Below are 72,089 nucleotides of genomic sequence, written 5' to 3' on the forward strand. Positions count from 1 at the left end.
TATTTGTGACCTCCGTAGTTGCCCAAGCAGGGCTGGGGGCAGTGGCAATGGAGCTCCAGCAAACCGGAGTATGATCGCAGGGGTGGAGAGGTGGAACTCTGAGGTGAGGGACAGGGGGGAGATGTGCTCACAGATGGTGGTGTGCCAGTGGTGCATATCTGGCGGCACCACTGACACACCTACTTATCAGTGGCATGCCGGGAAATTTCCCAGGAAAACCTGCTTCTGCAGCAAATGATCAGCCCGAGACATTTCCGAACATACCACCAAAGTGGTTAAAATCAGGATCAATAATGAGTGACTAGTGGCTCTCAGAAGGGAGGGGTTGGGATTGGGGCACCCTTGGTATTTTGCCTCCTGGCACCTGGAATGAATTTACGCCCCTGTATCTATGTGCTCCATTCTTGTACTTTCATTGCCATTTAGCCAGATCCTATTCATTGGATGGAACATGAACATTTCAAAAGTGTGTACAGTACATGGTGTTATATCACTGACCTGAAAATATTGTGTCCTCATACAACTAGCTTCAGTATGCCATGCAGTGAGCAGTGTCTGCCACAAGTGGGCTGTCAGGTCCTGAACAACTCTGCTAGCAGCAGGCTCAAGTCTGTATATGGAGCACAAAGGAACCTGACATGGATAAATGCGGTGACCACTCGATTGTAACACTTCGTACACAGATTCAGGTTGACACCAAAAGGTCACCAACAGGCACAAGGTCGACAGTGACAATGGTCAACACAAGCAAAAGGTTGACACAGACACTGTCAACACATTAAGAGGTAAATATTGGTTTCAAACAAGCTGCCCCCTATTAGCCTCACTCTGCTACTGCTGCACTCGGCTCACTTTACTGTTCCCAGTCAGAATCCACGTGGAAGGTAAAGTATGAAAATATAAAAAATAGGACCCTACCTAAAATAAAACAAATGTTCACATTTTCATGTGTCTACCGTTACCATGTCGACCATCTGACCTGCTGACAATTGACCTAGACATTGTTGCCTTATCATCCAGATCCTGTATAAGTATGACATACTGTATCAAATCTTTCATCTCCTGGTGCATCTTAAGCCCCATACACACTATAGGATATAGTACACACAATATTATTAACGATGCGTGCTCCCGTGTAATGCGTATGGGCTTTAAGCTGGGTATACACTAGGCAACATCCAGACGATACTATGTCTCATGATTTCCCTGGAACTCCCTGAATTTCACTGATACCTCTTTCACATAGCAAATGCTGGGTGTCACCTGGGATTTGGACACAGGTCTGTCCCGGGAGCGACCTGGCATTTGCAATATTTAGAAGCCCCCAGTGACCCAGCAATAAGCCTTCTCCATAGTGTAAACTGGACCTGGGTCACACTGCAACAGCAAACCGGGCCTGAACCGGGATTAACCCTTCTTTAAGGGATCAGCATCAATCCAAACCTTTGACATGGGACTAAGATGATACAACCACCATAGCTAGAGATTCTTAACCCAAATCTGAATAGCACTACACCTCTCCTGGCACCATTGGCCAGTGGGTATCAGGAATATAAGTTCAGATAAACTGTTGGCTTTTTTGTCTATACTGATAAAAGGAAAGAGAAGAAGTAGCTACTGTATAATACAAACACCAGCAGCCTCCAGTAGAATCTCGAGAGGTAGAGAAGAATAGGCTTTGGTGATTGTTACAGAAGACGATGCTGCAAAAGAGATTGTTTGGGCCATTACCACCATCACCCGGGTAAAGACCTTATGAATGTCAAAAAGCTCTCTACTTGCCATTTATCTTAAGAAGTTGCATAAGTGTACAGGGACATAAGACTTTCTTGTTTTGCTCAGTACTTTATCTACTCTGTAATTGGGCGCTATGGACTCCTTGTGGCTCTACATAAATAAATCATTATAAAAATATACTGTGTGACAAGGATCACAAACACAGGGACTCAGATGAAGACTTTGGTGTTTATTGTGTACAGCAGGCCACAACATAGCAGGTTCAATCTATAGAACACCGAAGGCTGATTAAGCAGAGAGATTACACAAACCACTGAAGGGTTCAGACATGCTGTAGCTTGGGTGATATAGGGTTAAGGATTTAATGAAGTGAGGAATAGCCAATTAGGGAGCAGGGGAGGAGTTGTGAAGCTTAGGAGTAGGCAGGAAGCTAAGTGAACTTCTTCTTTGGAATTTTTCCCCACCCCACCCTTCATCCCTATTTTTCTATTTCTCGGCGGCGGTAAAGAACGGTCCTTGTTTATATGCAACTGAGTGTAGATAGTGGGTGTGCTCTCCTGATATTGATATGTCATTAGCCCATGCTCCTCGACAGGGGATGGGCTGCACCATCTGTCCGGATGGGTGTGTGATGGGAGCAGTGGCGTAACTAGCTTTTGGGCGCCCCCCGCCGTTAAAGGGAGGGCGCCCACCCACGCACCCCACCCTATCAACCCCCGCCCGCCGCACCAATCCCCGCCCGCACCGCCGCACCAACCCTCGCCCGCCCCGCCGCACCAACCCCCGCCCGCACCGCCGCACCAACCCTCGCCCGCCCTGCCGCACCAACCCCCGCCTCGCCGCCCATGCAATCCCCCCCAAAACCCGCAGTCTTACCTACGCTCAGTACGCGCTGGTCCCGGCTCCCTTCTTCTGCTATGAGGACCACCACAAAATGTCCGCCCCCATGCAGCAGACAGTTTCAGAGAACTGTCTGCTACATTGGGGCAGACATTTTGTTGTGGTCCTCACAGCAGAAGAAGGGAGCCGGGACCAGCGCGTACTGAAGAAGACACTGACAGGTAAAGACTGCGGGGGATGGCGGCGGGGCAGCGGGGTGTAACTATAGCACTGCAGCCCCTGGCGCCCCCAAACATGCACAGCGCCCCCCGCGGTCGCGGGGGCTGCGGTGCTATAGTTACGCCCCTGGATGGGAGAGTTGATCACCAACGGTGTGTGAATGGCGTGTGGTGATCTTACCCCTCATTCTCTATGACGGTTCTTTAGTGCCGCCACCATTTATAGTTTATAGCTGTCAATCAATAAATTTGACATTTAGTTTGAAACGCCAGCACTTGTGTCTGTCTCGTTATTTTTAGTGTTAAGTTTAATAGTGTTAAGTATTATTAGATAAGTGTGTTTAAAGGTATAGCACCAGGATACCTGATGGTCAGTTTGATGCAGTCGTTATTACAGGCAGTAGCATACAGGCAGTCTCACCATAGCAGACTCTTGAAAGGCTCCAATGGTCCCTATGATAAAACACCCCATGCCTATTACTTGGGTAGCTATTCTACCATCAAAACCAAGGTGACTCTGCCCTGGAAACCATTATATCAGGAAATCCCAGGTGCTGCTGATTACACACTTGGGATTCTGCTACTGCTTCCAAAGCCATTACTTTCATGTGGGGGAATGCTGACTCTGCCACAACTGTTATACAGCAAAGGAATCTTAGGGTCCGGCATGTCCCAGGGGCCCACTGACAGAGCTTTGTTTAGGCTGGGATTTCCAACTGAATAGAGCCACAATCTTACCACATTTATTGTTAAACCCCATGTCCTCTACCCCTTCTATGCTATGCCATATCTTGCTTCCCTGACCCACTTTGTGTAGTGGCTGGACCTCTTTTTGGGCCCCCAAGGGACCCCGCTCTTCCCAATATACAACTCTCAGTCTGGGGCTTCCTGCTATCTCAATTGCCCTCCTCACATCATGTCAGTGCCCCTGTGAAATCAGCTATTTATTTACAGGTTTTTATGTTGGGTAGAACATTATGAATCTCCTGATATACTCTGTACTACTGTGGGACCTTGCTACTGGTACTATATAACTCTCAGTGTGTGGGTTAATGTTACCTCCATTTCCCTCCTCACATCATGTCACTGTCCCTGTCACACAAAGCCCTGTCATAACTGACATATCATGCATGTCCTGATATTGTCAGTGCTGCTGCCCCACCCTAGGGGTGCTAGTTCCACTATGATTGTTCCCAGATTTTAAGTCATATACAGTATGTAGCAAGTTTGGTGTAAATTGCTGCAGCCATTCTGGAGTTATGCTGTCTCCTGATATACACTGTGCTGCTGCCCCACCTGTAGGGGTGTAATTCTGCGTTTGAATTTTTTTCGTTTTCGGTCATGTTTTAATACACTTGTATGTAAAATTTCATGATCTTCACTAAACTGTGGGTTTGTATAAAAAGAGAGGACAGAAGGACCAATTTTTGCTTTTATATATAACATATGGTTTTATTATTTCAATTTTAATTTGTCTTTTTTTAATTATTATTGTTTAAAAAAAGATTAAGATAAGGGAACATCTAGCTTTCAGAAATTAAATTTTGGATGCCTTAAACATTTCAATATGAACTACTGTATTTGTGCAGCACTCCTGCCCCCTGCTGGATATTTCACAAACACAATGATTTATTCCTGTATCTCTAGACAAGGAATATCTACTGGTTCCTTACATTTTATGAAGTACAGGGATAAGTCCACCTCTGACAAGTATGGTCAGATATCTGCATATATCATGAGATTCCAGAGAAGGCTTTCACAGAGTGCAATATAAATCTTGTATAGCCTTTGCTAAGGTAGTCAAAGCATTCTAAATCATAATCGCTCAAGCTGCATTAGTTAAAGTGAAGCCTTCTCAAAGCTTTGATATAAGACTCTATAATTGATTATATAGGGTCAAGATCAGCACAACACAGGAAAACAAATCTGAATTGATGCAGTGTATCTATATTATCTTATCAATGCTAAATTGCAATTTAAAAATAGTGCCTTATTTCTTAAATATTTAAAAATGAATTTCAGATCATAGATTTTTGAGTGAAAACCTGGCCACCCAGGGAAGTGGTTGACACAATTCCCGTCTCGCTCTATGGATGACATACTGAGAGGATTACTGACATCACACATGTTACTGTTAGGCCTCGTACACACCAGAACGATCACGATCGTGCGTCGATCGTGAACCGATTTGCTGTGAACTTCTCGGGAGCTCTCCCCCGGGCCCAGACTCACGATTTGCATAAGATGGTGTATTTTTTTACTTACGATCGTCAAACGATCGCGAGTCGTTTGCGATGGTTGTCCGACTGTCGTTTTGGTGCATCGTGTGTGCACAGTGACTGTCGTTTTTGAAATTTAAATAATGGGCAGGACTAGTTGTGGGGTACAAATAACAGCAGCCATTTTAGATCTGTGCATTTGTGCTTTGTGACTAGTGAGGCTTGGTGTATACCTGCTGAACGCTGTACATAGCTGTTTGCTCTGCTTTGTTTTTGCCTGGCATTACAAAGTGTGCTTTTCCTGTGTCCATTATGCAGTCTGCAGTGATGGATTCTTACCAGCAAGATTTTCTGCTTTCCTATGCTGTGCTCAGGGTGAGGCAGCTGAGGGCCCAGCGTAGAAGAGCTAGGTCATGCTGGACCAAGCAGTGGCTGCTGAGCCGTCAGGCTCGTTCTCACATGCCACTGCTCCTGGAAATTCGTGAGAATAATCCCAATGATTATAGGAATTTCTTACGTTTGGATGATGCCACCTTCCATGAGTTGCTGCGTCTCGTCACCCCCCACATCCAGAAGCAAGATACCAAGTATCGCATGGCTATACCTGCTGAGGAGCGGCTGGTGGTGACCCTGAGGTTTCTGGCTACAGGACGGTCTCTGGCTGACCTGAAGTTTGGATCCCTCATCTCCCCGCAAGCTTTGGGCCTCATCATCCCCGAGACCTGCAAAGCAATCGTGAAGGTACTGCAGCACGAGTATTGCAAGGTAAGGAAAAATACACCACACACTTGTAGTGAAAACATATAATGTTTTATTAAAATAAATCAAACTTTGACATCCACACATTTTTAGTTTTCCTTTTTTTTGGATTAAATACAAATGGTACAAAAATAGAACCCATTGATATGCATAACTGCAAACTGTTCCAAAGTGCAATAAGTTATAACATGTCCAAAAATATATAAAACATTTCACTTTTCTGCCTTGAGGTACGGAGCAGTAGAACACACAGTGCTTGTGGCGCAGATAATCAAAGTACCTTCATGCACACGCGGTGCATAGTGCAGAAGCAGTGGTCCCGGCCCCATTGCTCCGCACCATGCGCCACGTGAGCATGGGCTTTATCTGCGCCACAAGCATCATGTGTCATACTGCTCCATGCATGTGCAAATGGCAAAAGTGTCATTTTAGAAACATTAGGTACGCATAATATAAAAATAGACCAAAGTGCTATAACAAGTCAAAAATTTTGTAACAAACTGAGCTTTAAAACCTACTGCCGCACTCACTAGAGGTTCGGAGCAGTAGAACACACAGTGCTTGTGGCGCAGATAATCAAAGTACCTTCATGCACACGCGGTGCATAGTGCAGAAGCAGTGGTCCCGGCCCCATTGCTCCGCACCATGCGCCACGTGAGCATGGGCTTTATCTGCGCCACAAGCATCATGTGTCATACTGCTCCATGCATGTGCAAATGGCAAAAGTGTCATTTTAGAAACATTAGGTACGCATAATATAAAAATAGACCAAAGTGCTATAACAAGTCAAAAATTTTGTAACAAACTGAGCTTTAAAACCTACTGCCGCACTCACTAGAGGTACGGAGCAGTAGAACACACAGTGCTTGTGGCGCAGATAATCAAAGTACCTTCATGCACACGCGGTGCATAGTGCAGAAGCAGTGGTCCCGGCCCCATTGCTCCGTACCATGCGCCACGTGAGCATGGGCTTTATCTGCGCCACAAGCATCATGTGTCATACTGCTCCATGCATGTGCAAATGGCAAAAGTGTCATTTTAGAAACATTAGGTACGCATAATATAAAAATAGACCAAAGTGCTATAACAAGTCAAAAATTTTGTAACAAACTGAGCTTTAAAACCTACTGCCGCACTCACTAGAGGTACGGAGCAGTAGAACACACAGTGCTTGTGGAGCAGATAATCAAAGTACCTTCATGCACACGCGGTGCATAGTGCAGAAGCAGTGGTCCCGGCCCCATTGCTCCGCACCATGCGCCACGTGTGCATGGGCTTTATCTGCGCCTCATGCATCATGTGTCATACTGCTCCATACCAACAGGGCAAGAATTGGTTTTACAATTCGCGTAAAACCGGAGGGTCCTGCTCTCCTGTGAACTCAGGCAATAATGAGGTGTACAGGTGGGTATAGTGGGCTGGAGTTGAAGGTTGTGCGGAGGATGCTTGGACAGGTGGAGATTGATTTGGCAAAGTGGAAGGGACTGGTAAGGGTGCTGGGGGAGTAGGCCCTGGTGGTTGTTGGCAAGGAAGAAGGCCAGCTATGTTGCATTCAGATGTAAGGCGGTCTAAACGGCCAAAAAACAATAGCTCGCTGCTTATGCGTTCAAAGGCCATTTGCTGGGTTGGACTCAGCTGGCGTAAGCCGTCAGACAAATATTTCCCGAAAGCATCAAATCGGTCGGGAGGCCTACGTAGAACCTGTTCGGCCCGTATCAGTAATTCCTCCTCTGGGTTGTCTATTTTCTTTTCCTTGCGGCGCGATTTTTTACAGGCCTGTTGTGGCGGTGTGGGTGTAGTGGATATTCCTTGCGATGTTCCTGGAGACTCCGACAATCCAGACAGGTCCAGGGTCAGTGAATGTTCTGTCTCTGCACTGTGTTGTTGTGGAAACAAATACAAAGTTCAATTTATTAATCAAGTTTATTTATTATTTCTACAGTTCCCTACCAGCGTGAAGGATTGGCAAAACATCGCTGCAGAGTTTGAAGAGACATGGAATTTCCCAAATTGTGGAGGAGCCATTGATGGCAAACACGTCCGCATCAACCAGCCTGCACAGAGTGGTTCCTACTACTTCAATTACAAGGGATACTTTAGTATCGTTCAAATGGCTGTGGTTAATGCAAACTACGAGTTCATCTTCCTGGATGTTGGCAGGAATGGGCGTGCTTCGGATGGTGGAACTTTGAAGGATACCAAGTTCTACCAGAGGCTCACCTCCAACACTCTTCACTTGCCGTCGGTCCAGGAAACCAAACATGGGCTCAATTTTGTGTTCGTGGCAGACGAGGCATTTGCCCTTCATGAGCACATCATGAAGCCATATGCCAAAAGGGGCCTGGACCACGACAAAAGAATTTTCAACTACAGGCTTTCCAGGGCACGGCGGCTTGTGGAGAGTGCGTTTGGTATCCTGGCAAGCCGTTTCCGCATTTTCCATACTGCCATCAACCTGAGGGTGGACAAAATAGACTGGGCGTCATGGCGTGCTGTGTCCTGCACAATTTACTGCGCCGCAAGGAAAGACCACAAAGGCCTACAGGACCAGCACCACCAGAGGTCCCAGAGGAGCCAAAGGAGGTAGTGCAGATATCCTCTGTGGAAACGCCGGCACAACAGTATAGGGGGACTACACGCGCCATGCAGGTTAGAGACCAGTACAAGGACTATTTTAATGGAGTGGGTGCTGTCCATTGGCAGGAGAACCACATTTAAGACATGTGTGGACTGAACCTATTCTCCGGGCCCAAAAAAATAATGAGGAAGGACATGTGTCAATACCGGGTCTGTACTTACCGACAATGGTTGGGAACTTTCATCCACAGTCTGCAACACCTCATCCCCCTCACTCTCCACCATGAGGTACAGTCCGGTCCTCTGTGCCTCCTGACTCAGGGTGAAGGTTAAGAGATTGTAGTACCACAAGGAGGTCTCATACACGTCGCCGGCTCCGGCACCAGATCTCTTGGTGGTCTGCATTTTCTTATGCTCTTTTAGGAACACAGTGCGGAGATTTTGGATTTTTTTCCGCACCCACTCCGCATTGGCTTCAGGGTGATATGAACGGCTGAAATTGGCCAACTCATCCAGGGCATTTGCTCTTTTAATTTTGTTACTGTAGTCTTTGGACTTCGTCTTCCAAAGACATTCGTACTCCCTGTATTTGTCGATAAATGCTTCGACGAAGTCACGCTCCTTTGCCAGAGCCTGAGACATGTCTATAAGAAAATAGATAAAAAAAATTATTAAATGATTATAGTTTAGGTACTTGTTTCCTAGCACGGCCACACCGATTTACATCGGGGTGGTCATGTCGGAAAAATCGGGTCGATCGCATCGCATGCGATTTGGTCGCATGCGATTTGGTCGCATGCGATGCGATCGTCGCGACCGACCGATTTTGGACCCGATTTTTTTTAATGAAATGTAAATCGGGTCCCTGGGACCCGATTTTACATTGTATTCAATGTAAAAATATTCCCAACCCCCCCAAATTTAACGGCGTACACCGCACCCCACTATAGACGCCAACCCGAAGCGTGGCGAGCGCAGCGAGCCCGCGAGGGGCGGCGGTGCGCGTCCTCCGACCTTTTCATTCCCCTACTATCCACGTCGGCGTGGAGTTGAGAATAGAATAGTGTGGCGAGCGCAGCGAGCCACCGCGCCCGAAGCGTGGCGAGCGCAGCGAGCGCCGCGAGGGGACGCGGATACCTTCACAGGTAAACGCGTCCCTTCGCGGACTTCACAGGTGTCCGCGTCGCCACGGACACCTGTGAAGCCCGCGAGGGGACGCGTATAACTGTGAAGGTATCCGCGTCCCCTCGCGGGGCTCGCTGCGCTCGCCACGCTTCGGGCTCGGTGGCTCGCTGCGCTCGCCACACTATTCTATTCTCAACTCCACGCCGACGTGGATAGTAGGGGAATGAAAAGGTCGGAGGACGCGCACCGCCGCCCCTCGCGGGCTCGCTGCGCTCGCCACGCTTCGGGTTGGCGTCTATCGTGGGGTGACGACGGGGACATCTATAATGTGAAATGGGTCATATTGGCCCATTTCACATTTTTCACATTTTTTCACTATTTCAATGTCAAAAAATATTTAAACATTGAACCCGATGGAAAAATCGGGGGCATCGCGTCGTGACCATTGTTAATGGTCCCGACCGACGCGATGCCCCCGATATTTTACCTTTCCCGACACGATTTCAATGTTAAAATATTTTTTAACATTGAAGCCTATGGGGAAATCGCGGGCATCGCGTCGGTCGCGTCGGGACCATTGTTAACGGTCCCGACCGACGCGATGCCCCCGATATTTTATCCTAGCCGGCCAAATGGACCTGATTTCAAAGGAAATCGGGTCCATCTTATGGATCGTTTACCTTAACTAAAGGTACACGATCCATAAGATTTGTGGCCGTGCTAGGAAACAAGTACCATAGTTTATATATTGTTAAGACACTTCTTTTATTTCAGGTTCACTTTTGTTAATATCACAATAAAGTTTTAAGTTTCTCCAACCAGTTTCCTTTTTATTGTAAACAAGGTGATAGTGTACACAGCTTCATCTATTCCAGTGTTGGCTAACCTTGACACTCCTGCTTTAGTTGAACTACACATTCCAGCATGACCTGCTGTGGTTTTGCTATTTACCATTTACACACACAGATATATCACTGCACTGCATTGGTGGGCATCAAATGCACTGGGGGGGAATTGGTGCGCAGCTAATGCATTGGTGGGCAGCTAATGAATTGGTGGGCATTGGCGGGCAGCTAATGCATTGGTGGGCAGCTAATGCATTGGTGGGCAGTGGTGGGCAGCTAATGCATTGGTGGGCAGCTAATGCATTGGTGGGTAGGGAAGGTCCAAATACCTGTCTTCAATTTGGCTGTGCTCCAGGATCCTCCGTCACTGCTATCCTGTACCATCGACGAGTCTCACAAAATGCCTGCGGAGGGAGTGACACACACAGATATATCACTGCACTGCATTGGTGGGCATCAAATGCACTGGGGGGTAATTGGTGCGCAGCTAATGCATTGGTGGGCAGCTAATGAATTGGTGGGCAGCGGTGGGCAGCTAATGCATTGGTGGGCAGCGGTGGGCAGCTAATGCATTGGTGGCCAGCTAATGCATTGGTGGCCAGCGGTGGGCAGCTAATGCATTGGTGGCCAGCGGTGGGCAGCTAATGCATTGGTGGGCAGCGGTGGGCAGCTAATGCATTGGTGGGCAGCGGTGGGCAGCTAATGCATTGGTGGCCAGCGGTGGGCAGCTAATGCATTGGTGGCCAGCGGTGGGCAGCTAATGCATTGGTGGCCAGCGGTGGGCAGCTAATGCATTGGTGGCCAGCGGTGGGCAGCTTATGCATTGGTGGGCAGCTAATGCATTGGTGGGCAGCGGTGGGCAGCTAATGCATTGGTGGGCAGCGGTGGGCAGCTAATGCATTGGTGGGCAGCGGTGGGCAGCTAATGCATTGGTGGCCAGCGGTGGGCAGCTAATGCATTGGTGGCCAGCGGTGGGCAGCTAATGCATTGGTGGGCAGCTAATGCATTGGTGGGCAGCTAATGCATTGGTGGGTAGGGAAGGTCCAAATACCTGTCTTCAATTTGGCTGTGCTCCAGGATCCTCCGTCACTGCTATCCTGTACCATCCACGAGTCTCACAAAATGGCTGCGGAGGGAGTGACCAGGAAATGAGTATAAACAAGCAGGATCTGACGACGGTCTGACGAGGCAAGTGCACACGATCATCTCGCAATCTGCATACAATCAGCCCCCAATCTGAGGTCGGATTGACAGATCTTTACTGCAGTAGGTAGGATCTTCAATCCGACCTACGACCGGCGGGTACGCGCATCGGATCGGAATTGTGGGCTTAAAACAAAAGATTTTGCACCAATCTATAGCAAACGCTCGTACGACCCATCGAAATCGGAGGTTTTTATGCCAAATCGTCCTGGTGTGTACGGCCCCTTAGATTTTTATTGAATTGTTTAGAACGGGGGAAAGGAAAAGAAAAAAAAAGGGAGGGAAAACAAACAATTATGGTCAGGGCCACCACTAGAAATGTCGGGGGCCGGGACTGACCTTCAGCATCACTGCGCCCCCCCCATCCCCATAATGATTCAATGTAAATGTATCTGTCTCTCATTCCTTTTTTCCCCAAAAATATAACAGTGTAATGTGGGCTTGGTGAAATGAGGGAGATTGCTAGACTAATGAGGGAGAGAGGGAGATTGCTGCTATTTCAGAGAGTCTCCTGCAGAATGCAGGAGGGTAGGCAGCTATGAATTACTTACCAGCAGCAACCAGCATTTGCGGCGTGGTATGTTTATAATAGTTTATCCCTTGTTGAGTAGTATGTTCCGATATTTTAGAGACAGATTCTGTTACTTATTCGTACCCGTGGATGTTTTTAACCAATACATGTTTATCCAACCTTATTTTAAACGTATTTATAGTGTGTACCGACACCACTTCTCCAGGAAGAGAGTTCCAAAGTTTGACTGTTCTGACTGTAAAGAATTTTTTTCTTCTAGATGAACAAAATCTTTTTTCTTCTAATCTAAACTCGGGCCCTCGCGTCCTAGATTCCTGTCTAGCAGAAAAAAGGGTGTTTGACAGTTCCTTATATTGGCCCCTAATGTATTCATACATATTGAGCATGTCCCCCCTTAAACGTCTCTTCTCTAGTGTAAATAGCCCCAGATTGCTTAATCTTTCCTCGTAGCTTAAATTCTCCATTCCCCTAACAAGTCCCGCACAACGCCTCCCCCACCCGTTGGCCCCCCCAGCCAGGCAGGCACAATACACAGTGCAGCATGCAGATCGCCGAGCCCCTCTGTGTCCTTGGCTCGGCGCTCTGCAGGCTGCACTGTGTATTGTGCCTGCCTGGCTGGGGGGCCGACGGGTGGGGGAGGCGTTGTGTGGGGGGTGGTGCTGTGCCACTGTGGGCAGCTGCCTGGACCCCTCCAGAGGCCGGGGCCCAGGACAGCTGTACCCACGGCACCCCTCTGTCGGCGGCCCTGATCATGGTATAGGTGGTGTACATGTCAGGTATACGATAATATACACAAAATTACAACATACATAGATCAGGAAGTAAATATAGACAATAATTAACTGTCAGACCCCAGGGGCCAAATGTAATAGGGTGAGAGTTTCAGAAAGTGAGAGATTTTGGGAGAGTTTTCCCATGTTTTTTAAAGCAGCAATCAGTTACACTGCAAAACCACTTTCTGAAACTCTCACCCTATTAGATTTGGCCCCAGGAGAGAGTTAGGTGATCGCAATACAGATAGAGGTAATATGGGTGCATGAGCGACCAGAGTTTTCTCTGTAGTCACTCCAGCTAAACCATCTAATATGCATAGATGAGGCTGTGGGGGAATAGATAATATCAGCTGTCTCGAATAAAAAATGCTTGTGAATCTTATTTTCATTCATTTGTATATTCGGTATATCAGGGGACTTCCAATACTGGGCTATAGACGCTTTACCAGCTATAGGAATATGACCAAGGATGAAATTGTCAGTGTACCTGGTTAATAAAGGAGGGCCAGGAGAGGGTTTGTCACAGCCAAGTACCTTGGAGATAAGGAGGAAGATCTCTCTCCATAATTAATGTAATACCGAACAAGACCAGAAAACATGTAGAATACTACCCACCATCCTGCAATTCCTCCAACATTGGGCCTTATTTTGGTTCACTCTTTCTGACAAAATCCTTCTTAGATGGACAAAACCATGTGCACTGCAGGTGGGGCAGATGTAACTTGTGCAGAGAGAGTTAGATTTGGGTGGGGTTTTACTTCAAAGTGAGATCTATATTGAAGTGTAAAAATAAAGCAGCCAGTATTTTCCCTGCACAGAAACAAAATTACTCACCCAAATCTAATTCTCTCTGCACATGTTACATCTGCCCCCCTGCAGTGCACATGGTTTTGTCCATTTAAGAAGTATTTTGTCAGAAAGAGTGAACCAAAATATTGCCCATTGTGAGGAGACATTAGGCCAGAACTCATGTAGTCGTTCCTAAGTAAGATAGACTCTATGGACCAGCTTATAATACATCTCTGAGTGACTAACACATTTTGATATTTAAAAACAGGAATGGAAGATGAATTTCCAGACCTAGCTGAGAGGGAAACTTGTTTCCCAAACCAACTTGATCAGTGTTAACTAAACTAGGCAGGAGTTTGTTCTCAAAATTGGCAAAACCATGTGCACTGCAGGTGGGGCAGATGTAACATGTATAGAGTTAGATTTGTGTGAGCTATTTTGTTTGTGTGCAGGGTATATACCGGCTGCATTATTTTTACACTGCAATTTAGATTTCAGTTTCAACACACCCCACCCAAATGTAACTCTCTCTGCACATGTTACATCTGCCCCATCTGCAGTGCTTATGGTTTTGCCCGTTTTGAGAACAAATTTGTACTGGGATCAGATCTGAATAAGGGCCCATATGTAAATAAAAAAGCAGAACAGCATACCCTCCAACAGTACTGATTTTGCCGGTACAGTACCGTTTTTAAACGGTCTGAACTGGAAACAAGCCACAGAAACAAGCCACTTGTAGCCAACATTTCAATGGGGTTCTTCCATTTTCATCAGGGCATAAACAAGAATAAACAATCACTTACCATATACAGTATGTGCTCCCATCACCAACTGTCCATGTGTGGCACGCGCCTCCCCCGGCGTCACCAGAACAGAACTATAACTACAGGCTGTCAGATGGAAAAGTAACAATAGTAACGGTAATACATTATTGAAAGGCATACATATACTCCAATACAGAAACATATCTATAGCAAAAATGTAATGTGCATAATGCGTGCAAAATCACAAGAAGCAGTTTAACCCTAAATTTTCATTTAATCCCTTGGGAATGAGGGGCAGATTTATTAATCTTGGAGAAGAGATAAACTGGAGATAAACTGGAGAAAAGGTAAAAGGAGATAAAGCACCAGCCAATCAGCTGTGTTTGAAAAAGACAGTTGGGAGTTGATTGGCTGGTGCTTTATCTCCTTTTACCTTTTCTCCACTTTATCTCCAGTTTATCTCTTCTCCAAGCTTAATAAATCTGCCCCTGAGTGTGTCCAAGGTAAAGATCCATCTTGCCTCTCTTTGGAGAAGCAGTCTGGATCTATTCCCTCCTTTTAACAGTTATAGTTCTGTACTGTACACAACGTGGTGACGTCATCTAACGGCGCCCCGACGCCAGGGGAGACACGCCGCACATGGACGGTTGGTGATGGGAGCACATATATGGTGAGTGATTGTTTAATCTTGTTTATGCCCTGATGAAAATGGGAGATCCCCATTGAAACGTTGTCTACAAGTGGCTTGTTTCTGTGTTGCTTTTTGCTGAGTGCCGCCGGACATGTGTGGAGGGTCTGATCGGGTACCTCTTCTCTGCGGATGGCAACAGTGACAGTATCTGCTGTATAGCGAGTGCCGATATACTGTACACCCTGCTTTATATATTTTATTAGCGCTCACTTTTAATTTTATTTTAAATGCTGGGTAAACATTCAGAAAGTGGATGACCACGTCCCTTTATCAGTGGTCACACCCACTTTACACATGACCACGCCCCTTTTCTGGGTATGTACCGATTTCTGCCCTTCAGATGTTGGAGGGTATGGAACTACAAAACTTATAGTATATAGTACAGTATAAGTTTGAGAAATTACTTCATATTTTGATGAAAAGATTTAGGGTAGGATGTGCTACTGTAGTTTAATTGTAATGTCCTGGCTCTTTTGTTGTTATAGCCTCTCATTGAAATCTGTATCTGATGGCTAGTTATCACTGTCATGCTCTTAATGATATTGAGGATGCGGTGAAGAAAGGATGTGCCTTATACAATTATTGAGCTTTTTTTTCTTGTAAGTAAATTAATGGAGGTCTTTTTTACATTATTTTGAGTTTAGTTTTAGTTACCCCAGTGTATTTAGTGTTATGACACATGCTGGAACACATTGGAGGCTGCTCAATAAGTGGGCATATAATATTTATGAGCGACAACATGGACATAGTGGACAACCTGGAAGACAGCAGACTAAAATATATGAGTGACCAGCAAAGAAGAGAGACTGCAGAGTTGATGTATGAAGCAGTGATAAGGGGGGAGAAGTGATAAAGTGCCTGGTACTTTTTTGCCAGTTACATATCATGTCCCCAGTAGTGCCAGTTACAGATGTCCCCAGTAGTGCCAGTTACATATCATGTCAACATGAGTGCCAGTTACAAATGTCCCCAGCAATATTTTTATTTAAAAAAACTGACCCGTGGGCCAATCAGAACCTGGGGGCAGGGCTTTATGGGTTTCAGAGGCTGAGCTATACTCTATATCCCGGCCCCTTGGCTAAGAAATAAAAATTGGTTACGCTTTGACATTGATGGAAGGAAACCGTCTGGTTCTCCCCACCGATGGCAAAACTATTCTTGTCAAAAACCATCAATGCTTTTAAATCATCAATGGTCAATTGCCATCCCTACTACATGGAGGAATACACTACCGTCCTCCCAGCCTACTGTCTCATGTCTCCCGAGCGGCGGGTACGGCAGTTCGGGTGCCTCAGCCACAAGGCAGCAAGTAAATTCAGCAGCAGCCCAGAAGCAGAACTTGGGAGGTTATGGTCCTGTGTGTGCTCATCATTTTCCATGGGTGCTCGGGGCCTTGAGCACCTAAGGAATAGACACCTATGCCCTGGTGCATAGGCAAATCTAGAAATATAATAATGGGTTGTCCCAGATCCAAATACTGAAGTAGGTTGGACCTTTGCGTGGCGAAAAGGGGGCATGGCCTCATGGAAAGGAGGCATGTCATCACAAAAAGGGGCGTAGTATTACACATTAGACCACACACCGTAATGCCCATTACACATTTTAGCAAACTCCGTAATACCCATTACAAATAAAGCCACACGCCATAATGCCAATTACATATTGTGCCACACATCATGATGCCCATTACATACTATATAACAAACTGTAATGCCCATTACATATTTGACACATAAGTGCCGCTTCCCTACATGTTCATTGCTAGGGGGTTCTTGCTTGATGCCAGGGGCTTCATGCACGATGCCAGGGGCTTCATGCTCTATGCCAAGGGGGCTTCATGCTCATTGCCAAGGGGGAATACATGCTTGTTGCCAAGAAGGAGTTGTTAAATGCTCATTGCAAAGGGGGAGTGGTTATTGCTCTTTGCTAAGGGGGAGTACATGCTTGTTGCCAAGAGGGAGTGAATTGTTCCTAGCCTAGGGGGAGTTAAATGCTCATTGCAAAAAGGTAGTGAATTTGCTCATTGGAGGGGAATTGCACTTTACCAAGGGGTAGGGTCTGTATGGTCACTGTCTAACTTCTAAGCAAAGCAGCAGCTCTGTCCCCGTCGATAGCTTAATTCAATACTCCCGCTGGACCGCGAGCCAGGAGCTCATGGCCGGCAGCCAATCAGGAGCGGCATTGGTGGTATTGGTGGCCAGACCGCGAGCTCCTATTGGCTCGTGGTCCAGCAGGAACATTGATGGTATTGATGGGGACGGAGCTGCTGCTTTGCTAGAAGTTAGTTAGCCAGTGAGTCGTGACTATACACAGCCGGGCGGCTCACAGCCCTTTTTTGGACGGCTGTCATTTCATTAAATTGTGTGTGCCGCAGAGGCCGGCAGTCTAATGATTCTAAATTCGTCTATGCCCTGATGCAAAATGTATTGTTATACCACACCCCAGATGTTTGGGGTACGGTATAACCAGGGCTATTTTTCAGTAGGCTCCAGCAGGAACTGAGGCCCTTATTCTAGTTCAATCTTTCTGACAAAATATTTCTTAGATGGACAAAACCATGTGCACTGCAGGTGAGGCAGGTGTTACTTGTGCAGAGATAATTAGATTTGGGTGGGGTTTTGCACCTGCCTCATCTGCATGGTTTTGTCCATCTTAGAAATATTTTGTCAGAAAGATTGAACTAGAATAAGGGCCTCAGTTCCTGCTGGAACCTACTGAAAAATAGCCCTGGGTATAACTCTCCAACAGTTGGGATTCCGACGGTCGTTTCTCTGACATCAGAATCCCGACTGTCACTAGCCTGACAGGGGTGAACTCAATTAGAGCCCTTGCGGCCTTGCTGTGCTTGCCATGCTTCTATTCTCCCTCTATGGGGGTTATGGACCTCCACAAGCGATAATAGCCAGTGTAAGTCAGGATTCCAACTAGAGATGGGCGGTTCACGAATGAAGCAGATTTTTTGGATGTATCCCATGTAAGAGCGAGTGAGCCGCCGATCCCAAAAAGGGGAACCATCGTTCTTTAACTTTCAGTTTATTTTTTCATTACAATGCATTTGCCTGAGCTCAGCACTGCCACCTGTGGAAGCTGAGATGTACTAACTCCACAGACTGAATACAGTGCCCAGACTGCAAGTAAAAGAAAGAATAACAAAGCTGCTGCTGGTAGGGATGGCCATCAGTGCAGACGCCATCGATGGTTGCCATCAATGGCGGTTCTGCACCCAGCCATTGATCAGTGTTTTACTCAGTCAAATTAGCCCTTTTTTACAAAGTGAGCCGAGGTCTAGTCTAAAAGATCTGGATCTTTTCACTGAGTGATCCGCTGGATCATCTTAGTGACCTGTTTTGGCCATCTCTAATTCCAACTGTCAGGCTCCTGGAGAAATGTCAGTAGCGCATGCAGGGGGGGGTTCTGAGTACCCAGAAACCCTCCCAGGAGTCTAAGGGCGCTCAGCTGAAAGCTGAGGGTCCCCTCTTTCCATAGGTACAAGAATTGTAAAAATCGGCCCTTGGGAACCTGAGATATCTGACTTCAAAGCAGTGGTCCCCATCCAAGCCTGTTAATTGCTCTTCCCAGTCAGATATTTCAGGTTATTTCTGGCATAGAGTTTTTCTGAGGGTATATTCCAAAAGCTGGGACTCTCCCCCATTGATGGACACTAGTAGCTTGTCTCTACCTTGACCACTACCAGAGATATCAGCCTTCCAGCAGCTGGTTACTGCTCCAGCTCCACACACCTGGTATGTAGTTCTATATACTCGTTGGCAGATTGCTCTCCCTCCTGAAATCTGATCCCCTAGTCCCCAATACTATTTGGTAGGTTGGATTCTCTAGTTTTAATTCCAGTAAAATCTAAGAAATCTAATTCCGGGAACTGGAGATATCTGCAGTCAAGCAAGCTGTCCTCCCACCAGAAAATTATGAATAATGAGACCACTCCACTATACACCCCTCTGCATATTAAACATTCTCTACCACCCTGGAAGTTATGTATCAGGGCCCCTTCATTCAGCCCAATGCCCCCTTCTCCCACTCCATCTCCCACCAACTGTGCAGTAAAGGGATAATTAGTGGAAATTACTGATCCAGGCCCTACATGCAGAGCGGTTGATACTCCCTACCACCCGCAGGACATCAAAGCTTCCCCCACCCCTACCGCTGAAGGATCGGTAGGGGCTCCAATACATTGCTATGCCCAGGGGTCTACACTGCTGTTGACACCCCTGTATGTATGTACAGTATGTATGTATTTATGTATGTATGTATGTATGTATGTATGTATATATATATATATATATATATATATATATTTTTTTTTTATTATTATTATTATTATTTATAAACATTTGGTCTATCTATAATACTTTAACTGACCCGGCATATACTGGGTCACCTAAGTGTCCACCTCCGTGCTTTGCTCCACCCCTCTGGAAACCCCCTTCTGAAAATCCTGCGTTTGCCACTGAATGGCCATCAGAATCTTGACTGTCAGTTAGTCATCCAGCATCCTTTGCTTTTTGGGTAAAAGGCACAAGACACTGCTAAAACTTTAATCCATGCTCTCATCATCTCACGCATTGATTATTGCAATAGTCCTCTTATTGGCCTTCCACAATACAGACTCTCGCCCCTGCAATCCATCATGAATGCTGCTGCAACGCAAATTTTTCTAACCAGACATTCATCTTCTCCAAATATACTCTATCAGTCACTTCATTGGTTACCTGTATTCTACCGTATTCAATAGAAAATACTTTTACTTACACACAACACCATAAACCAAACTACATCAACATACTGTACATCTCTTTTCTTGTCTCAAAATATCTTCCAACTCGACCTCTTCGCTCCTTACAAGATCTATGTCTCTCATCCACACTCATTACTCACTCCCATTCCTGATTACAGGACTTTTTTCAGGGCTGCACTCACTCTGTGGAATGCACTCCCACGCACAATAAGACTCTTCCAGTCTCCAAACCTACAAGCGTTCCCTGAAAACTCACCTTCAGGCAAGCTTATCAAATTCCAGAAACAGCTACTTGACCTTGATATACCATTCCTATCCAATCACATCCCCACTGTACAGGCCACACATATCGCGGGGCTCGCTGCGCTTGCCACGCTTCGACCTCGGTGGCTCGCTGCGCTCACCACACTTTATATAATCAACTCCACGCCGAAGTGGATACTGGGGGTATGAGGTGGATAGTGGGGATATTAACCATTGTTTAGTTTTAGGGCTACAGAAGCAGTTACGTAGTTTACGTAGGCAGCATAGTGCTGTATTGGTATTCTCAATACAGCACTACGTAAACTACGTAACTGCCGCCATGAAACTAAAGTACCATAATAAGTGTTCATTTCTTAATGTGTTTTCTTTTATTCCTTTATTACAATCTTTTTAATAGCTATTGAAATCCTTAATTGCAATATTTTCATATTTTATCAAATTGGCAGGGTTAAAGCTGTACACAATGAACTATTTTCATAAAAATAATGAATGCTGACCAAGCTTATACAGATGGGGCAGGTACCATCTTTGCAGGGGATGGTGATGCCAGCCGCCATCCCCCGCCAGCGACATATCTATTTTGAGAAGGGGGCGCACGCGTCCCCTTCCGACGGCGCTTCCCGCGGGTCATCGCCGGCTTGTCGGCGGTCACCCGGGGTCCCCCCCGGCTGCCCGCACCCCCGCTTACCCTGTCCGTCTCCCTGAAGCGGAGACGGACAGAGTTTCCGTCGCGCCGCCGACGGAGATTGAGACGCGCGTGCGCGTGAGACGCACGTGCGTCTCAGTCAGATGGTTAGCGAGGCTGCTGGCGGATCGCCAGTGCTGATGTTCTGGCGATTCGCCAGCAAAGAAGAAGCCTGCCCCATCTGTACAAGTCACCCTGCAGTTTGGAAAAGCCACCCTCCCACAAAAGAGGAATTACAGTACATCCTCTCCTGATATGGAACTACTTTGGGGGAAATTTACTAAGATGTGTATTCTACTTCACATGTGATGTTGCTATGGGCAACCAGTCAGAATCTACTTCTTATTTATTTAGCACCCTATAGAAGATAGTAGACTGATAGGGTCTGATTGTTCGCCCATAGCAACATCACATGTAACGTAAAATACACATATTAGTAAATTTCCCTTTGTCTCTTATCAGTTATTTGATTTAAGATAAAATGATTGCTTTTTATTGCTTAGCAGAAAAATAACTAGTCAAGTTTAATAAGAAAGAATAAATATATACAAGACCTAAAGTGCAAAGGGCAGATGGTGAATTGTTCCTCCCTCTCTCTCTCTCCCTCTCTCTCTCTCTCTCTCTTTGACTCCCTCCCATGTGCTCTGTGCTGACAGACAAAGAGACGTAAAAATACACTGCTTCCTGAATTTCCACACTAATGTATTAATAGAACAACGTCACAAAATGCCTGAGCTGTCGATGGAAATAGACGAGGTAAGATAGTCGCTGATTGTATTATTTTACATTTGCTGTGTTAATTAACCTAAATGTATCTATGAAGAGACGTGTAATATATGTTTATAACTGCTCCAATGACTATTGTGTGACGTTTATAGTATTCATCCTAAAGGGTGGATTAGCAAAGTTTCCAAATGACATGTCAATGCAGCACATACAACGCAAATTGCGGAAACTATGCAAATGACTGTAATGTGTGTACAGTGCAAATAATATGGTTATATTGTCCAGTATTCTGATTTTTACATGGTGCGATGTTTACGTTTCTATTACCGGCAGTTTTTCTATCAAGATCTAATATATATTCATCATGTAGGGAATTGTATTTATATTTGAGGTTTCCGGTTACTTTCCTATATCAAATGTCTAATGTGCTTAATTGTGCTGTACAGTGTTTACAGATCTAAACCTTTTATTCAAACCAATCATTCTTTTTATTTGTCTTTTAATCAGAGCAAATCATTTGCCATTGGTAATTATTTGATAGATTTGGCGCAAGAGTTTTTTTGTGTTAGTCGTTAATCCAAAGGACGTCTTGAATCTCTAACATGTAAATATTTAAAGATAGCTACATCCAAAATTAGGCTGTAATTCGTTACATATACTAGATATAATAAATGCCACTGTGTTGATCTTTATAAAAAAAATATATGCTACCTTTATCCTATACGAAAGACTGCACATCAAAAATATTGTTACTTTTTTTTTTAGGAAAATTGTATGTGATAACATTTAATTACTTATTTCCTATAGTACCTAACATGCAGCAAATAGGCTTGTGACTCTGCTTTCATATCTCCCAACTTGTGAAAAGCACAAGTCGGGACCTCCGCGCGCACCCTAAATTTGGGGACGTGGCCTAGTGACTATTTTTGCAGCTGTCGGAGCATTGCCAGTGGCACTGTGAGCTGCTGGCCATGCCCCAGCTCTTCTGTCTGTGGGAATAGACACTGTGCGCATGCTCAGCAGAGCAGCACCGGAAAGAGGGGATTCCCAACTGCCCGCCATGCGCAGGACACTGAAAATAGGAACAGTTGGGAGGTACAGTATGCACTTTTACTTATTTTAGGAGTTGTCTCTCTTATGGCTCTATGTTTTAAAATCACAGCTCCTAATTATGGGACAAGCTGAAATGAGCATGATTCATGTTTGCACGCAAAGCTAATGTTGGACTGTTGCTGGCTATTCTCTGGCTTTATCTTTTGGTGGTGAATGAAGGCTGGTACACATGGCACATTGACTGCTCTGACTCAGCCAACAGGGAGGGCCAGAGAATAACCAGCAACAGCAAACTTGAACATATTATTTTCCTCCAGTCAGTAACACCTTTCCAACATTTGGCACAGCCAACCAACTGATCACTGCCTGTGGCATACAGCTGGACAGTAGTTACCAACGGAATCATGCACGGTGTCTGACACTCATCTCCTCTCGCCCCTTTTCCCCCTTCGCTAGTTTGCAACCTGAGAACTTTTTGAAGAGATTGGATGGTTGGGTCCAATCTCATTCTGGTGTATGGAGGCCTTAAACTCTGAAGGGCAGCCCTATTTTTCTTTACTTCACTTGAAATACAGAGTTCACATTCACACTACAGATTCAACTGACATACATGCTGTAGTAACATATTAAGTAAGGTTGCATAAAGACATTCGTACACCAAGTTCAACCTGTTTCATTTGATAACTCAATAAGGAATGATGGGGCAGATGTATTAAGCCTTAACAAGAGATAAATGCAAGGGTCATAAAGAGAGATAAATGTCCAACCAATCAGCTCCTTACTGACTTTTTTTCAAACACAGCCTGTAACATGGAAGTTAGGAGCTGATTGGCTGGAAGGTTATCTCTCTTTATCACCCTTGCATTTATCTCTTGTTAAGGCTTAATACATCTGCCCCATATGTCTAAATGTATTATCCCCAACTGTACTAACTATTGATTTATGTTGGCATTGTTTGCCCACTGCTCCCATTACTAAACCATGATGTTGTGGTGATAACCCTGAATGTTGTTATCCATTAAGAACTTGTCCAACCTTTGCTTAAATGTATAAATTGTGTCCGCCAACACTACCTCATCTGGCAGTGAGTTCCACACCTTTATTGCCCTGGGCATAAAAAAAAACCTTCGTTCAGAGGGTACTAAATCTCCTTTACTCTAGTCTAAGTGGATGCCCACATGTCCTAGTCACTGACCTTAAGAGGGTACCTGATAGTTCCATATATTTAATACATGTTAAGCATATCTCTTCTTAAACGTCTTTTTTCAAGCATAAACATTCCCAATTTGGCTAATCTGTCCTCATAGCCCTTTATCTCTTCTACAATGCACTTTTTGTAGTATGGAGCCCAGAATGGCACTCAATATTCTATTATTATAAATTTGGGCCCCTACCTATCCTCCAGCGGTAGGGGGTGCTATGAGCAGAAGCTTTGATGTCCCGCGGCTGGTAGGGGGTATTATATCAACCACTCAGCATGTAGGGCCTGGATCAGTAATTTCCACTAATTATTATCCCTTTATTGCACAGATGGTGGGAGATGAGGTGGGAGAAGGGAGCATTGGGCTGAATGAAGGGGTCCTGATACATAACTTCCAGGGTGGTAGAGGATGTTTAATACGCAGAAGAGGGGTGTATAGTGGAGTTGGGCTTATTATTCATAATTTTCTGGTGGGAGGACAGCTTGCTTGACTGCAGGTATCTCCAGTTTCCGGAACTAGATTTCTTAGCTTTTAATGGAGTTAAAAACTAGAGAATCCCGACAAGCTACTAGTGTCCATCAAAGGGGGAGAGTCCCAGCTTTTGGAAAATACCCTCAGAAAAACGCTAAGTCAGAAAGTACCTGAAATATCTGACTGGGAAGAGCAATTAACAGGCTTAGATGGGGACCACTGCTTTGAAGTCAGATATCTCAGATTTCCCGATTTTTTAAATTCTTGTACCCTTGGAAAGAGGGGACCCTCAGCTTTCAGTCTAGGGCCCTTAGATTCCTGGGGGGGTTCCGGGTACTCAGAACCCCCCCTGCGTGCGCCACTGTATATTGTTACTAAATATGGTAAATAGAAGAGGCCTAGCACCGAACTGACAGATTGTGAGGGTAAGAAAAAATACATTGTTTCCCCCAGCACACTGAATGATACCAGAGATCTTGGTTACATATATTTGCAAATACATTGGTAAGTTCCCAAGCTACCCGTCAAGGCTTCTATGAGTATTAGGGGTCCCTATTGCTACATCATTCTAGGTGCGGCACTCCAAAAATCAGCATAAGCCAGAAAGCTCAGAGCAGCACAACAGTGAGAAAATGAAAGTGATAATAAATGTTAGTGCTAAGAAGCTAGAGCGATATACAAAAAGTGATGCAAAAGTAATGAATGTAACTAACATATGTAAGAAATAGTGTTGGTGAAGAAATTAGTAAGAGAATGTGTTACTGATATAGAAATTTATAGTGTGCCCCTCACAGCCACCCAGCCACACTAATCCAGGGGCACTGCACCCCAGACTCATGTTACCCCAATCTGTGTCTATAATTAACTAGTATAGAGCCACATGATAATGGCTTACTTAAATATAACTAAACTAAGAGCTGACTGTTCAATCAGACATCCAAAATCCAAAGCAGGCAGCCGTATGCCTGTTAGTGCAAGATCAGGAACCCTATGGTTGCCTACCTGACCCTCTCCTTCAGGGAGAAAGTCTTCTGTCCTGGACTTCCCTGGTCATGTATTACCATCACCTGTGAGGAGCTACTGTAGGTAACTAATAAGAAAGGTGTTTCACCACAGGTGATGGCAATCCTACATTACCAGAGATGTCCAGAAACAGCATTTTTTCCCTGAAGAAGAGGGTCAGGTAGGCATACCTCCCAACATGACCCTCTCCAGGAGGGACAAAATGCTCTGTGTCTGGACTTCCCTCTTAATGTATGATTGCCAGCACCTGTGTTGAACAGGATAATTGACAAGAAAGTTAACACAGGTGATGTGAACATACATTAAGAGGAAAGTCCAGGAACAGAGCATTTTGTCCCTCCTGGAGAGGGTCATGTTGGGAGGTATCGGTAGGCAAGTATGATATAAAAGGATTACAATGTATAACTCCTACTAATACATTTAGGGGTGATTCAATATCATACGATCCCCAGCACATTCACACTAGGGACCGATGGTGCAGCTCTGTGATTATACACATGTGCAGGGGTAGGGAGGCAGGCAGTCCGGAGCAGGGGAACACCCAGCATTTCATGAGCATCCCCATGAGTATGCTGAGCGTTCCCCTGGGAACGAAGGCGGGTTGATGCTTGCTGGGGGTGGGCGGCTGACTTCACATGACATCAGCGCCCTCTTCAGGGGACTCTGACAGAAATAAAAGCCAGTTTAGACTTATTTCAGAATGGGAGAAAAATCATTTGATGGCCGGCGACCATCGAATGATTTCTCCCCTTTGGCCGCATGCGAGATGTGGGCGGTGCTGGCGGCGGGTGTGTGTTAGTTTAGCAGGGTGGTGGGCGGCGTTAAGACGCTCACTAAGCAGCGAATAACCGCTGCTTAGCGAGCAGAAGTGAATCAGGCCCTTAATCCAATCAACAGATACACATGCACCTAGTGTATGTCAATAAATATACCACACACACACACATATATATATAACTGTACAAATTGTGGTCTTCATACAAGGCCAACATCCATGGGTTGGGGGTGTTCTTGGAATGCATATGCCAATTCTGCGTATGTTTAGAATTAGGGCAGGAAGTCTTATCCCCCCATATATTATTGTGTACATGGTTACACTACAAGGCAGAGACTCCATAAACGGTATGTGGGCATTAGCTTGAGAGTGGAACAAGGGGGTAATGAGGCCTGCGCTCAGGGTGTGCGGGAGCAAATGGTTATTGTAAGTATAATGAATATATATGCACGTTTAATGCAATAATTAATTATGAAGAATCCCACTGAACAGATTATGCATATGTGTGCTGGTGGTACCCAAGCTGGAAATGCATACTACAAGGTAATTATTAACTGAAGAAGTCCCAGAAGGGTCGCAACGCGTTGGAGGAACTACATCTCACCACTACCCTGCACTTTGCTTCCAACCCTCCCCACAAGTCTCCTCCCGGCCGGGAGTAGAGCACGCAGTAGCCGGGCAGTGATTGTGACGCCGGGTGACGGGATTCACGCGATACCGCAACCCGGAAGTCATATCGCGTTTAGGACCTGTGGAGCCTAGCGCTATATCTAGGTGCAGGGTGTGGCACCCCAAAAACTGTCATAAGCTAGAAAGCCCAGTGCGGCATGCCAGTGAGATACTATAGTGTTAATAAATTAGTGATAGAAAGCCGAAGCTATATATAAAGAGAGAGATAAAATAAAATTAAAAAATGAAGTGTAATTAAAATAGAAGAGATAGTATTAGTGAGTGAAAAGTGTTAATAGAATGTTAGGGCATGCCGCACTAAAGCCACCCAGCTCAACCAGTCCAGGGGCACCGCACCCCACACCACCGTTACCCTAAATTGGGTCTGCGATTAACCATCAAGAAGCCACATGATAATGGCTCCTTACTTGATATAGCCAAACTAAGAGCTACCTACCTTGGAGCAACCCCAGACTACTCCATGTGGCATATCAGGACCCATATCTTCTCCCAATATGGACTCCCTTCTGCCTCTCGCAATATACATATGGATAGTGGTAGATGCTCTATTAGTTCAGTAATACCACTCAGGTGCATGCAAGGGAGGGGTTAATACTGAGTAAGTAAACAAGACATTTTTCCCACAGCTCACTGAATGGTATTAGTAACCAATCTTGAACACTACATGATAATAGAATTCAGAGATATTAGTTACATATACCTGCGCAGGTGTATGCTATGCCCCCAAGCCACGTCAAGGCTTCTCTGTATATTGGGGGAATAATAGGGTAGTCACCTGCTACCAACAAATGTGTCCTTTTATATTGTTGGCATTGAGTGGTGTAGTAGCAAATTCCTGCTACCTCCTTGCAGCATATCCAGCAGACAGCGGGGAAGGTACAGTGGAGCGTTGCCCCTGCTACCTATGCAGTTATAGGGTTCTGTCGGGAGGCAAATTGCATGTGTAGCGGTTTAGCTACAGTATGCACCTGCTACTCTCTCAAATGTACACAGCAGAGGGCAGCATACGCTGGAACGCTCCCTGGTTACATTGTTTTGCATGGGGAAATCAGATGCTGCTGGAAGTTGCGCATGCAGCCTCCCATAACAACAATGTAAGACTGCTTCACAATACCTAAAGCATCACAACGACAGCAGTATAATGCAAAAAAAAAAAAAAAAACAGTACAGTACAGTAACCACCATATAATACCCCAAGCACCTACCATAGTACACACCAGTACAAACCATCCATAAAATACACAGGATGGCACAGCTGCAGCATGGCTTGTGCGATGTCTAAGGAGCACTGAGCATGGACTCCTTTCACGCTCCTCACTAGATGAATGCCTCGCCGACCACTAAAGTATCATACCTTCCAACATGACCCTCTCCAGGAGGGACACAGTGCTTTATTTCTGGACTACCCACTTAACCTATGACCTATGCCATCACCTGTGTTGAACAGGTTGTCAGTGCTTCCCAAACTGTGTGCAGTGGCACCTTGGGGTGCCTTGGGGAAATTTCAGGGGTGCCCTGGATTGGTGGTCCATGGCCAAATCAAATTATTTATGACCAATGTAATAAGCAATTTGTGGAGAAACAGAAATGAATCCTGCCCATTACCACATAACTTACATGAAGGATGCGATAGAAACACTATTTACTTAATTTAATATTTTTGTTCTGATTTTATCAATGAGAAACTTTCCTACATTAACAGGGAGGTCCAGAAACAGAGCATTGTGTCCCTCCTGGAGAGGGTCATGTTGGGCGGTATGAAATATGTAGGTCTCCACAGAATAAAAAATGAACGATGCAACTTAAAATAATGTATATAGTGAAGTACAATAAAATGTATTCACATCACTATAAAACTTAATTCAAGTAAAACATAGCATGATATATGCAAATAGTCCACACATCCCTGTCTAGCTATATCTCCACTTGAAATGATCTCCAGGCTGCAGCTCCCCCCTGCCGGCCGGAGGCCCATTACAGTCCACCACCCGGGAATCACGGCGCCAAAAGCGCTGAAAAACTATGTTTGCAGCCCACTTTGGTATGTGCGATGGGCAGCTGTGTCCCGATAGTGCCCATATTTTAATTGACCCAAAAAATACACCTATTGCTTTCAGATTCACTAACTTTGCAGAATATTGCTCCTGTGACATGTACATTTTTAGTCAGACAGAATGTTCAGTATACTGAATGTGTGCAGTCCTGTATTCTAACTTCTGTACTGCCACATCCACTCTGATCTTGAACTAAACGTTTGATGAGATTATACATTTGTTTACAGAAAACCCCTCCAGGGAAACCTCAGAGCGTCTCCCTTTATCTTAATACTTCCTTGGTGCCCATTTCAAATAATAGGAGATGAGCTACTTTATCTGCAGGACAGGTCATTCTTTCAGCTAATGGAAATAGAATTGTGCAATTTACGTAATATAGGCTGCACAATAGCTTGCACCAACCAACAAGAGGGCATAATGTAATTGTATCTGCTCTCCTTTATATAATGCAACTGTTTGCCTGCTGTACCAGATGACTGGCTACTGTTCCTTAGAGAAAGTGCTGGGATGACTGAAATGTTGATGAAATGTGGAATATGCTGGCAAATCCGCAGCATAGAGGTATGTATTTTGGTATGTGTGTTACTGAAACTAGCTACAGGCAAATATTATATACATTGCTTATCAAATGTTTACAATATGATTGAATAAGTAGACAAAGCCCCAATGAGTACAGTATTTAGAAACTGATTGTAATATGCATAATTAATATAATGTGCCCACTTTATTAATATTATATGATTTACAACCTTTTTATTTTGTTGGAAATGGTTTCTTTGGGGGAAAAAAAAAAACTAGTTAGAAAATGAGTGACAATAGGCAATGTGCCTCCATGTTTCTCCCTGTGATGTGACACTGGAGAGCCAGGCACCGTGGGTGAAATATAATAGGATGAGAAATTCAGAAAGTGAGAGATTTGGTAAGAAATCTCCAGTATTATTAAAGCAGCAATCATTTACACGGCAAAACATGTTTGATTTTGACGTGTAAATGATTGCCGCTTTAAAAAAAAGGAGATTTCTTACCAAATCTCTCACTTTCTGAATTTCTCATCCTATTACATTTCACCCCGTATGTCTATATTTGTACAAGACAATTATCGTCTAGTGATTTATCTGACTGAAGTGACATGGTTGTTCTCCATCATGATACCATCCTCTAGAAATGAATATACAGTACAGTATATGATTGCGCTATACAGAGAGACAATAGATACTGTATGTCATAGATGTGTTCTTAGTTTATGTACAATTTGCATACAAATACATATTTAATACAAATGCTTACATTTGAATTTTTTTAATGTCTCATAGAAGAATATACAATGTATATAATATCCTATATTAATTACCCAAGCATAACATGCATCCTCAGCTGTGTAGCCAATGTACAGTACAGTATGTACAGTATGTGAGCATTTCTATTTCCATCCAGCAAGCCACTGCAGATATGTATTCACCCTGTTGCACAATCATCTGTGTATGTAAAAGTATACAGTATGTATATTATTACTAGCTTGTAGTTGGTATTGCCTGTTTTGTAGATGTTGTTTAGTGAAGTTATAGAATCATACATGGCCTAGTCCTAGTGTTTACTTAACACAGGGTAATTTAACTCTTTTGATCTGATGATCATTTGGGTTCAGCTGAAGCATACATCCCAACATTGGAGAGGTAGTAAGGGGGACACTGTGTGCGCCCAAAATTATGGGGGCATGGTCTAGCAGTGAGGGGGCGTGGTCTACACAGCAATGCTCACTTGAGGCCACGCCCCATTTTCTCCGTAGTGGGGGCCTGGCCAGCGGCTCTGTAGGCTGCTAGCCATTCCCCCAGCCCCTATGGCTGCAGGAAAGGATGCTGTCTATTCACGGATGACAGGAGGGGGGGGGGGGGGGGGGGGGGACGACGACTCCCAACTGCCCCCTGCTGCGGGACACTGCCGGCCCAGGCTGGGGCGAGGGACCTTACCAAAAAAAACCGACGACTCCCAACTGACCCCTGCTGCGGGACACTGCCGGCCCAGGCTGGGGCGAGGGACCGTACCAAAAAAACATGATGTTCCTGCGAAAAGTGGGACAGTTGGGAGATATGCTGAAGCCTTTCTTTAGCCCCATACTGCCCTTCGGAACGATATCTTTATTATATTATATTATATATACAGTCAACTGACAGGTCTTAAGCTGGGGGGCACAGCACTAAAAAACTCTGATCATGTGCGGAATCTTGGTGTTGTCCTGGATCACAATCAAATCCTCATTCTTTCATTTGAGTAACATAGTCAGAATCAAGCATTTAATTCCCTCAGAAGACCTGCCTAAAGTCATACATGCATTTATATCCTCACGACTAGACTACTGCAATGCTCTCTACCTGGGTCTTCCAGCAAAAGAATTGCACCGCTTGCAGCTGGTACAAAATGTAGCCGCCAGACTATTAACTAACCAGCCCCACTCCAACCACATAACTCCCATTCACTGGCTACCTGTAAAATGGCGAATTGTTTTCAAGATTGGCTTACTCACTTTCAAGGCCCTACATGACCAGGGCCCAAGGTACCTGCAGCAGCTGCTGATCCCTTACTGTCCTACTCGATTACAACGATCCACTGAAGAAGGACTAATTACAGTACCCAGAATTACCCTGAATTCATCTGGGGGTCGAGCTTTCAACTTTGCTGCTCCAACTCTGTGGAACTCTCTTCCTCGCACAGTGCGAGAAGCCCCCACTGTAGAATCCTTTAAAAATAGACTAAAGACATAAATATTTACTCAAGCATTTCACTGACATCTAAATCTACTGTTAAGCTTGTTTTGTATTTCGAGCTGTAAAGACAATGGTGAAGCACTTTGAGTCCTATTGGGAGAAAAGCGCTATATAAATATCATTATTATTAATGTGTACACACAATATCGGTAACCATGTGCTCTCCCACGCATCGATAATGACCCCCTTCCTCGTATGAATATGTACAGATGAGGGGGGTCTTTGTTAGCGACAGCCATGATGCGGCTGCATGACTCTCGCTCCCCCACCTTCATTGCTCAGACCGCAGGCATCGACAAGTGTGTATACATGTGCCGATGCTGGCGCCCCACCTAATGTGTATGGGGCTTTAATGAGACCTACTACTGTATATCTTTGCATGCAGTACAGAGCACGTTGTCTAATACCCCTTTTACACCAAAAATCCTGGATCCGACTCGGCATTTGGATGAAGGATCCAAGCCGGGTCGGATCCGAGATTTACACCATTTACATTGCGGTGCCTACCCGAAGTGTAGACGGAGGCGGTGCTTGTAGATGACATAATCTCCAAGCACCGGGACCACGGGACCGCTGATCGCCGTGGTAAGCTGCTGGGCTGCCCCCAGACCCCGTGCACCCCCCACAGGCATCCATGCACCTCCTCTGCTGCCACTGTCTGCAGAGTATAGCAGACAGCAGCATAGTTATACCGGGCAATGGGCCTTATTCTGATCCGTTCGCACGGACCAAAATATTCCCAGGGGCTCTGATGGTGGGCATATGCGTATACGCAGGGTTATTTTTGCACATGTGCATACGCCGGTTACCTGCGGCCATGGCGAACAGGGTGTCTGCCGGCCGCATGCACCCAAGTGTGGGGTGGCGGGCTGGGCCATTTGCATATGGGAATGTCCTGGGCGTTCTCATGCAAATTCCCCGCTGACACGGGTGTGGCCAGCTGACATCACCGGATGTCAGTTGCCCAACCAGTTCTTTCCGAGCATCCACTCACTTGAGAGTCACTCTTATATGCATGCACCTTCTCCATCATTCCATGATTGCCGACCATAGAATGATGTTGTCGGATCCCATTAGGCTGCGAATAAATGTTACTGTGAGGGAATCGCCCCAGACCACCATTCGCAAGGCAGGGTTTAGTGGACTCGCAAGGCTGCGAATTCGCAGCCTTGCGAATCAACCAGAATAACCCCCTATGTTTTCTTTAGAAAGGACAGTTTGGGAAAAATAGGAGTAGCAATTTATGTGAAAAACAGTATTAATACAAAATATTGAAGAAAAACCCTATGGTTATTTACTGGATGATTTTATTTCTTAATTAAAGCATATCGCAGCGTATAAAACTTAATAAGCTATAATATACGGCTTATACTATTATGCAAGTTCATTGATTTTAGAAATAGCATATATAATCACACTGGCCCTTATTCTGGTTGGTGCGGTCGAGCCGCATATGCGGCTCCGACCGCACCAGACGAATCCCCGCCCACCATACGGTTCGCCACGGCCGTCCGTACACGGACGGCTGGCGAACCGCACGAAAATGGTGGAGGCGTACGCCTCCACCATGCTGGGAGCTGCCCCCTGCATTCGATGGTCGACGACCATCGAAGGCAGGACCGCACGCCGCGGCAGCTCCCGCAAGCTGAGACCACACGGACAATCGTCCGTGTGGTAGCTTGTATGGGGGCTGAAAGCTGACATCCGGCGACGTCAGCTTTCCGCCCCCATGAGTGGCGTCATGCCCTCATTACCATGCGTACGCCCCGCGTTTGCATGGGAACGCCCATGAAACGCGGGGCGTACACATAGGGAAATGAGGGGATGAAGCCCCTCACGCCCCTATACGCCCCCTTTGCGGCGTCTAAATTTTTAACACGGAGAATTCCCCTGCACATGCGCAGAGTGACCTCTGCGCATGTGCAGAGAGAAAACATCGGCGGTACGGCCGCACGCGGGCCGTACCGAGCCGATTAGAATAAGGGCCTTTGTTAGAATCCAATGAAACAGTGCACGCTGAGTTATGCTGGTGTTCACGTCAGAGCTGTTCTGAGCTATAGAGTATATGTTGAGCAATAAGCAATGCGAGGTAACAGTGACACTGCTGCAGTGCTCTCCCGGCCGTACGTACTCAAGTCTCACACCACACGTGACACACCACACACAGGATGCTCGTGCGCTCGCAGCAGACTCAGCAGAGCACGGTCTGTCTGAGCGAGGAGTGGACAGGACACCAGCAGGGGTGTATGTGACCTGGTTTTATTACGTCTCTGATTGGTCAGTATGAAATGTTCTGGTTACCCTGCACCTATCGAACGTCTGACTCCGCCCACCAGCAGCACGGCCTATACTTGCTGTCACAAGTCATAACAACACACAAGTTAGTGTGCGCTACAGAAGCGGGCAAGGAGGAGAGAGGCACAGCCGCAGCGGCAGTGGTATACTGACATGGAGGGGAGACGGCGCGAGTGTAAGATCCGATTCCGCCCTGGTTGGGTGGATGTGGTGGAGCAGGTGAGGTGCAGACAGAGACTGCAATGAGCCAGGCTTTCCACGCAGGCCTCAGTTCTTGCTGTGCTGCAGACGCACAACCTGCGGTGCTGTTATTACGCTAGTCTCCCACACCCATGCACTGGTGATGACACAAATTCGCGCCAAAGTTCTGCTTTCCTCTGTGGGGTAAATTTACGTAAGTGTGAGTTTTTAGAAGTGAGAGATATTGCCTATAGCAACCAATCAGAGTCTACTTATCTCTCTAGAAGGCGCTAGATAAATCATAAGTAGAATATGATTGGTTACAATGGTGAACATTTCTCTTCTTAAAACTCACACTTTAGTACATTTACCCCAGTGTGTACTGTATGTAGAAGTTGCAGTGTTGTGTTACAACTAAACATATTCCTGTACCTTAATGCATGTTCAGCTGAATATTCAGACTTGGTCATACAGTACATTAGATGTTAATTTATTTTTGGCACATCATGTAATACAGGCATGTCCAAACTATGGCCCTCCAGCTTTTGTGAAACTACACATCCCAGCATGCCTTGCCACAGTTTTGCTATTTGGGAATGCTAAAACTGGCAAGTCATGCTGGGATGTGTAGTTTCACAACAACTGGAGGGCTGCAGTTTGGACATGCCTGATGTAATACATATGTGCTTGGTGTTGATAAAGTAAGTATAAGTATGCAGTCCATTTTTATAAGCCTTAAATGATTACTTGTTTTTTTTAACATTGGTTAAGCCCCATACAGACTAGGCGATTTTGTTCACAATATTGCTTAGGAAGGGCTTTATACATACAATTAATGTCGTTAACAACCCCCTCCCTTGTCCTGCATGTTCAGGTGAGGGAGGTCCTTGTTAACGATGACCATGCAGCAGCCGTCGCCCCTTTCCACGTCAACATCGGCAAATTTAGATGCAATATCGTCATCAGCGGGGAACGGCTAGTGAGGTAGAGGGCTTTAATGTTTGTTTTATATTACCATCCTACCATACATTAATCTCTGCAAAGGGGTGTTTCAGGTAATGTTTGTAGTATTGCAGGTTTGCATATAGACTGAATGTATAAAGAGACTGAACTGTATAACGGAAAGAAGAAAATATGGCTTCCTAAGATTTCTGCAATGGTAAAACCAGATTCACAGATGTATGCAAACCCGTGTTATCAGACCTGCACTTATGCCACAGTATTATTGAAATACTGTGGCAATTTGGCGGCAGAGATGGTAATGGCATGGAAGTGATGTGAAAACACTGGCCATCCTGACTAACCAGTGTTTACATAGTGATCCAATGCTGCATCTTTGGACACGGCAGAAAATCACATAGTCAGCAGTTACGCCTTCTGTGGCATAAAAACATTTTAGCTCAGCCACAGCATACAGGTGCCGTGGCCGTGTTACTGCCTCTATCTCTGTATCCGGCCCAATGCTTTTCTGTTTTAAACACACAGTGCTTCCTCTCAAGTAATTTATGTGAATAAGAAGTTCGAGGAGGGACATTGACAACAAGTTAGTTTGAAATAGGAAAATCATCGTTAACAAGAGAGCAGAGTGCCAGCGATAATTAGACATAGGCTAAGTAGACAGTGTGGAAAGAAGAAAGGAATCTAGGTTTGTGGCATTTACATTAGTACCCTTGTTTAACTGTGTACCATGGCACATTGGTTGATATTGCCGCTCAGTGCTGGGGCCACAAGTTTCATTTGACCAAAGCGTTCTATACATTGAGTTCATCATTTTGTGGCTCCCAGGGATCTATCATTTAAAATATTTTGGGGGAGATGTATTAAGCCTTGGAGAGAAATAAAATGGAGATGAACAAAGTACCACCCAATCAGCTCCTGCTATGCTACAGGCTGTGTATCAAAATAGACTGTTGGAGCTGATTGGTAGGGGTACATTTACTAAAGGTTCAATAATGAAAAAAGGCGATGTTGCCTATAGCAATCAATCAGATTCTGTCTAGCATCTTCTAGGATGCAATAGAGAAATATCTCTAAAATAAGAAACATCACTGAAGGACATAGGGCCTTATTCTAGTTCACTCTTTCTGACAAAATCCTTCTTAGATGGACAAAACCATGTGCACTGCAGGTGGGGCAGATGTTACTTGTGCAGAGAAAATTAGATTTGGGTGGGGTTTTACTTCAAAGTGAGATCTATATTGCAGTGTAAAAATAAAGGGTACTTGTTTCCTATCTGGGCGCCCGTCGCGGGCATCGCGGGTACATTTATGTATGGCCGCGACGCGACCGACGCGATGCCCGCGATTTCCCATTGAAACCAATGTTAAACATGAAAATCGTGTCGGTCGCGTCGCGGCCGGCCATAAATGTACCCGCGATGCCCGCGACGCGATGCTCCCGATTTCCCATAGGAATCAATGTTAAAAGGCGCGATGGCCACGATTTTACTGTTAAATGCCTCAATCCACCCGATTTGGCCATAGGAATCAATGTTAAATGGGCCACAGAGCCCATTAACCCTTAAATGTCCCCCCAAATTTTTAACGCCACCCCACGATCCACGCCAACCCGAAGCGTGGCGAGCGCAGCGAGCCCGCGAGGGGCGGCGGTACGCGTCCTCCGACCTTTTCATGCCCTACTATCCACTAGGGCGTGGTGTGAGAATATAATAGTGTGGCGAGCGCAGCGAGCCACCGAGCCCGAAGCGTGGCGAGCGGACGCAGATACCTTCACAGTTATGCGCGGGCTTCACAGGTGTCCGTGGCGAGGCGGACACCTGTGAAGCCCGCGAGGGGACGCGTCTACCTGTGAAGGTATCCGCGTCCGCTCGCCACGCTTCGGGCTCGGTGGCTCGCTGCGCTCGCCACACTATTATATTCTCACACCGTATTTACCCTGCACAGAAACAAAATAACTCACCCAAATCTAATTCTCTCTCTGCACATTTTACATCTGCCCCCTGCAGTGCACATGGTTTTGTCCATCTAAGAAGGATTTTGTCAAAAAGAGTGAACTAGAATAAGGCCCATAGTGCATGCTGATGCTATGAGTGCTGTAGAACCTTGGGGATCATTCCAGCACATATATTACATATATGATAACATGTATGTATATGTGTGCCTAGGCATCCACCCCCCTTCCCCTACTCCCTTGATGGCTAACCTTGACACTCCAGCTGTTGTTGAACTACACATTCCAGCATTTTCTACTTCAGTTTTGTTATTTGGCCATGCTAAATCTGATGCAGAGGATGCTGAGATGTGTAGTTCAACAACAACTGAAGTGTCAAGGTTAGCCATCAAGGCCCTACTATATGGTTGGTGCTGCAGCCTCTGCTGGTGACAGCCTCTTGTAATATCAAAAGTCAGGCAACTGGTTCTCGCAGGCACCCAAAGCATAAGCCACGATAAGTAGCCCGTGGCTCCTTGATAATGATTATAATATTGATATTGGTTAGGGAACTTATCCTGGATCCCATGTGTTATAGCACGAAACAGGGACCCTTTTTTTGATTTAAAAATGTGCAGTAATTGGATAGCCCGATAAAGACCGTAGGTCATATATTAGCATTTTATATTTTTTCTTACTTTTCTACACTTTTCAAAAGTGTATCGGTACTAATCCGATACCACCCAGCCTTTCAAACCCTAAAATAATATTCCTGACCGCAATAAGGTGCCAAAGATTGGTATTACACCGGAAGCTCCGTAAACACTAGATAACTTGCAGCACCATCAATATTGGTTGTGCCATGGGTGGAGCATATAGTACGTACTCACTGAATGATATCGTTCAGTGAAGTCACGGGGATCCTGCTGAACATTCAGGTCACTGGCTATATAGCCAAATTTGACCCACGTGTTCAGACAACGTGGGGGTCGTTAGCAATGAACAGGAGCGCACATTGCTAACAATATTGAGCAAATACACTTCACTTTTTTTAAACAAAAATAGTATCACTCAGAAGAGCCCTTTTGAGCAATATTTTTTTAATATAGTAATCTCACATGATGTGCAGAGGATTTCGCTCCTGTTTCTGTGAAAATGTAATGTGTTTTTTTTTTTTTTTTTTTTTTTTTAAATCCACATAATGAATGCAGTGTAAGAGCATTGTGCAATATAAATGGCCATTAATGGATGGGTTTGGTATGAAGGCCCAACAGTCGGCATTCTGATGGGCAGTATACCGACATCCGAATCCCAACTGCTGGAACTCCAAGAGGGGGATGAGCACAAAAAATCCCCTTGTGTGCTCGCTGCACTGGCCACATGTTCTATTCTCAGGGTGCCAGTGGGAAAGGTGTTTTTTTTATCTTCTGCTTTGCTGCTTGCCTGGCTTATAAATTCCTCCTGTGGTCTTTTTTGCTGCCCTCCAGAGGGGGTTGTCTAGCACTTCAGAGGGGATGCGGTCAAAATCCCGACATATATAATGTACAAGTGAAACAGTCTACATGCCTTTCGATCGACAGGTGCGAGGTCGACATGGTTTTTTTCACAGTTTTTTTTGAACCGACATGTGCCGTCAGGCGGTATTTCATGCCCTACCATCCACTACGGCGTGGTGGGAGAATAAAATAGTGTGCCCGAAGCATTGCGAGCGATGCGAGGGGCTGCGGTTCACTTGCAACTGTGTCCATGTCGACTGTGTCGACATTCGGGTCAAAAAACAGTGAAAAAACCCATGTCGACCTCACACCTAACGACCGAAAGGCATGTAGACTGTTTCACCTGTAAATTCTATAGGTCGGGATTTCATACCGAATCCCTTCAGAGAGGCAGTCACCCCTAATGCCTTGTAGGAAAAGTTACAGAACATACTGTATACAGGTTGAGTATCCCGTATCCAAATATCCGTTATCCGAAATTATTCCGAAAACCATACATTCCAGAAAGTGAAAAAAAAATTTTTTTTTTGCTTAAAACTCACTGGGGACATTTGTAACAGCACTACTGAGGACATGATATGTAACTGGCACTATATATGTACAAGAAAATGGTTGCTTGGTATTCAAATTCAGTATCTGAGATAGTACACAAATTTTGTTTCATGTTTTGAAACCTTGTTTTTTGAACAAACAAAATATATTTGTGTGTATTTTAAGTGAAAATAAAATATATTTGTGTTTATTTTATGTGTTTATACAGCATAAATGCAAGATACTTTAAAATACATCATTGAAATATTAAAATATTCCGAAATACGGAATAATCCGTTATCCAAAATTCTCCTGGTCCCGAGCATTTTGGATACGGGATACTCAACCTGTACTATGGATTGCTGAGCCATAGATTTTCCTTGTCCATAATACATATCCAAGCTTTTGGGTCCCAAATAGGGCCTGATGGGATACATTCAGATCTACTAGTAGAGCTTAAACGTGTACGGTTAACACAATTCTAGTTACAGGGGCAATTCCATTAGACTGGAAAATAGCGACTGTAATCCCAGTGCATAAAAGTGGAAGCAAGGAAGTGACTAGTAACTGCAGACCTGGGACCAGTGCCTTACATCTGTAGTAGCCAAAAATAATGTAAACTTCATTAAACATGGAATATATTGGTTCCAACAACTTGCTGAATTCCAAACAGCATGGATTTACTAGGGGAAGATCATTTTAAACAAATCTTTATTGAATAAAGCAATTGCACCCTTCCTTCTGTAAGTGCTGAGATTGAGGCGCATAGTGCTGCGCCCCCCTCCCCAGCCAGGGAAGCTCATCCTGCACGTCGGCACCCTACCATGCCCCCATACTTTTTCGCAAGTGACATAAGGGTGTGTAAAAGTTCAGACAAACAAAGAGTACAACAAATTATTGAGGATAGGGCATCTACAAGTTAATTGCCAAAATCAAACCAAGTCATGAAAAAACCTCAAAGGCTAATTGTAGAATAAAGATAATAATGGATGTTGCAGAGAAGGAAAGGGAACTACTGTAGGAATCACTGTTTCAATTGACTTGGAGGCAGGTTAGCAATGTGACAAAGCAGCGAGGAAGGAAAGTCAACATGTTTTTTTTGCATAGGGAGAGGAATCCGTAGCAGAATGAAAGAATAATGTCACTGTTTACTGTAGGTGAATGGTGTGCCTGCTACTAGAATACTGTCCTGTTCTGGAGTAAATGTCTCCAGAAATATATAAATACTTTAGATCACAGGTCTTCAACCTGTGGCCCTCCAGATGCTGTGGAACTACATGTCCCAGCATGCCCTGACAGTTTTGGCATGCTCTTATAGGAAAAAATGTGGCAATGCATGTTGTAACATGTAGTTTCACAACATCTGGGGGGCCATAGGTTGAAGACCCATGCTTTAGATACTGTACAAAGGGCCTGATTCAGACCCTTTTACTAGGCTGTGTATTTTCACTGCCTAGCAAGCAGGTAACCACCGCCAAGGGAATCCTGCATTTGCATGTGAGTGGATGTGTATGCTTACACATCCACTCGCATTAGGCAGCACAAAGGAAAAATCATTCGATGGTTGCTTGCCATTGAATTATTTATTTTTCCTTTGTTAGTGATAAAGTAAGCCAGGACTTACTTTTTCATTTGAACACTGTCCTCCGAATTCGGGGCGGGTGTCCACCTCCCGCCCCAAGCAAGCATTGACGCGCCTGCGTTCGCAGGTGTCAGCCCAGCGTCTTCATTGGCGCAGCAGTAAAATGCTGGGCAGTCTCCTATGTCTGCCCCCTGCCCGCCCACCAGTGAAGGCATTCGCTCTGTGGGTTTGCACATGCACATTCGCAAACCCCGACCATCAGGGATGGGGCCGAATTCAGACTTGAGCGATCAGGTCTGAATTGGCCCCAACGATGGGCAGTTGAAATGGTGCATGGCATACATCACAAAACTTACCCGCAAAGCCTAAAGGGACAAAAAATCAATGAGTTTTCATCTAGGTGAAGAAACGGGAGTATTTCAACGCCTCCGTATGCAATCGCACGTTTTTTTAATAAAAAATTTTGCCCATACCTTTTCACCTTCTTCCTCCTTTTTTTTTTTTTTTTTTTTTTTTTTTTTTTTTTTTTTTTAGTGAAAAGACATAGATTAAAAACTGGTTGAAAACGCCCACAATTCCACCAATAATTGGTGAGAACATGTGGAATCGCTGTTCCACCTGTTTTCCACCTAGTCACTTTAATGGAATGGGTCGAGGGAGGGAGGGAAAGAAGTTTTAGGAGTACATCTGCTGAGAGAGGTTCAGAGGAAATTTGACTAAAAATTACTTTATATAAGGGTATTGGATAAGTGGAATAGGCTTCCATCGGAGGTGGTAGAGGCTAAGAAGGTAAAGTAGGTTTGAGGTTACCAAAACGATTAAAAACAAAAGCTGTGTACACACGGGGGCGATAAGGGCTGAAATCGCTGGGAATATGGTCGCTGGTGACCATATTGCCAGTGATGGGAGTGTACCCCGGCAATAAATCGCAGGGTGCGCACTCCCGTTTTCTGCCCCATTCTAATCGCTCCTGCGACCAGCTGATTACCTCTGCGGCACTGCCGGCTGAGGTTCCTTTGCAACAGCGACCATCTCTGGTCGCTGATGAAAAGGTGAAACTGAGTAATATATTGCTCAGCCATATATTGCTCGCAATATATCTCCCTTGTGTGTACGGGGCTAAAGACAGACTAGATAAGCCAAGTGGCTAAATTCTATGCTTCCTAATCTAACTGCAGATGAGGCCAGAATGCTGGAGTGGGTGTGGATCCGTTGGTCACCAGCAAGTTGCTAAACAGTCATTAGGTCGACATGAGTCAAAGTTGCCTTTTTTATTTTTAACCTTTTAAACGCCCTAGTGCAGGGACCGGCAACTGGCGGACCGTGGTCCATCTCCGGACTGCAGCCGCCAGATCTCCGGACCGCGCTCTTTGCTGTAATGACAGGGAAAGTGAGACATGATGTCTCCTTCCCCTGACGGGCGAGTACGTTAATGCGGCTCCCCCGACGTGTTCAGGGGCAGACGGCGCGCATTGCAAGCCCGCGTCGCTACTGAGCAGGGGCTGCCACCGTTTCCCCATGTCCCCAGACTGGACCTGGTCTGAGGGAGGGAGAGAGGAAGGTGCAGGCAACAGAGCCGGGAGGCACTTTTAAGTGCATTTGCGGGTTGTGGCCTGCACGCTCCCCATGTACTGAGTTCATAAAGGTGAGCAGATGTTTTTTTTAATGTATATTGCCAGTATTCAAACTAGTGGTGTGGCTGCTACTTTGGCAACACTAGAAGCAGCCTGTGTTGTCCTATTATTATTATTATTATTATTATTATTATTATTATTATTATACAGGGGAAGCAGTCTGTGGTGTCCTGTAATTATTATACAGGGGGAGCAGTCTGTGTGTGTCCGGTAATTATTATACAGGGGGAGCAAGTCTGTGTGTGTCCGGTAATTATTATACAGGGGGAGCAGTCTGAGGTGTCCTATTACTATTATACAGGGGGAGCAGTCTGTGTGTGTCCGGTAATTATTATACAGGGGGAGCAGCCTGTGTGTGTCCGGTAATTATTATACAGGGGGAGCAGTCTGAGGTGTCCTATTACTATTATACAGGGGGAGCAGTCTGTGTGTGTCCGGTAATTATTATACAGGGGGAGCAGTCTGTGTATGTCCTGTAATTATTATACAGGGGGAGCAGTCTGTGTGTGTGTCTGGTAATTATTATACAGGGGGAGCAGTCTGTGTGTGTGTCCGGTAATTATTATACAGGGGGAGCAGTCTGAGGTGTCCTATTACTATTATACAGGGGGAGCAGCCTGTGTGTGTCGGTAATTATTATACAGGGGGAGCAGTCTGTGTGTGTGTGTCCAGTAATTATTATACAGGGGGAGCAGTCTGTGTGTGTCCTGTAATTATTATACAGGGGGAGCAGTCTGTGTGTGTCCTGTAATTATTATACAGGGGGAGCAGTCTGAGGTGTCCTATTACTATTAAACAGGGGGAGCAGCCTGTGGTGTCCTATTATCTTTGGTATACAGGGGTAGCAGCCTGTGGTGTCCTATTATCTTTGGTATGCAGGGGGAGCAGCCTGTGGTGTCCTATTATCTTTAATATACAGGGGGAGCAGGAAGGTTTCCCAGCCCACACATCACCCCTACCTCACCACTGATGAGCAAATGTTTGAAAATAGATGTTTTTTTTTTGTCTGGTCGCGGGTTGCGATCATAGTAAAAATTCCTTTTAAGAAATGCAGTATGTTACTACCAAGCAGTTGTACATTACAAAGTAAGTAATAATTAGTATACTTTTCTGCTTCAAAATAAAAACTAATTACATTCAAAATATCTCATTGTGTGATTTTTGTGGACCTCGAACAAAATAATTTCAAACTTCCGGACTCCATCAAAAATGACTTGCCTACCCCTGCCCTAGTGGATGGTGGATGGAAATACTGCCTGTTGGCACATGTCATGTCGACATGGACACAGAAACGTACCATAGCATCCCCTTACATGGCTCACTGCGCTCGCCATGCTTCAGGCACACTATTTTATTCTCCCACCACGCCCTAGTGGATGGTACGCCCTACTGCATGTTGGCTTAAAAAAAAACATGTTAACTTAATGATCCTGTAGACCTAACCCTTGTCAACCTAATGCTTGCCGACCTACTTGGTGGTGACACAATGACCGTAACCCGCTGGAGTTTGTTCTTCTGACCAACAGTTTATACTGCTGCCTGTGTGTGTGTGTGTGTGTGTGTGTGTGCGTAGCAGTCACCATGATCTAGAACAGGCATTCCCAACCACGGTCCTCAAGGCACACTAACAGTGCAGGTTTTAAGCTGCCCATACACGCTGCGATCCCGGTGTGCGCTGTGGGCTTAAATAGCATCCATCACATCGCATTGCATGCCTTGTGATAAATGCAAGTACAAAAAGTATGTGCAGCACATGAGCGCGCACCTCAAAGCACACATTGGGTCAGCACCCATAGCAGCGTGTATGGGCTGCTTAAAACCTGCACTGTTGGTGTGCCTTGAGGACCGTGGTTGGGAATGTCTGATCTAGAATATCAGGATTTATGTAACATCCAAGTGTGTGATTGCTGAGTAGTGTGGAATTCCTCACCATTCTGCCCATTCCTGTTAATTCTTATTTTCATGCCACAGCAGAAAAAAAGGTGATCCCCAATCCCAACAAAGTAAATTACACAATAAATAAAATAACATCTATTTTATTTAGTCTGAATCTCTCGCTAGACAGTACTTGTTTAATAATTTGTTTCAAAGAGATTATTAATTATTCTCCGTAAATCTAATGCCATACTGTTGCTTTATATAGTTAGGTCTAATCAGAGGCAATGGAGTCCTCTGCCACCAAGCTCCTGCTCCCAGGGGGGCACCTCTCCTCACCTGCAAGTTTGAACCAGTTAATTGAAAGCCGTCGATACTGCTTCTGTGGCTGACTCCCCCTCCCAGCAGGACCATACACGTCACTCTCGTTATTCTAAACAATTTTTGCAAGTGTCAAACGCCTATAAATCACACGTACGTATTGGGACAAACTTATGCCACTGGATCTACCCCTTTTATTTCCTTGCTTTAACGATGGTGAATCTTCATCAGTTTCACGGCGTGCTTGAGCAAAGTCACAAAGCCAAAACAAGAGTCCCAAAGATGTCGTAAAGAGAAAAAAACTTCCATATTGGCCCTAGGCCCTTATTCTGGTTCAATTGCAAAGGCAAATTGCTTCTCAATTGGACAAAACCATGTGCACTGGAGGGGGGCACATGTAACTTGTGCAGAGAGAATTAGATTTAGGTGAGTTATTTTGTGTCTGTGCAGGGAAAATACAGACTGCTTTGTTTTTACACTGCAATATAGATCTCATTTTGAAGTAAAACCCCACCCAAATCTAATTATCTCTGCACAAATTACATCAGTCCCCCTACAGTGCACATGGTTTTGTCCATTTGAGAAGGAATTTGCCTTTGTGAGTGAACCAAAATAAAGGCCCTGTTCTTGTGCAAGCAGAGTTAAGTGTCCATCTTTGTGGGAAATGTTGTGTTCCATTGTAATTACATACAACTTTACTTAAACACCTTGTGGAACTGGTGAGTATTTGTTATTATTGATGCTAAAAGCAGCTTTATTTTATCCTCCAACGGTGATATATTGAAACACTTGGAGCTAATACTAGATATCATTGATGTGTCCCATAATTTTGGTATGGCTAGAGAAATAGGAACAAGCAGAAACACATTTGAAAGTATACTGTATGTGTGTCCTTGAACATGTGGGTAATTTATCTATACTGTTTTAATGATGACATAATAGATCCTTTATGCGGATAATCCGTTCTATGACAAATTTAGTGCTAAGCACAACTTTTTTTTTTTTTATTCTAGATTGAACAAAATGTACTTCTATATATGATTCATTTGAATACAAAGTTGGGTACTTATGTAATATCTGGGCTCCCGTTTTTCTTATGAGACCGTGTCCCCTCGCGGGGCTCGCTGTGCTCGCCACGCTTCGGGCACGGTGGCTCGCTGCGCTCGCCACACTATATAAAATCAACTCCATGCGTAGTTGGATAGTAGGGGTATGAAAAAATGGGGTTAATTTAACATGGGAGCCCAGATAATACATAAGTACCCAAAGTTATTTTAATGCAGTCCAATGTGTACTATAAAGTGATATGTACTGAAGATGTATAGAATCCTTTGTGAGTTTCTGAGTGCAAAAACTGCTTTGTGATTGCATTGTAGGATGATGTTGCCATCCCCAACAGAAGGGCTCTGATAACTGGTGCAACTGGTCTCCTTGGACGAGCTGTGTATAAAGAGTTCAAGGACAACAACTGGCATGTATTGGGCTGCGGTTACAGCCGGGCTAGGCCTCGCTTTGAGATTCTTAATCTTCTGGATGCATCTGCTGTGAAAGAATTGATCCAAGACTTCAAGGTAATGTTCTAGTGCAGCTGTTCCAAACAAAAGTATTTAAAGACAACAAAAGGCATGTAGCTTAGGATTTAATGGCAGGTTTGTTATAAAAAGAGGAATGCTTAAATGAGACTTGCACTAGAAATATTTGCTATTAAGTTTCCTATCCATTTGTCTTAACCCCATGACTTCTCATTAGTGGTTTTGCCTATTTTATCATTTTGCTATACAGTAATTAGCATGTGTGTAGCACGTACATCTGTCTCTGACCTATGCCGACTAACAAACAGAACATTTAGACTGAAGAGAACAGATAGTGGGCCTGATTCAGAGATAGATGCACCGTACCACGCATGTTGCCAAATATGGCTCCTGCCACGTCCAGTCTGTGTATCAAAGGGTTAACCTTAAAACCAGTGTTCCTTATTCTTGCATATGGGCTGCGAATGTGTGCGCAATTGCGAACAAGTTGCGGTAGCCCAGTATGTATTAGCGTCTATCTCTGTTTTCACTCAGTAGCTGTATTGAATGGTATACAGTCAGAGCAAAGATGCACCATGTTAGAGTCTGATATATGGTAGTGATGATATTTCTCTTAGAACAGTGAATGGAGGAGGTCCCACTCCCATCAGATGCTCCAAAAGTAGATTTACTGGGTAGGGAAGGGATACAGGAACATTGGCAAGGATATGGAAATCCAGTTTAAGGTGCGTACACATGGGGGCGATTTTGCGTAATATCGTGGGAAATATGGTCGCTAAGCGACAATATTGCCTGCGATGGGAGTGTGCACTGGCGATATATCGCCGGGTGCGCGCTCCGGTTTATACCCCTGTAGTGATCGCTGGTCGCAGGAACATGCTCCTGCAACCAGCTGATTACCACTGCCGGGCTCCCCCCGGCAGTTTCTTTTTCATTAGCGACCATCTCTGGTCGCTGATGAAAAGGAGAAACTGAGCTATATATCTCCCCCGTGTGTACGGGGCTTTAGTGTTGAGGCATTCTAGTGCTTTTGAATTTAGCAGACAACATAGTTAGAATGGAGCAATCAGTCATGTGTACACTTATCCAGTATGTAAGAATGTTATATAATAAAATGCTAAAGCTACGCCTCAACTCTATGTGAGGAATTCAAGAGTTTTGCATGTTGACGGCCACTAGCTGGTTCCTGATGGAACATTTTAAGTGTTGGGCATGCACATCCAGCAGCACTGACATTACTCTTATGATCCGTCATTTTGATGGGCTGGTAATTAGTGTTATGTAAATGTCAATTTTTATACATTTAGCCTAGACAAAGGAGAGTAATCTGTAAATCAATATTCGGTACTTATGTAATATCTGGGCTCCCGTTTTTCTTATGAGACTGCGTCCGCTCGCCACGCTTCGGGCACGGTGGCTCGCTGCGCTCGCCACACTATATAAAATCAACTCCATGCGTAGTTGGATAGTAGGGGTATGAAAAAATGGGGTGCATTTAACATGGGAGCCCAGATAATACATAAGTACCCAATATTCTAATCCGCAGCTATAGCCGATGTTCACTGCCCAAAGAGAATGCAAATTTATAGACCTCAAGTGACATCGGTGCTGTCCATACAGTTTACCACACACAGCTGAAAGTGTATAACAGCCTAGATGTATGTTTGTATTACTGCCATATAGTTTCTTTATCAATAGGAGTGCCTTGCTTATGACTTCTCAGCACCTTTTTTATATTTTGACAGTTTGAAGTTTAAAACTAGTTGAGGAACCGTCTCAGATGGATCAGAGTCAGGGCCGTGCATCGGGATACGGTCATTAGGTCTACACCAACTAGGTCGACATGGGCCTAGGTCTTAATGTTTTTTTTTTTTTTAAACCGACATGTGCCGACAGGCGGTATTTCATGCCCTACCATCCACTAGGGCGTTGTGGGAAAATAAAATAGTGCATCGCTCGCCAAGCCCGAACGGTGCACTTCAAACTGTGTCCATGTCGACTGTTGACATTCGGGTCAAAAAACTGTGAAAAACCCCCTGTCGACCCAATGCTTGCCGACCTAGTTGGTGTAGACCTAACAACCCACACCCAATGCATCTTATCGGAGGGAGCTTAGTTTTGGCCTGTTTTCTTTAGCTTTGTCTCTCGGTTCCACCTGAATGTGAGAAAACAGGGCAAATCTGGCTGGTGGAAGGGGACTTTAAGGCGGAATATTACCGCCAAGGATCGCATTGTAAAATGCGATCAGATCACTGGGATGTACCATCCCTGGCACTGCAAGGGACAGGGCTCCGAAAGGAGCCCGTCCCTGCGAAGTGCTAAGCCGGAAGCCGGGGGGTCAGTGCATGCGCGGTTATGCGCTGACCCCCGCCGACCCCTCTTACCGCACTGCCCTGCTCAGGAAGTGCGATGTGTAGCCATAGGCTACAATGGGCTATCGCCATCCCAGAAAGGCGATAGCCCAGGGGTGCAAAGCCGGCCTGCCCGATGTTGATACATCGGGCAGCTTCGCATACCTCATAGAAACCTATGGGGGATGCGGCAGGGGGGATCGCAGCAGGGATCGGAGATTCCTGCTGCGGTCCCCTATGATACATTTAGGTGAAACTTTATATTAGCCACAAATAATAGTTGATAAATGGGCCCCTAAGGCTTGGGTTTCTGCATGTGATGGTATGTGGACAGTTGCCTTTTAATTTCCATTTAAAAAAAATGTCCTTCTATTATACAGTATACTGTTCACACTAGAAGGCTTTGGCCAGGATGCAGCACACCTCACATCCTGCCTGTAATCATATGCATAGCTGTGTTTTAATAACGTTTAGCTTTCTGGAGTTTGATACATACAGTAAGTGGAATGTTGCCAGTTCCCCAAAAATTGCATTTTTTAAAAGTTTGACAGCATTTTGGGTGTTGATGCATAACCCCCTTGCATTCTCCCCCATGATAGGTACTTTAAAAGATCTACACTCACATGAAAATAGCAATAATGAGTGTTGATGGCCATATGGTAACTAAAACATCAGTTATTAATTGAGTCCACTTGATCTCCATTTTTTCCGCACAGTGTACAGTATGACAAATGTGCTGGATTGTAATTCAAGTATTTTGTTTGCAGCCACATGTGATAATTCACTGTGCAGCAGAGAGAAGACCCGATATTGTCGAGAATCAACCAGATTCTGCTGCCATGCTGAATGTTGGGGCTTCAGAGAATTTGGCAAAAGAAGCAGGTAATCTATTAACTCGCTGATTATTGCCCCATGTAGGCAACAACCCATTCTAGCAGAGTTCTAAATCAAATTGGGTTGCATACAGATGCAGCCACTGTCAGCCAGCCTGCCTGATCCCCAGATCCCTTCAGCTGGTGGACAGAGACGCACGAGCAGCTCACTTGCGCGTCCCTGTCAGCAAGGTGGCGGGTCTGGGTGCTTCCTTGGCTGTCTCCGCTTCAGGGAGACAGGTGGGGAGAGCAGGGGGAGGGACAGGAAGCCCGCTGGAGGGTTTCCGGCAGACTGGGGCGGGGGACGGCGCATGGCGAGTCTATCGTCAGGAGCCACTCTAATGAGAGTCTGCCCAGCGTTTCTATGGGCACACCCACCATTTTTCTAGCCACGCCCATTAAATGCTGGGCAGACCCCAGCAAACGCTCCGTGTCTGTCACTCAGGCTGCGAAAAAGCCCTGGCAAATGGAAAACTTACCGAAGGCCCTCGCGACGGGTGCTTGCACATGTGCAGACCCCACCATCGGGGGTCGGGGACGAATAAGGACCTGTGCAAACCGGTCTGAATCAGCCCCATGGTTTGTCCAGGTGCAGAGACCATTTCTTTCTGCATGCTGAGTAAGTATTGGCTGGTTTTCCATGTGACCCACAAATGCTGCACAGCCGTGTAGATTTTGTACTTCTGCCCAACCTGCAGTGCCACAATGCCTTGCCAAGGTGTAGTTACTCGCTCTCTGCTCCCCACTCTGTATGTAAGCTGGTAAAAGAACTGCTCCCTATGAGGAGAGGTATTTAATTCTATTTAATATTTTGTAGAGAAGTTTGTGCCTTGTTTTATAACTAACTATTTGCATATCATTTTATTTCTTCTGTTCCAAAGCTGCAATTGGAGCGTTCTTGATCTATATTAGTTCGGATTATGTTTTCGATGGAGCGAATCCACCCTACAGAGAAGATTCCATCCCAAACCCCTTGAACCTCTATGGTAAAACAAAACTAGAAGGAGAGCGAGTAGTGCTACAGAACAATGACGGTGAGAACATGGCTCATTTTCAGAAAAGATCTTAACACTAATTAGTTTTGTTAAAGCAATTAGGAATTGCTGTGTAATAATACCAATATGTGATAGCATTAATAGGTGGTTTTTAAATCAGGTTTTCTGTTGTTCTGATGACAAGGTGCTGCAGTGCTCCGAGTTCCTGTGTTATATGGGGATGTGGAGAAATTAGAGGAAAGTGCAGTCACTATCCTGTTTGACAAGGTGCAGTTCAGCAACAAATCCGCCAACATGGACCACTGGCAGCAGAGATTCCCCACGTATGTCAAGGACGTTGCCAGTGTTTGTCTCCAGTTAAGTGAAAAGAAACTGCAGGTGAGAATGGGGGAGAAAGTACGTTTTGTAGAATTCTCTCTCTTTTTAAAAGGATTGTGCTCCTATTTAGGGCATTGTAAGGGTACAATTTACTAAAGCTTCTAAAAATGAAGAGTTGAAGTTGGCCATAGCATCAATCATTTTCTCTATTGCATTCTAAAAAATGATTGACAGAATCAGGTTAGTTGCTATAGGCAACAACATCTTTTTCATTTTAAAAGCTTTAGTAAACTTACCATTAACTATATGGGCCCTCTAATGTGACCGATTACTGGCATGTATACCTTTGATAATTGAAGCTTGTATTGTTTCAGTGGTTTATATTTATCTAATTATACACTTTGACGGGCTTGTAAATTATTTATTTATTAACAGTTTCTTAAATAATGCAGCATATTCCGTTGCGCTTTACAGAGGAGACAGTGATACAACAAACTGGGTATTTACAGACAGTCAAACGTTAGGAGGGCCCTGCTTACAATCTATAAATTACACACTGCAACACATGTTTCAGAGTGTTTGCACAATGACCCTGATTGTGGTTCCCTCGCAAAAGCAAATTCTCTATTTAATGGACAAAACCATGTGCACTGCAGGGGGGGAAGATGTAACATGTGCAGTGATAGTTAGATTTGGGTGTTATTTTGTTTCTATGCAGGTTAAATACTACCTGTTTTGTTTTTACACTGCAATATAGATATCAGTTTGAAATACAAACCCCACCCGAATCTAATTCTCTGCACGTTACATCTGTGCCCCCCCTGCAGTGCACATGGTTTTGTCCATGAGAGAGAGAATTTGCCTTTGCGAGTGAACCAGAATCATGCCCTATTTGTTATGTATTCTTCATGATCACTGATTAAATTCATTAAGTACAGCTTATTTCCAGTGTATCTTTACAAACCCGTGGAGTCCCACATATACTGTACAAATAGATTGTGGTACTTAGATACAGGTATAAATACTGAATGCTTTCCCAAGAGGTAGTGTCGGAAACACAAAATAAAGTAGCAGAGTTATTGCGGCTCTCTAGACCAAGTAATAGACTATTTAAATGTACAGCACTTTTGTCATTGTTCCATGAGACTTTGCTACGGCACATGTTCCGTACTGAAGCACATGTTCCGTACTGAAGCCGCTGTAATAAAGTGTGCTTACACATTGACAACCATGCTGTATGTTTTATGAGTCTATTATTTGGTCCGCAGTGCAAATATTCCTGTTATATACTATACCTAGAAACACAATTTAATATTGAGCGCTGATTGAATACTATTTTACACTGCAGCTGCTACCAAAATGGGGGATTACCTAAACCCCTTTGAAATCTGAACAAGCAAAAAAGAAAAAAACCAAACAGCGCTGTGCTGAATAGAATTTTTTTTTTTTTAATTTACCTAATATTATGGGCAACAATTAGACAGACAAGACTTACAAACATTTATTAAAATGTATTTGTTCCCCATCTCTTTCAAAACCGGTTAGTAAATGCATGCAATTATGGTGGTTTTATCCTTTGTTGTAACCAGTTAGTAAACCGGTTAGTTTAAAATTCACAGTCCCCACTTAATGTGCACATTTGAAAGTGGTTACAACAAAGGATAAAACCACCATAATTGCATGCATTTACTAACCGGTTTTGAAAGAGAAGGGGAACAAATAAATTTTAATAAACGTTTGTAAGTGTTGTCTGTCTAGTCTGTCTAATTGTTTCCCATAATATTGTGTATCTGATTTCTATCTACAGCAGGGGTGGCCAACCGGTCAGAGGCAAAGAGCCGAAAAATATCGGTGGTCAAGCCAAAGAGCCAACATCATGCGCCGAAGGCGCGCGCGCCAAAAAGGGGTGTGATCGGGGGAGTGGCCAGGGACTTGGTCATATGACACAAGGGGAGTGGCCACATGACAAAACTTTATGCCCCTAGTGCCAGATATGCCCCCCACAGTGCCAAACATCATATGCCCCCCACAGTGCCAAACATCATATGCCCCCCACAGTGCCAAACATCATATGCCCCCCACAATGCCAAACATCATATTCCCCCAGTGCCAATCATATGCCCCCCAGAATGCCAAACATCATATGCCCCCCACAGTGCCAGTCATATGCCCCCCACAGTGCCAAACATCATATGCCCCCACAATAACAAACATCATATGCCCCCCACAGTGCCAAACATCATATGCCCCCCACAGTGCCAAACATCATATGCCCCCCACAGTGCCAAACATTATATGCCCCCCACAGTGCCAAACATTATATGCCCCCCACAGTGCCAAACATTATATGCCCCCCACAGTGCCAAACATTATATGCCCCCCACAGTGCCAAACATTATATGCCCCCACAGTTAGGAAGCTGGGCCCTCCAGCACAGGTGTTGCCCACAGTGCAACACCTATGCTGGAGGGCCCAGCTTCCTAACTAAAAGCCCCACCTAGAGGGCCAGGAGGGCCCAACAAACAAATGAGCCACGGGCCAAGAAGGCCCGACTAATGCGCCCACAGGCCGGAAGGGCCTGAATGTGCCCACGGGCCTAGTGCCTGACACCCGGTGGTCTAGGGTGGATGGGGGGTAGGAGACCAAAGGCCCCTACCTGGTGTTGGGAGAGGCCGCTGGGGGGAGCTTCGTTGGCTCTTTTGCTTCCCACCCCCGCTGGCCTCTCCGGGAGCCATCTTCTTTGTTCTTCCAGAAGGCGCCGGAGATCTTCTGTCTTGATCCCGGCGTCTTCTGGCCTCTTCAGCGGCGCCGGAACTGTTCTCCCCGCCTCCGGCGGCTTCTCGCCTCTTCAGGAGCGCTCCTGCGCTCCGCCGGCATGGAGACATCTCGCCCTCCCGCTGGCGTCTGATGTCAGACGCCGGGGGCGGGGTGGAAACGGCGCGGCGAGCGCTGATTGCCTCGCCGCGGCCGTTTCCTATTGGCTGCCGATGCGGCGTTTTGAATTGGCAGCCGAATTGGCGCCAAATTCAAAACCCCGATGGGAGCCAAATTCAAAACCCCGATGGGAGCCACAAATTTCAGCGTGGCGAGCCGCATGCGGCTCGCGAGCCGCGGGTTGGCCACCGCTGATCTACAGTGAGGGGAGGGTGGGGTGCAGACTTGTTAACAAACATTGTTTTTCCAACACCTGCCTGGAGCTAATGCTTTACACTCCCCTTCTTATCACCACTACACTGTTACATTCTGCAAACATGGGATTGCTGGCATAAAGGACTGGAGGAGACACCTAGATTTGTCAGTGGAGTAGTTGTAATAGACACTGTGTATTACCGGGGGGGCGGGGCGGGGGGCATTTAGTGTCCATGTAACGCTGTGATTATAAGCCATCTGCTCTCATTGTTGATTTCTACGTTTCTAAGCAAACACACATTCTTACATCCTAGGATCCTTCTCTAAGGGGCATTTTCCATTGGTCAGCGAGTGAACAGATGACAAAGTATGAAATAGCTTGTGCTATGGCTGATGCATTCAACTTTCCCTGCAGCCACCTGCGCCCAGTAAGTATGAGCACATATGTAAATATTGGGATTTGCATTTGGCACCTTATTCTTCTGCATGACTGATAAATATTTTTAGGTGGCCTCACTGGGGAAGTTTTATAGGAGTTTTAGTGCTTAGATACAGATATGGCATATAAGGCCTAATTCTGCTTGAGCTTTAGTTTTGTGAAGAGTATTGCAGCAGCATGTGGGGATCTACTATGAGAGCGCTTCCATATACTATGAAGCACTCACATTACCAGTAGCCCACTGGCTGCGCAGCCTAGCTAAGAAGCCATGCACATTGGTCAAGTGACTCGATTGTGCAAACCGCGCCCCCACAACGCAGAGTCGACATTTCAGCTGATCCTTTGTCTGGTGTCGCATTGTACGCAGTTTGTGTTCCCACATGCATAATCACGAATTTCTGTAATTTGCAATGCTAGCTTACGGGATTGAATCTCGGTGGAAACAAATTGGATTTGGACAATATTGAAATTGAATGTGTTTTGATTTGCATTCAATTTTGCATATATATATCTATCTATCTATCTCTATCACATATGGCTCACCACAATGAACTAACTCCCCTTAATATATAAATAATGGGGTTTTAGTTCATGAATTGATCAATACATTTAAGCTTGCAGCCCATCGCCAAGGGACCCCATTTTACTGCACATCCTACACTAACAACTGGTCTGTCAAGAACCTGGCAACTGTTTTCACATCATAGCTACAACATGTTTTTTTTTTTCTGGTTTAGAGCTCACCTGCCAACTACCTTTATGGCTTTTAAAGTGAGACAATCCCCAACACAGCACATGAATTAGTATTATATGTCACATGTGTCAGATAAGTGAGTTTATCTGGGGTACATGAGAAAGCTATGATAACAGAACGGTTAATTAAAAATCAGCATCTATATATATATATATATATATATATATATATATATATATATATATATATATATATATATATATGTGTGTGTGTTCAAGGCATAACCAGTTAAGCTTGTTTGTTTTGTCTTCATTTCACATGTATGGCTATATTTATTAAATCTTCTAAAAATAAGAAGTGGGGGTGTTGTAAATAGCAACCAGTCTGACTCTAGTTATCCTTTCTCTATTGCATCCTAGAAAATTATAGACCCAATCGGATTAGTTGCAATCGAAAACTTCCCCACTTTTCACTTTTGGAAGTTTTAGCAAACTTACCCCGTTATACTGTATGCGACCATAAGATTCAGACCACAGAAAATCTTTTACATGGTGATCGTAAATTTTGACTGTTCTTTTTAGATAACAGATGAACCTGTTGGGGCAACTCCTCGACCTTGGAACCCACAACTCGACTGTTCCAAGCTGGCAGAACTTGGCATCGGTCAGCGGACGCCCTTCAGAGTCGCCATTAGGGAATCCCTTTGGCCATTTTTGGTGGAGAAGAAATGGCGTCAAACAGTTTTCCATTAAAATTATGGGGAATGGGGCGGAAACTAATATTTCTATTTCTTTTTTTCTTAAAGAAATTTAGTTTTGTATTGGTGTATTAATAAGCAAAGTTGTTAATTATAGTATATGATGTTGGCTGAAAAATAATATCAAAACCAGCTTTGTCGCTCAATGTCAGTGCGCAGGCTATGTACTTTAGAAAAAGTTTATTCTTATTGTCATTGCTATAACCTAGGCATGGTGTCTGTCTGAATACTGTTAACTAGAATAAGATAGTCCAAGATTTCTGAGTAACTGGCTTACATGCAGGGTAAACTGAACTGTTACGCGTAGATCAATAAAGTTTCTACAAATGGTGGGAATGTTGCCCATAGAAACCATCCGATTCTTCTATCGTGTTAGGTGACAATACATAAATGATAGGCAGAATCTGGTTTCTATGGACATCTAGCAATTACATTGTTACATAGCTGTGCTGGAAACAACTTCACGTAACATCAGTGTTAAATATTTGGTGCACAAGTTTGCTCTACATTTCTGTCTGTTAGTGGTGTATGCCAGACAGCCATAATCAGCTTCCTGACAGGAATTAAGGGATAGAGGGACAGAGACTTAGGGCAGGATGTATTAATAATCAATTCCCTGCGGTATGTAGCTTACCACATAGATCAATATCACAGATGCATACTTTCCAACATGACCCATTCCAGGAGAGACACAATGCTCTGCTCCTGGACTTCCCTCTGTATAGATGATTACCAGCACCTGTGATGAACAGGTTTAGTGATAAGAATGGTGTTTCAACACAGGTGATGGCAATCATACATTCAGAGGGAAGTCCATGAGCAGAGCATTGTGTACCTCCTGGAGAGGGTCATGTTGGGAGGTATGCATATGTTCTATAATAACACAAAAACTGGAGCTACCCACCATATAAAAGGCCAAAAACATCAGTGTCAATTTCCCTTAAGTACATCTCACCCTCATTGTTTTACGTGGCTTACACTGCAATATATAATCAACCTTCGCACTTAAAAGCAGATGTAAGCAAAGCCCTTAAATGGTTGATTACAGCTGATTATTTGATGTCCCTACTGAACTGTTAAACATTACTGTGTTCTGATCTCTCTTACTGTCACCTAGTTCCATCTGTGGCTGCTATATTTCACAAATAAAACCGTCCTGATAAATATTAGATGATATATGTTCCAGATTTATCTCTTTTTTTTTTTATTAATGTTAGAAGTTAACTATATTACATGTCGATGATTCAGGATTAATGATTTGTGTTCTGCCTAAGTACTGTACGGCTACAGAAGTTGTAGAGCAGCATTATTACAACAGTCTGATGAGCATGGAAAATAGCAAATCGTAGTAATGTCAGATGGTATGTACAGTACCTGCATTATTTCTCAAAAATAAATTTATAGTTATTTACGGTTACACGTTGTTCCTCAGATTTGGTGAAATCTTCAGCACTTGTATTTTTTTGACTAGGTTTTTTTTTTTTAGTACAAAATAAAATATATTTCTGAAATTTTATATTCGGCTAAGTGTTTGCTTGAATGTATAATGAAGTCTATTTTGCTCATGGAAATAGGGAACCGAATAATAACTTAATACTATCGGCTCTGTGCATGACTTACAAACCCACATATTATGTATTAAAGACCCTTTTTCTTTTCTACTTCATATTTTATCCCCTTTGAAGTTGACATGGCTTGTTTGGCCAGCCCGGCTGTCATATTTGTTGTTTGCAATAACTGCTAAGGGGCCTAGTAGATCCATTGCCATGCTGTGATCTCTACTCAGCCAGCAGCATTAGGCTGCCGATTGGCAGGATAGGAGAGCTGTGCAGCCAGCCCAACATCCTGCTCCATATAATAAGACACACAATCCATTTCAGAGCATCAGGGTATAAAAGATAGAGGCATTTAAATTTGCCTCTCAGCATGCTGTGCAAACATCAGACACACTTAATACAAGCATACCAAAGCCATTCAAATGTTGTTGTTTTTTTCCTTTTACAAATTGAATATACAGTCCTTCGTGCAAGTGAAGGGCCTTGAGCAGTGTGCGCTCCACGCGGTTTTGTATATTACGGTACAGAAACATTACTGACTTACCACAGGACATAGGGGCTGATGTATTAAGCCTGGAAAAGAGATAAAGTAGAGGGTGATAATGCACCAGCCAATAAGCCCCTAACTGCCATGTTACAGGCTGGGTTTGAAAAATGATTAGACAGGGGCGTAACTAGAACCATGCGGTCCCCATAGCAAAATCTTGATAGGAACCCCACCACCACCACCACTGTCATTACAATATCCCTTAGGGGACAGGAGAAGGAGATACAAAGATGGTATTGGAGAAATCTCAACCAAACTAGCCTCATTTATATGGGACTAAATAAAATGTAGGCGTGACCCAATACAGACGCATGTGGGTGTGCATTTAGGTGAAAGAGGGGGACGATCTGTCACCTGAAAGGGGGGGGGGGGGGGGCTCAGGAACACACTGGAGGGAGCAGGGAACAGGCTGTTGTCTGCATGAAGGGGGGATGTGGGTAAGGACAGGGACGAATTTAGGGGTCAGGCCGCCCCTAGGCACAACATTTTTGGCTGCCCCCTCTATTTTAATATAATCATTATTAAGGTATAAGTCGTATATATGAGGGTGAATTAACTTTATGTGCAGTCTCAGTCAGTCTCTCGCACACTGACAGCTGCTCAGCTCAGCTGCTTTTCCCGCCAGCGGCAGTGAGCCAGAGCAATTCAGCTCAGCTCACCCAGTGGCAGAGCCAGACGCGCAGTGGGACCGTCGAAGATAGCCGGTGATGTACTGTGCATGGCAGAGCCAGTGGGCAGCGGCAGGTGTCGAGCAGTGCTGCCGCCGACATATGATGAATATGCCGCTGCCCACCCACTCTGCCTGCCATGCTGCTATTTAACTGCAGGGGGGGGGGGGGGGGGGGGTCACAGGAACACACGGATGGGAGCATAGCGGTCACATGCACACAAGGAGAGAAGTATGGGGCAGGCTGACAGTTTAGGGGTGGGGGTGATAAGCAGCCAAGGAGTGGTGAGGATCCATGTGCTGCGCTGCCTGGTGGAAGATACTGGGGAGGAGTGCTGACTTGCTTTCTCTGCGATGCCCCCCGCAGTGCGCACTGCTAGCCTAGGTACAGCAAAAGAGAGGAGAGAGACTGACTCTCATGTGAAGGAGCCGCCAGACATTAAAAAAAGGCAGCTGCAGCGCCCTCTAGTGTGGCGCTGAGTCTACTGACATATGCCCAGCCTCTTCCTGCCTTCTTCCCTACGCCGAACTCGGCAAGCGGCACCTCAGCAATCCTTTAAAATATAAAGGAAAAAAAACCCTCAAAAGGGTGCAGGGGATTGCCTGCTGGGCCCACGGGCCCCCCAAGCGGCCGGGCCACATAGCAGTTGCATCCCCTGCACCCTCCATAGGTACGCCACTGATTACAGATGCATTCTCATACATCTAGCTCAGTGGTTCCCAACCCTGGTCCTCAAGTTACCCCAGTGCACATTTTCCAGGTCACCTAGGAGGTGCACTCATTATTCAGACACATTTTAAAAGATCCACAGGTGGAGCTAATTATTTTGCCTGTGATTCTGTGAGGAGACCTGGAAACCGTGCACTGTTTGGGGTACTTGAGGACCAGGATTGGGAACCACTGATCTAGCTTAATGCACCATGCAGCACCAGATGCCTGGCCTGAGAGAAGTGCCAGGTCCCATGCAACTCTGCTTGGGCGTTTTTTTTTTGTTGCAAAAAATGTCTTATGCTGGGTACACAATAGGCGATTTCCAGCACTGCCGATAATATTAACTATACAGTATCTGAGGTGCTGGGAGCGTCACGATATAGTGCGTACGCTCCGTAAATGTAGTCAGGACTGGGCTGCATGAATATACAACAGGGGAAGTCAGAGAGCGCATCATTAGCGGCATTGAGTGTACATACACACTGGATGATTTGTGCTACTAATTGTTAATGATATATCGCCTAGTGCTGGGGTAGCCAACCCTAGTCCTCGAGAGCTACCAACAGTGCATGTTTTGCAGGTCTCCTCACAGAATCACAAGTGAGCTAATTAGCTCCATCTGTGGATCTTTTAAAATGTCAGTGATTAATGAGTGCAGCTGTGCAGCAGCTAGGTTGTCTGGAAAATGTGAACTGTTGGTAGCTCTCGAGGGCTAGGGTTGGCTACCACTGGCCTAGTGTGTACCCAGCTATAGTCACAATACAATGTAACTAGGACGAACAAGGTGACTGTTGGCAGAATTACTTTCCCACTATTCATAAGCCAATGTCAAAATATCTGGATTTCTGGTAACATCAATTACTTTTTTCTTCTTCTTTACTTTCTCACACCCTGGTGCACATACTTGCTACTGGAACAATGTTGCTAATGTAGTATAGAGAAACCGTCCTGCCTGCAGCTAGGATAAAGCCACAGGAATGTTGATCTCCTGGGCCGGATTTAGAGATAGAGGCAAACCTGATGATGTGCGTACATCTCCTCCAATATATGAGATCTGCACGTGCTCCGCATCTGTCCTGCACATGTGCAGATCTCCTGTATGCAGTGACCGTGTCCCCTAAGCCACACCATGATTGAACTTGAGGGTTACTCCGATGACCGATGTTCACAGAGCAGGTTACAAGCTGGCAGAATGCTTCTATTTACACAAGACACCTCATGCTGCATTAGCACATTCACTGCATACAAAGCGGCAGCGGCTGTGCCAATCTCCCGATCTCTGAGTTATTCCCCGTACCTCATTGGACACTAATTTACAATCTGTTTTGGGATGTTTCATAGCTGGTTGGCCAAAACAATTCACCCAGAAATATGGCTTTTTATTTCTTAAATATGCCAAAATACAAAATGTGGTATGATGACACATCATAATATGCAAATTGCACTGTACCTTTTATAGGCTTGTCTAGACCTGCAACCTAGGGGTAAATGTAAGAAGTTCGGAGAAGTGTTATCTATCCCCATAAAGAACATTGATAATGCACCAGCCAATCAGCTCCATTATGTAAATTGACAGTTAATGCTCCAGCCAATCAGCTCCTATCACCTTGTACCCTTTAATTCCAAGACCATTCTCAAACATGATCTTCCTTAAAAATAAGCATGTATTCACATAAATGTATTATGTCTGATTATACAGAATGACATCTTCTAGAGAATTAACTGTACACAAACCATAAACGTACCATCGGCAATCTTTATGCCATAACACTTTAATAACTTATCTAATCTTATCTAACTTAACACTACAAATAAAGAGACAGACACAAGTGCTGGCGTTTCAAATAATGAATGTCAAATTTATTAATTGACAACTATATATATTAATCTATAGAAGAGGGTGGCGGCCCTAAAGAACGGTCATAGAGAAAAGAGGGGTAAGATGACATCACACCATTCATACATCATTGGTGTTCAACTCTCCCACGCTACCCACTCGGGCAAGTGGTGCATCCCACCCCTGTCCAAGGGGCATGGGCTACAAGCGTATCATTGATGGGAGAGCGCACCCCACTATCCTCATAACACTTCATTTGAACAAGGACCGTTCTTTACCGCCACAAGCCAAGTCTTAGGCTGCAGCACCGCCACCCTAAACGCTCAGCACTTACTAAACAACAACACATCAACTAAAACCTCTAAACAAATCGTCCAGGAATATGGCCATTCCCTCAGGACTCAGATGGACACCGTCCGGCCTATACAGGGAACCCCGCTTATAGGTGATGGAGTCATGCCTGATGACCCCACCCCTATTAGCCAACAGGTATCGCTGCACCGCAGCATTGACCTTCCTCCGTGCGCTATCCAAGCGGGGCCCTGACCTAGCATTCCTCCAGACTCGCCTAGGAATCATTGAGGACCAAATCAGTTGGCAGCAAGGGAGCGCCTGAGCCACAATATGCAGGTCTCTGATGATAATCGACCACAGTTCCAAGGCGGTGCATTGGCCTAGATCGTTTCCGCCCAGGTGCAAAATTAGCACCTCAGGGACTCCAAAGTCCCGCACCGACCTTAACAACAGACCCTGCAGCGCTCCCCAAAGCATGCCTCGCACACCCAACCATCGCACTTTCTGAGCTTTCACTCGCATACTGTCATTCAAAATGCCACATGCCATCGATGCCCAGTGGACAAAAGAGTGTCCCATCACCCACACCGTCTTGGAGTCCCTGCGACCTGAAAGATGTAAACAGGTTAGGACACATGCCATCAAAATCACACCTCACTTGACAGACCAACCACACCGGAGAAGGAAAGATAAAGGAAACCGTAACCGACCAGACCTTGAGGCACACTGCACAGAAAACCCCCGGAGTAAACTAACCAGGACGCCATGTCAGATTGGAATTAAGCCGAATTGTGCCCCCGGGGGAAAGTGGACCACCTCAAGACTCCCGCTAAAGTGAGACGAGTACTTATGCGTCCAGTCGATTACGGTCTTGCAGATGGAGAGACAGGCCAGGCCGAATGTATCTGCGGAACGCTGCCGAGCGCCATCGACCCAGAGACTGTATCTCTGCCTCGGATTGACCCCCAGCAGCAGCAGATGTGGCCGCCCCGATCCGAAAGGAGTGTGTACCAAACTCCCTCGGATCCAGGCCAAGAGATCCCAGGGCACGTCGCAAAACATGGCAGAACTGGTATTTTGTCAATGAAGAGCCGTCTGAATGCATTAACCATGCCCCGGGGCGGTCAGGACGCAGCAGGGCGTAGGCGCTTGCCATCGCCACTGGGCAAATCCCTTCCACCGGGCACGGTTGCAATGACAGCCATTGGCCTCTCCCAGTCTGATCCGTCTTGGAACGTCTTACCCGGCACCAAACCAAATTGCCCTGTATCAATACATCCTCTAACAACAGAGGAGAAGGTCGATGCCTCGATGGGGCTACCAGCTCGCCGACCCTGAAAGCTCCATGGAACGCCATGGCATATGCCAAGCGAAACAGTCGGACCTCATACTCTGAGTGACATACATCCCAAACCGCCCCCAATAAGGGAGGCAGCAGGGACACGTCAATGGGCCTTCTGCTATCTGGAGCCACAGGGGAAGCGCGCCGCCAGCCCCTCAGGGCCCGAGACACAAGAAAAGACCGACCGGGGTCCGATCTCCCATGCAGCGATGAGAAGAACGACACGCCGGCCAACAGCCGTCTCACGGCCGACACAGACCGCCCTCCGGAGTACAAACTCCACACAAAAGCCAGCATGGTGTCGCCAGGGGCCTTACCTTGTTGTGACGCGGACATTCTGAATTGTTCCCATTCCAGCCAGCCAGCTTGGTAACAACGCAGCATCCTGGGAGCAATAGCCCGCATGGCTAGTTCCTCCATGCCGGCCTGATGACCTGCCAAACATAAGGAGGACACGGCTCACCAACCAAATCAGCCCCCGGAGCTAGGGACCGGAACCTAGCCCAGTCACGCCTGGACAGAGCGTCGGCAACCGAGTTGTCCACCCCGGGAACGTGCCTGGCCACAAAATGCAGGTTAAGCCGCAAACATACCAATACAAGGCGCCAGAGCAAGCGCACGACCGGCAGGGAAGAAGAGCTCTGTCTGTTGATGGCCTGCACCACCCCCAGGTTATCACACCAGAAGGTGAAAATGGATTGGACGTGCTACCTTGGGTGCACAGACAGGCGCTTACCAGGGGTGTTTTGTCAGGAGCTGCCACTTGGTAATGGGGTTGTCAGTCCCAATAATGCAAGTAAAAAAAGAAAGAAGGAAGTGGCGCTGTATGATGAAAGATCATATAACAATATTTAATAACAAATTAAAACATGACATACATTGTACAATAATTGAGATCAATAAAATTCATGAGGTGGTGATGGATTTAAAATATATATGGACCGGAAATTGCATTGACTGGAACCAAATGGATACAGATGGTAAGTGGAATGGGGGGCACAGCAATTGTAGAAAGTGATGGCCCTGTGGGCTTATATTTACCACTTATGATCTGTGGGAATGTCCAATCCCAATATTGGTGGTGGCGGAGAAGTCCTCAGAAGTATGCGACCGTTGGTCCGCTTGGGTGGGGACCCGTGAAGATGGTGGGCTCGTTGTTATTATTATGCCCTTGGGTCACTGGCGTCGCTAGAGGTGGCACTCTCCTAATGACGAGTCAGACAGGTGTCCTCAAGGTGAGTCGGGTCTATGTGACCAGGTGTTCGGATTGACAGAACAAAGTACCTTGATTCCTGCTGATGGTGTGAATGAACAAAGTGGTGAGCTGGTAGCCCAATGGCTTAGGGGATGAATTGGAAGGTATTCTCCAGGTGCGATGAAAGTGTATCCATGTTGGTTCAAAAGCAGGGGTCAAATGGACGCAATTAAGTGGTGTATTAGCAGGTCCGGTCCACAGTGTACTCCTGACGCGTTTCACTGCTTGTGAAAATGCAGCTTTATCAAAGGACTTCTCCGCCACCACCAATATTGGGATTGGACATTCCCACAGATCATAAGTGGTAAATATAAGCCCACAGGGCCATCACTTTCTACAATTGCTGTGCCCCCCATTCCACTTACCATCTGTATCCATTTGGTTCCAGTCAATGCAATTTCCGGTCCATATATATTTTAAATCCAACACCACCTCATGAATTTTATTGATCTCAATTATTGTACAATGTATGTCATGTTTTAATTTGTTATTAAATATTGTTATATGATCTTTCATCATACAGCGCCACTTCCTTCTTTCTTTTTTTACACCAGAAGGTGATGCAGGCATCACGTAGCCGGTCGCCCCACAGTTCCAGTGCCACCACAATAGGGAACAGCTCCAGCAGAAGCATGTTCCTGGTGAGCCCTTCTAGCGCCCATTCCTCCGGCCAGGTCTCAGCGCACCAAGAGCCGTGCAGGAAGGCTCCGAAGCCAATTCCCCCCGCAGCATCGGTGTATAACTGTAAGTCCTCGCTGTACCGCGGCGGGCTAGGCCACAGCAACACACCATTGAAGTCGCGGAGGAAAACCTCCCAGACTCTGAGATCCCGTTTGAGTTCCGCATTCAGGCGGACGAAGAATTGGGGCCTATTTGGACCTGCCATAGCCAGTTCCAGTTTTCGACAGAAAACCCTCCCCATGGGGATGACCCGGCAAGAGAAGTGAAACAGGCCCAGTAGGGACTGTAGCTGGCGTACCCGGAGTTTGCCGGAGGCCAGGGACTGGGAGATCGCCCCTTGCAGCCGTGCAAGCTTATCAAGGGGCAACCTGCAGCACCCGGCCCGCGTGTCAATCTCAATGCCCAAGAATGAAAGGCACTCAGTCGGCCCTTCTGTCTTGTCCGCCGCGACTGGGACTCCGAAATGTAAGAACAGCTGCTGCATTGCGGTCAGGAGAGCCCCGCAGCGCGGGGAATCGGCCGGGCCTACGCACAGGAAGTCGTCCAAATAATGGGCGACCCCCGGCTCGCCCGTATACTCTGTGACGCACCAATGCAGGAAGCTGCTAAAACACTCGAAATAGGCGCAGGACACGGAGCAGCCCATAGGCAAGCAACGGTCTACATAATAACCGGAAGGCAGCCTAAACCCCATGAACCTAAAGGAGTCCGGGTGTAGAGGCAGCAGTCGGAATGCCGACTCGATGTCTACCCTGCCTAGGAGGGCCCGCCCCCCGAAGCCGCGCACAATAGCCAACGCCTCCTCAAAGGACTGGTACCATACGTGACACAACTCCATAGGAATTGCATCATTCACGGACAATCCAGGTGGGTGGGACAGATGCTGTATCAAACCAAACTTGCCTGTCTCTTTCTTGGGAACCACCCCAATAGGTGACAGCACCAAATACCGAACCGGAGGTTCAGGAAATGGACCCACCATCCTGCCCAATTTCACCTCCTTCTCGACCTTGTCCAGGACCACCTGAAGCATGTCGATTGCAGACTTCAGGTTTCTCGGAGACCCGGACGCCACCTCCCCTTGAATGGGGAGGAGGAATCCTTGCGAGAAACCTGCGGCCAAAAACTGCGCCTCCTCCCGGAGGGGATAACGCCCGAGCCAACTGGCTAAGCGGTCACCCCTCACTGGAGAAGGGGCCTTACTGAGGAGGGGCAGGGGCCGGGGTGGCACCGGCATTTTGCCTGGGAGCCCCTCCAGCCTGCCTGCCACGCGGGCATTCCTTGACCGGGTGTCCTCCCCAGCATTTTGAGCATTGGTGACGAAACTTACAGCGGGAACCCGCTGCGCATCCTGCCCCATTGAAAGCAAAACATCTGCCCGCTGACTGCCCCCCTCCAGGGCCCCCACGAAAGGACGAGGGGGCCCTGCGCGGGGCTGCCGCAGGTGTCGGGGCCACCGGAGCCGGGGCGGCGGAGGTCGAAACCAACGGTTTCTTACCCATCCACACCTCAACATCCTTAGCCCCAAGGGCCATGATCTCACAACCCGACTGCTTCCGTCGGAATTGCTCATCATAAGCCCGCCAGACGTTCTCGCCGTCGTCCATATACATGGCATGCATCATATGGATGTATCTAATCACATTCATATGCTCCTGGGGTCTGGTTTCCAAGTAACATGCAGCAAACATAAACAGCCCCACTTGCCATCTCTGGTACGTGCAGTACGCCGCCTCGCCAATCCCCCCTTTACACTTCGCCTCGCGATAGTCCTTCTCATCTTGCGCAGTCATGGTAAAGAAGCTGACGTATCTGCCCTCCCTTATCCTATCCCTTACGCTGCGCCTGAGGCCTCTTAGCACTGCCGTATTCTCGCAGTGCACCACCTGCCCTCTAGGAAACAACGGGGAGCCCGAGTCGCCACTGGAGGACTGCGAGCGCCGACGGTGTCTCCTAGAGCGTCTGCGCCTGTGTCTGGATCTACGCCCCCCTCCTTGCCGGAGGTCACCGACTCTGACCCCGAGGAGGAGGAGGTACGGGAATACCGGCGCCTGCGCTTCTTGCGTGCTCTGGCTGACCCACCTGACACAGCTCCCGCTGTGGCCGCACCTGCTGTTCCGAAAGGACCAGCCACCTCTGACGGCCCGGCAATGGCCCCTTCTACCTGGTGCTGCGACGGCATCGGCACAACTGCGTCCCTTGGAGGTGTGAAACCCATCCTCGTGAATGGCGTGCCCAGAGCTGCCAGCACGTGTGCCGCAGGGTCCCGGTTGGAAAGAGCAGAAGGGAGGATAGCAGTAGATTGATTCCCAGGCCCTGACTGTACAGATTGCTGACCCGCCCGCGGCGTCAGCATCACCACCAGCTGCCGAACCACCGCCATATCCACCTCTGTGGAGGGTGCTTGCGCAACGCCAGGGAGCACTGGCTCTGCAGCCGTGGCTGAAATCGCCTGCGACGCCTGGGATAGCCTGACGCGCTGGGAGAGCAAGCGCGCCCTAGAGAGCCACCCGCTCCTTGCCCTCCTTAGAGGAGTCATGGGGGACCCCGTGGAGGGATGGTCCTGCGTGGGCAAAGTAGGCTGGGCTGACGGGGAAGCAGAGTCCCCGGGCTGTGGCCCAGGACCCGCTGCTCGCGTCCGGCGGCCATCTTGGGCAGGCGCGGACGCACCTGAACCTGCTGCTGCGGGACCTTGGGACCGCGTGCGCCTGCCACGTTGGTTACCTCCGCCGGGGGTGCCTCCCCTACCCCGGGCGGGAGCGCTACCCGCTCTATTAGCTTGCGGCCTAACGCCGCGTACAACCGCGTCATCGGCCGATGACGCGGACCGCGCGCCCCGCCGCTGTGGTCCCGTTCTCGCCGCCGCTCTGCCTCCCCGCCCGGCCTGCGTGACGCTGGCCGTTGGAGGAGCAGAGGGGGAGCCGGGCTGTGCAAAACGGGAGGGTGGGTGGATGTTTCTCCGCGGGCGCGGCATAGCTAGGCCGGGCAGCAGCAGCGCTAGAATATCTGGCCCAAATCCCCAAGGAGCAGCCTGAATGAAAGAGCTAGAGATAGATACAAAAGGAATAGGGAGAGAAATATAATTTTGACAGCAGAAGAATAAGTAGCAGTGAAAGAGTAAAAGGTACAGGAGAGAGTCTGAAAACCAACCTGCTCCTTGGAAAACCGGACCAGAGAGCAGATCACCTGACTCTCTGGCTATTCCTACTACAGGAAACTCCTCCCTACTCCCTAATTGGCTATAGCTGCAGCATCATAGCCTAAACACAAACCACAACCAAAGTGCAGGCATCTCAGACTCCTTCGGTAGTTTATGTTACCTCCAGCTTATTCAGCCATCGGTTTTCTATATGATAACCATAAATCATACTGGTAAGTTAAAGGACTTCTCACACAATATAACCTAGTATTCCTAGTAGACCATGTTCTCACTATATACAGAGCTACATTTTTTTGTGTGATGTACAGTATACATTGCATGTGCATACTGACAGTATACTCTGACATGCCTCATTGTAGTGACCATTATATTATACAGAAGAGTCCTGCCAATACCCTACATGGAGACCCCATTCTAGCAGCCAATGTACAATCCATTTTCCCAGCTACTAAACAATTCACATATACATTTCCTTAGCCTGAGAACTGCATTTGGAACGTCATTTCTTTTTGGTTTTGGGGACACTAATTACAGATAGGCATTCCTGACTTCATTTCCAACTTTTTGTATAACGGTCCTCTCTCCCAGAGTCACTTTAATAATGAATACATTATTAACATTTATATAGCACTTATTATTATTATTAATAATAATATCACCAGGAAATAGTGATTAACAGAGACTGCTTCACTGGCTGGCCAAGGCAGCAGGATTGGCAGGAACATACCTGTACAGTATGTGTTATGTATGTCTGCTGTTGCTGTTTAACTGTTACCTACCTGCTCTTGCACAGCAATCCAAATCAAATTCCTAGTATACCTGGCCCATAAAGCTGATTCTGATACCTAGGATACAGTCCACTCCTTGAAATCGTACATACACAGTAGTAAATAAATGAAAACTATGGTGTGCTGCTATGGCAGTGTTATATCCATGGCCTCAAAACATTGTATTTCATAGTCAAGAACACGTGAGACATAAATTGGAAATATATGTGCATTCATTTTCCAATAACAGACACTACATCTGAGCAAATGAAGAATAGTTATTGCTGTTTATGATTACTGGAAGAGTCAGTGAAGGTCACCTACAAAGTTCTGTGGATGCACAATGCCTTGGTTTTCTACCAGTACGTACTACTTGTGTACCCAGTATGGGGGGAATGCCGGTGCTCTGACAGTGGGGCGAGCACAAAGATGACCCTTGTGGGCTCGGTGGCTCGCTTGGCTTGCCACAGGTTCTATTCTCCCTCTATGGGGATTGTGGACCCCCACAAGGGAGAATCGCCCCTGGGAGTCAGGATCCCTACTGTCGGAACACTGGCAGTCGAGATTCCGACCATCGGGAGGCCCCCTGTCAGGCAGTCATCCGGAACCCCTCCCTCTCACACTTGTGGTATGACTAAGTAAACAAGAAGTAGTCTTCTACCACTGTAAAACCACACCTTTGCATTTAACTTTTCCAGGTAAAATAAATACAAGTATCCATTATATTCTTTTGTAACAGATGAAATGAAAATCTGATTTTTTTGCTGCTTTGAATGCAAATATCAAAGTGATAATGTGAATTGATTACAGGTTCCACATTAGATTTAGATGGATTATCCTTTATTTATATGGCGCCACAAGGGTTCCGCAGAGTACTCATAATCAAAACAGAAAAACAGTGACTTACCCTGAATTTGTCCTGTATTATCTTCAACTGTAAGTGATTATAGGAACATCAGCCGATTACTGCGAAATAAGTATCCAGGTGGTAGCAGAAAGCATGCAGCCGAAGACTACTGAAGTATGAAAGGATAAGCATATGAGGTAAGAGGTCTCTGCTCGTGAGAGCTTACATTCTAAAGAGGAGGGGCAGACAGCCAGGGGTGAAACAAGGCAAGGAACGTAAGGTTAGTAGGACAGTTTGCAGGGTTTGGTGATGAAGTGGGTCTTAAGAGCCCGTTTGAAGTTCTGTATAGTAGTGGAGAGTATGAGGGGGAGAGGTAGTGAATTCCAGATTAAGGTAGCAGCACGTGAAAAATCTTGGAGGTAGGAGTGGGAGGAGGTAATAAGTCGGCAGAAGAGCCGACGGGTGTTAGCAGAGCAAAGGGATGAGTGGGAGTGTAAAGGGATATAAGGTTAGAGATGTTAATGGGAGAGGAGTGTGTGAGGGCTTTGTGAGTGTGAGAAGTTTGAAATTGAATTCTGAAAGGGAAGCCAGTGAAGGGCTTGTAGAAGAGGGAACGGGAGGTGGAGGTAGTGCGTTTGGTGAGGAAGATGATTCATGCTGCAGCATTGAGGATATATTGAAGTGGAGACAGGCATTTGTCAGTGAGTGAATTATGGTCTTAGTGGCATCCTGAATGAGAAAAGGTCTAATTCTGGAAATATTTTTGAGAAGAAAATATCAGGTTTGTGAGAGATGCTGAATATGTGGTTTGAAGGAGAGGGAGGAGTCAAGGATTACTCCAAGACAGCGTACTTGGGGGCTAGAGGTGATAGTCATGCCATCAATAGATAATGAGATTGTGGCGTACTCTGCCAATCAGGAGCAGCAGAGTCTGACATTTATTTATAGTTTCTTATACATATTCCGCAGCACTTTACAGAGGATATTTGAGTATTCACATTAGTCCCTGCCCCAGTGGAGCTTACAATCTATATTCCCTACCACATGTACACGCACACAGACATTCTAGGGGTAATTTTTTGGGAGCCAATTAGCCTACCAGTATATTTTTGGATTGTGGGAGGAAACCGGGGTACCCGGAGAAAACCCACGCAAGCACAGGGAGAATATACAAATTCCGCACTGTTAGAGCCATGGTGGGAATCGAACCCATGACCTCAGTGCTGTGAGGCAGTAATGCTAATCATTACACCATCCATTCTTCCCTGCCTGATACTGGCAGCAGTGTAGCAATGGCAGCTGTATTGGCTTAAGGGGCAGTAGAGGGTGAGATACCCATTCTCAAAGACCAAAGTGTATCTAATAACTGAAGCCGAGATGGGGAGGGAAATCGCTCCCCACCTCCTTACTGCGCCCTGCTGCCGGGGATGTATGTGCATGTGAGATGTTTTGGTCTTAAAAGCTTCAGATGGAGCGCCTCTCCGCCAGCCTGCCCCAGCTCAGGGAATCTGGCGATTCCCTGAGCTGGCTGAGAGGTACTCCATCTGTAGCTTTTAATACCAAAACACAGAGATCCGAAAGTGGGATTTCAGTGTTTAGGCTCTTTCTCAGATCCAAGCCCAGCAGGAAGACACACCTAAATTTAGGGGATGTTTAGCTTCCATGCTTGTGTGATTTTATATCCACCGCTACTACTCTCAGCATGTTTCGCATCTTGCCTCCAATAAGCACAGTCAATCGGCTCCTAACTGCATGCTGGCTTTGAAAAAAGACAGCTAGGAGCTGATTGGTTAGTGGTTTATCACTCCGTTTTATCACTTTTCAAAGTTAAGTATATCTCGCCCATAGAAAGGACCAGGGGTGCCGACAGTGCCGTCGGGCCCTGGTAAAAAAGGAGGGGGCGTGGTCACGCTCCTGTAAAAAACAAAACTTAACTAAGCAGGGGGTGCTGCCTCTCTCCCACGTTCAGCACATGGCACCGAGCATCATGTGCTGGGCTGGGAGGAAGGGCTGTGCTGCAGGGGCAGCCTGTGCTCCCCGCTCCCACTGCCCAGCTCCCTGCAGGGGTACTGGGACTGGGGCCTGGCTGGTACAAAGCTTGACTGTGAGAGGTCAGGATATTTGACATTATGATAGGGAAATATATGGAGGGGGACAGTGCTTACAGCAGTCTCTTAAGCTGGGTACACACTAGGTAGTATATATGGACCTTTTGATATATATCACACCTGATATTTTGTACATTATGTAATTCACAGACTTAGCCAGGCATGTGTACTACACAGCCAATGCAGTATGTGTATGTGTTGTCTGTCAACCACAGGGGCTGATATCACAGCTGTACGGGTAAATTCAAATGACTCACCAAGCCAAAAATATAGGGGAGTGGCTTCATGGGGAAGGGGTGTGGCCACAAAATAAGTTTTCTCCAATATTCAAATTACGGCAACAGAGTACCACATACATAAAAGCCTCCACAGTGCAGGTACTCCACGGACAGAATACACTTCTCGGCATACTGTTTCCCAGGTGGCAGGTCGGGCGATGTGGGTGCTGCAGCCGCAAATTAGCAAGTTAATATGGTGGCCCAGCAGCTGGACTCGGGCCCATGGGTGTCCATCAATTTCAGTGGGTGCTTGGGCCCTTGAGCACTCACAGAATCAGCACCTATGCCTGGATGACAGTCAGTTGGATCGTCATGTAACCCAGGTGTGCACCCTGAATATCTGCAGGCCAAGAGAACAAAGCGAATAACACAGGGAATTTAGGGCCTGATTTGGTTCACTCGCAGAAGCAAATTCTCTCTCTAATGGACAAAACCATGCTGCACTGCAGGTGGGGCAGATTTAACATGTGCAGAGAGAGTTAGATTTGGATGTTATTTTGTTTCTGTGCAGGGTGAATACTGACTGCTTCATTTTTACACTGCAATATAGATATTAGTACACTTCACACCCAAATATAACACTCTCTGCACATGTTACATCGGCCCTACCTGCAGTGC

The 72,089-nt window shown here is 45.9% G+C and overlaps 1 protein-coding gene across 2 annotated transcripts; it reads left to right on the forward strand.

Moving 5' to 3' along the window:
- The first annotated feature begins 21,402 nt into the window (after window positions 1-21,402).
- MAT2B (methionine adenosyltransferase 2 non-catalytic beta subunit) lies at window positions 21,403-56,936 on the forward strand. 2 transcript variants are annotated; one of them, XM_083181866.1, is made up of 7 exons: window positions 21,403-21,530; window positions 45,710-45,904; window positions 48,984-49,098; window positions 49,970-50,122; window positions 50,268-50,461; window positions 53,845-53,958; window positions 55,245-56,936. In XM_083181866.1, the coding sequence occupies exons 1-7, from the start codon at window positions 21,501-21,503 to the stop codon at window positions 55,413-55,415; spliced, it is 972 nt and encodes a 323-aa protein (XP_083037992.1). In that variant the 5' UTR covers window positions 21,403-21,500; the 3' UTR covers window positions 55,416-56,936. The 2 variants fall into 2 exon arrangements, with proteins under 2 accessions (XP_083037992.1, XP_083037991.1); XM_083181865.1 differs by lacking the exon at window positions 21,403-21,530 and adding an exon at window positions 33,887-34,044.
- Window positions 56,937-72,089: the final 15,153 nt, after the last annotated feature.

Source organism: Crinia signifera, chromosome 4 (genome assembly GCF_055691185.1).
Source record: "Crinia signifera chromosome 4, ASM5569118v1, whole genome shotgun sequence".
Lineage (NCBI taxonomy): Eukaryota > Metazoa > Chordata > Amphibia > Anura > Myobatrachidae > Crinia > Crinia signifera.

What these genes read in the sequence shown, in the direction of transcription:
- MAT2B (XM_083181865.1), top strand. Translation starts at nt 33,979, where the DNA reads ATGGAGGGGAGACGGCGCGAGTGTAAGATCCGATTCCGCCCTGGTTGG. An exon ending in AGTGCTACAGAACAATGACG is followed by an intron (nt 50,123 to 50,267) that starts GTGAGAACATGG and finishes TCTGATGACAAG; the next exon opens with GTGCTGCAGTGCTCCGAGTT. An exon ending in CCTGCAGCCACCTGCGCCCA is followed by an intron (nt 53,959 to 55,244) that starts GTAAGTATGAGC and finishes TGTTCTTTTTAG; the next exon opens with ATAACAGATGAACCTGTTGG.